Here is a 72,089-nt window from a genome sequence, read left to right as displayed (position 1 = left end):
GGTTAGGTGCATTGGCCATGCTAAATTCTCCCTCAATGTACCCGAACAGGCGCCAGAGTGTGGCGACTAGGGGATTTTCACAGTATCTTTATTGCAGTGTTAATGTAAGCCTACTTGTGACACTAATAAATAAACTAAACTATTGAAGTTGATATGATTTGAATTGAAGCTGCAGTATTGTGAGAGAGAGTGAGTACCTCAGTCAGATTCACATTTTGAATCATTTATTCGCCCTGAGAAAGTGGAGTTTTTTTAAACAGTTTGAAGAGAATGTCACAATTATTTTTCAGTTTCTTGGATGAGTCATAATCTATGTTTGACAAATCATGGGTAGAGTCAAGAAATTCAGACTGTTAGTAACACTGCCCTTCAGTTGAATTTCTAAATATACCAAATGCAATTTTCATTTTCTGAAATATGGGAACTGCTATTAGGGAGCAGAGGGAAGAATTGTTTGACCCAATAGATTTTCCTGCCCTTCTTTTGATTCTTGGTGCTGTATATCAGCCTGACTGAAAGAGTCAGAGGTGGCTTGCATCTGCTACTTCACAAACGAAGCTCTTAGTCTGTCAACTAAAAACACCGGTGATTTCAGAACTTATTAAATGTTTCTCTTCCCTTATTCCTCCTGCAATGCACGGTAGCGCAGTGGTTAGCACTGCTGCCTCACAGCACCAGGGACCTGGGTTGATTCCCAGCTTGGGTCACTGTCGGTGTGGAGTTTGCACATCCTCCTCGTGTCTGTGTGGGTTTCCTCCCACAGTCCGAAAGACATGCTGGTTAGGTGCATTGGCCATGCTAAATTCTTCCTCAGTGCACCCGAACAGGCGCCGGAGTGTGGTGACTAGGGGATTTTCACAGTAACTTCATTGCAGTGTTAATGTAAGCCTACTTGTAACTAATAAATAAACTTAAATTTTTTACTTTGTCAACCTGTTGGGATTGAGCACCTGGCCTATGCCAGATAGCTACACACAGGGTTGCCAATGCATTCAGGATTGATTTAGAGTCTCCTGGACACAGCTGTGTGCAATCCTGCAAAAATAAATGATAACATTAAAACGGATGTTTTTTTTTCGTCATTTTCACTGAACATCTTGTTTTGCCAGATGTAAAAGTATTGTTTGGCTGATTTTAAAGCATCATTCAACTGGGTATGAATCTGTAAGCTTTTGAATAGGCAGAGGAAGTTGAGGCGTCACAAGGATGGAAAGGCTGGCCGAATAATAGCTGGAGCATAGGGAACAGTCATGAGGTGAAACCTCCAGGAATACATTTAATCAAAGTTGGCAACCCTAGCTTCATAGAACAGTGCAAGGAGCAGCATGTTACTGCTCCTCACCTCTGACAGTTTGGTTTATGTTTTGAAGAGATTTTGCCGTGGTCTGTCATTTTGTGTGCTTGTGTTCATCAAAATGGAAAACCAAGCAATGGAGGACTTGCCAATTTCAGGCCGCCAGAACCAGCTTCAAGCACTTGCAGGACAGGTTTAGATGTGGGCTAAATTCCTGTACTGTGCCTTTTAACAATATGGTTTACCTGAATCACACAATAATGCCTTCAACAGTTACCAGTATGACATTGTTATTTACCACAAGTGCCATTGTCGCAACCTCCTGAGTGTAATTGTCAAATGTGGGGCAGTTTCATGGTGCAAACCCTCGCCCAATCCCCCAAAATGGCCTTTCACAGGGAGTATTGCAGTCGGCAGAGAGAGAAAGCCTTCACTATTTACTATTTCACAATGGGCAGAAGTAGAACCCGAGGCCAGGGAATCAAATTGGTGATAAGCATAGCATGACAAATGGAGTATATTAAGAGCCATGAGGATAACAAGTGATTTGAGGTGAATAGACATACCTGCAACAAATAATATTCTCTGATTTGTTAGTGCTGTTTAGGGATCCAAACCTCAAGGTATATTGTGAAGTTGGAGTAGACCTCAACGATCTTTTTTATTTTTTGAAAGGATGCCTCACCTCAGGAGTAAATCCACGAACAAACTAGGGTTTGTTTTAATCAAACCAAGCTTTATTCATAACACAAACTCTTGACCTTTGAACAATCTTTAAACATGAAAAGAAATATTAATTTCTAACTTCTCAACATTTCAGTTCCAATTAAACAATATTTCTCATAGATTGAAACCCCACTTTAGATATAGTCTATAAAACACATATACTTACTCTGACTTGGGTAACAGCCTTGAAGCTTTCAGAGAGAGGGAGACACACTTTAACAGCTCCATTCAGCAACTCCCTTTTTAAAAATGAAACTGTTTTTCTCTGCTGCAAGCCTAGATCCTCTCCTTAACCTAATATCACATGACTCTGTCAACCACTCCATTCTGAAATTCACAGAGAACTTAAGTAAACAAAAAGGCAATAACTGTACGAGGTAATGCATTCCTAGCTAAAATGAGTTATTATCCTGCTTTCTGAGCATCTGCTGTATTCCTTCCAGACAAACCAACTCCCTGTAACAAAACACTGGATCTTAAAGCAGTCCTCCTTAAACATGAAATATATTAGTAGCACAATATCATAGATTCTAAAATATTATTTTTCTTTGATCACAGGGAGGATGCACAAGCACCAACAGGAAATACGTGGGCTAAGACTGAGAGTTCTGATGTCATCTCTAAAAATGGCACACTGTCATCGATGAACAGTATCATGCATGCCTACAAGCCATATCCGAAGAAGCCGCCTTCAGACACTGCTTCAACCATCACTGCAATGGGTGTCAACAGCACTGGAAGTTACAAGCGCTCAAATAATGTCAAAAAGCCAGCAAGTAGCACTCCAAAAAGAAGCTCACCTGGACAGTCAGCGCCGACTTACACATCAGTTGTCAACACTCATCACTCTGGTCCTCCCCCTAAGTGGCAGAATGGAGTTCAGGAACAGGATCCTCGGCAGGCACCCACTTTGTCTTCAATGTCACCATCAAACCTTACTAGAATGGGAGCCGTGCCTGTCATGGTGCCAGCCCAGAGCCAAGCTGGATCACTGGTGTAGGAGCAACTCAGCAGCAACCAATGCACGTGGAAATGCTGCCATAACTTTGACCAAAGAATGGGCCTTCAGATGTGAGCCATTTATGGTGAAGTATTACAAATACACATTTGGTGTGAACTGTGTCCTGAAGTCCTGCCATTGTTTCTTGTAAGTTCAGCAAGAAACTCGAGAGAACTTCAAATGAGAAATTTTTGCCCAAATGTTATGTGGATGTGTAGGCAGCCATTTCTATTCTGGTGTCTCACTTGTTTCTCAAGCAATACAGCTGCTTGGTGGAATTTTCTGGCCCTTCTTGCCAGCAGAATCTTCTGGTCCCACCAATGGTGATTTCCCCCCTCACCACCAAGACAGGGTTACCTGCCGGCGGGCAGGATAAACCACGCTAATCACCATTGACTTCGGTGGAACCGGAAGATCCCGCTGGCAGCCAAAGTGCTTCCGCTGCCGGGGAAGGGGACCGACTGGTCTAAATCTTTCATAGCAATGCTTCTAGCTAATCCTAGTTTATCCCAGCTCTGTGCCTGCAATCTCACCGGCCTCTCTGTCACAATATAGCACGTTTTGAAGAAAATAAATCTGCAGTTTTCACTAGCCTGTACAAGCTAGTAATAGCTTGTTACATTCAGCAATACCTAATAAGGTGAATCCAGACCAATTTAATCCTGGGGAAATATGATTGCTGATCTTTATTATAATCTCTCTTTTTCTCCCCTGTGATTCTTTATCTTTTTTTCTCTTTTCTTTCATGAGATGTGGGCATCACTGGCAAGGCCAGCATTTTCTGCCCATCCCTAATTACCCTTGCATGGCTTGATAGGCCATTCCAGAGGGCATGAGAGAGTCAACCACTTTTCTGTGGGTCTGGAGTCGCATGTAGGCCAGAACAGGTAAGGACGCCAGATTTCCTTCCCTAAAGGGGAACCAGATGGGTTTTTCCAACCACCATTTCACAGCCACTAGTACTGAGATTAGCATTGTTTCCAGATTTAAATTCCACTAGCTATGGTAGGATTTGAACTTGGTCCTCTGGATTACTAGAGTCCAACAACATTACCTCTATGCCATTGTCTCCTCCTCAGATTTGTACAAAAGTCCCCAGTGACACAAAACCTAGGTGACCTGCTTCTCTCAAACTCTTGCCAGTGTCCCTTATGCCTTTTGAGTGGAGCAAGTAGCCAACCTGGGAGATGATTCCATTTGGCTTCAAATTCCTTGAGTGTAGAAGATTAAGGGACGACATTGAAATTATTCAATAAACTACATAGGAAGAAACCATTTCATTTGGGGGAATTAAGAACCAGGGGATATAATAACACGAGAGCCATTCAGAATTGATATCAGGAAGCATTTTTTCACACACCAGTTAATAAAAATCTGGAACTCTATAACTTGCAAAAGGTTGTGAATCCTGGGGACAAGTGGACTCGGGTGTCTGTTCAGTAATGGTATCAAGGGTTGAGGAGGGGATATGGAGTTGAGGTACAGATCGGCCATGACCTAATTGAACAGTGGAGCAGAGTTGAGGGGCTGAATGACCTCCTCCTGTTCCTATATTTGCATGTTCTCTACCTGTGTGGTGAGCAGTTGTCCTAGATTACTGTGGCTCCCAACAGAGGCAAATGTGAGTTTGTGGAAACTGACAGGCCTGCCTTTCCTCTTTCCGCAGTTTATGCCTGATTCGTTGCTGGATTCCCGCATTTTCTGTCTATAATTCTTTTTGAAAGCATTCATTCATGTTGTTGCACATACTGACTGTAGCATTTCTCCTCCTTTCCTTGTTCTCATCTTTATCATCTTGGTAATCTTGTGAAATCTCAGTGATTATCAAGGCAGTGCGGAGAAGAAGGAAATGAAGTGATGGAGTTAGTAAACTGAGGAATTTCCCAAAATGACTTTTTCTTTGAAAAAAAAGAAACTAAAAAATAAGTGGGAGAGTTTTCAAAGTTGCAGCACTGGTGAAATAGTTATTAACATTTATTTATATGGTGGAACTAAAGCTAATTTCACCACAGAAGGAGTAATAGCATTTCAGAAGGAAATCCATGCTCACTGATATGTTATCCAGAAACTCTTTATGTTGAAATAGTGGTGATGATACTTCAAGTTGTGCGCTCTCTTGCACATGTCCTATAAGAGGATACCCCCTGCACCCCCACCCCACCCCCCCAAAAACACATTCTAATGCAAAAGAGGTATCAAAAGCTATGCTGAATGTGAGAGTACAGAATAAGCTTAAACAACGATGGTTCTTCAGTCTATTTGATTTTCTTTTAGTACATTGAGCCCACTTTCTTTCCATCACAGTTTTCAGCTGTTTCTTAACTGAGTTCAGCTTTCTGGCCCCAACCACTTGTCCTCGTGACAATGATCTTCCTGCTGCTCACCCTGTATTGTAGTAGAATACTTTATGCAGCTGCAGGAAAGATCTCAGGAAAGCATCAAACAGGTTCTGTTGTCAAGCTGCTTTCCTTTCCCTCCTTTTGAAGTGGACAATTAATTTTGACATTGCAGGAAGGGCATATTCGAGAGGGACAATGTTTGTGACTGAAAACTAAACTTTGTAATAGTTTATTCGCCAACACACTGTCACTCCTTTTATTCTGGAGCTCTTCATTCAAACATGTTGGTTTTAACCGCCAAAGGGCAGCACAGTAGTTAACTCTGCTGCCTCACAGTGCCAGGGACCCAGGTTCAATTCCAGCCTTGGGTGACACTGTGGAGTTTGCACGTTCTGTGTGGGTTTCCTCCGGGTGCTCTGTTTTCCTCCCACAGATCAAACAAAGCAGGTTAGGTGGATTGGCCATGCTAAGTTGCCCCTTAGTGTCCAAAGATGTGTAGGCTAGGGGGATTAGCAAGGTAAATACATGGGTTTATGGAGATAGGGTGGGGAAGAGGGCCTGGGTAAGATACTCTGACAGAGAGTCAGTTCAGACTCGATGGGCCAAATGGCCTCCTTGCGCACTGTAGGAATTCTATGATGCTAACCTGTTGATTAATTTACTTAATTTGAATATGCAAATTTAAAACCTGTCCTGAAAACTTTACAACCCTTTCAGCTACCCCCTCTGAGTGGCCTCTGAAGTTGGTATCAGGAGAAGGCCAGCACAAAGCAGTATAAAGCTATTTCCGAATGAATGGGTCGAGATGGTCCATCGGCGGGTGATTTGAGAGGAAGGATATTATTAAAGGATTAACATGGCAGTTCCTCAGTCAGATATGCCCATGAACATGTGGCAGCTATTGCCCCAAGTTACAAACTGTTGGGGGTTGTGGGTTTTAAACAAAAAGAAAAAATGTGGTTTGCACACGGAGATTCAGACTAATGACAGATTTATTCTAGGATCTCTTGCTGTACACACTAGAAAATGAAACTAAACAGCAGCCTGTGAATCACTCTAATGACACCACCATAACATCATGTGATCAGCACTTAAAACAATCATGCAACCAGTTAAATAGAATACAAAAGCCCTATGCAAATGTTCAGATGCATAAATTGTCTGCTTGCCATAAAGCAGTAAAACTTTTGGAAACATCACTGATCGTCCTGTCCTTCCTTCAGGAGAGAAAACAATAATGTTAACAGGAACACTACCACAATGATGCGCCCACTGCCTCTCATCTTCAGGATATAGTGTTTCCATTTTAGCTGCTATTATGAAACCCCTTGCATACTAATTGCTCTTCTCATCAATAAGGATTTGTGCTCTAGTTGTAGGATTAACCTCAGCTTACTTCAATTGTAAAGCTACTGAAACCATTTTACACTCTTCCTCACAGAGTATCTATATCGCCTTCAAAAAGATATCTTTGAGTCTGCATCCAAATGCACCTTCTCATTTTTCCAAAGGATCCAGGCTATAGTTTTTCATTTCTTTATTGAACCATCAGGCAATGCTGTTGCATTCTCCCCCATAGTTTTAACTTTTCATTTGTTGGTGGAAAACATTGAAGTCAATGGCTATGGTTAATTGGGCAGTTGACCTGCCAGGTTGAGATATTAAACCAAGGCCTATTCTGCCCTCGCTGAATGTAAAAGATCCCATGGCATTATTTCAAAGGCGGCCAGGGGAGTTCTGGACAATATTTATCCCTCAACTAACATCACTCAACACAGATGATCTAGTCATTATCTCATTGCTGTTTTGTGGGAGCCTTCTATGTACAAATTGGCTGCCATTTTCCTACATGACAACAATGACTAGTGCCAGAATTTTACCGGCACACCTGCCCCGGAATCGGGGCGGACGAGGCTCACAGAACAGCATTCTCCGTTGCCCTCGGGTGGGATCTTATGAGCCTCAGGTGGGCAAGGCGGTAAAATTCCGGCATAGGTCTTTAATTGACTAAGGTGCTTTGGGATATCCTGAAATCATGAAAGGTGCTAGGTAAATGTTAAAAGGTAACAGCTAATCATTTGGAGAATATTGGGACTTTCAATTTAGATTTGAATTTGTACTTTTTTAAAAAAAGAACTAAAAAGTCAAAGGTTAGACTTGTGTCAGAAGCTAATGTTTAGCAAACAGTCACATCGGTTGTTTTGCACTTAGACTTAGAACTCCCAGATGGCCTTTTGATTTGTCAACAAAACACTGCTGTGTGGGAATCGTTTCACAGTCTGTGAGCAGAGTTTTATAGCGACAGGAAGTGTTGTTTATACATCAGCCTCTGGAAATGGAGCATTTAAGGTTCCTTTTATAAATATCCATAGAATGGCAGAAGCCTAGATGTCAGGTTTTCTTTGAAGAGAGGGTTTTAGAAAGATCTGTTAAATGCACCATTTCTTTCGGGGCGCTGCTCCCTGAATGATTATAATCTGTGTTTCTAATCCATTCATTACTTTATTTTACTGATTATGCTTTGAATCCAGTTGAATAAGTGAAGAGTTTGAACAAACTAAAGCTCTGGGGTAATGAAGCATTCTTTCAAGTTTAACTAATGGTTGAAAGTAATTCTCCCATCAACAATTATTAATATACAAAATGCTTAATATAATCATACTAATTCGTTAGCTCTTCAGAAGTAACTCTCTTTTCACGTTGTCCAGGATCTTGACTGTACTCTATCTCCGACCATATTTCAGTCATTACTTTTCCTCCTCAGCACCACATCTTGGAAGTTGGGGTGAACACTAATATGAATGGAAATTGTGGACATTGTGCACCTGAATTTCCTCTCTGAAGTGGCAGTGACTGAGGTGCGTCCTGCCTCTTGTGAGGAGACATTGGCTGGAATGTTACCACCGTTCATGCTGGTGAGATTTTCCCAGCCCGCCGCAGTGAACGGAGATTTGGCTGGCTGCCAAATTCTCCAACCTTGCTGCAGTGGGGTCATGGTGTGAAAAGTAAAAGGGATTGCTAGGGTGGTTTTAGACTGGTAGCACTGTTGAAACATGAATGGTTGAACAAAGAGTGGTTTTGGAACAAACCTCTGGAATCCAACATTGCGAAATCAGAGATGGGAGAGAAAATTTAGGTGTAACTGTGAAGGGTGACTAACGGCTTTGACGTCGATTTTGGCCTCCTAGTCTGAGGAAGGACATTCTTGCTATTGAGGGAATCCAGTGATGGTTCATCAGGCTGATTCCTGGAAGGGCAGGACTGACATATGAATAGAGACTGGATTGACTGGGCTTCTGCTCACTGGAATTTAAAAGAATGAGAGGGGATCTCATAGAAACATATAAAATCCTGATGGGACTGGACAGGCTCGATGCAGGAACAATGTTCCTGATGTTGGGGAAGTCCAGAACTAGGGGTCACAGCCTAAGAATAAAGGGTAAGCCATTCAGGACTGAGATGAGGAAGAACTTTTTAAACTCAGAGTTGTGAACCTTTGGAATTCTCTACCACACAAAGCTGTTGGGGGCAGTTCGTTAGATATGTTCAAGAGGGAGCTGGACATGGCCTAGGGATCAAGGGGTATGGAAAAAAAGCAGGAGTGGGACTGAAAGTGCATGATCAGCCATGATCATATTGAATGGTGGTGCAGGCTTGAATGGCCTAAGAATGCTACACTTCAGATCACACTGGGTTAGCCAGTGACCATCTTGGTTTGAGTTCTGAGTTACGATCTACAAGGTCCTAGTCCGGAATGTGGTGGAATACTCTCCACTTACGTGGATGAGTGCAGCTCCAACAACACTCAAGAAGTTTGATACCAATCGGTTTGATACCAATTCTGTTTAATTGTAAAATCAAACTCTTGATGCTTTTCTAATTATGGCAGCCATGTCCTGGTCATTAGCCCTTCTCACATTCTCGGTCTCCTGCAGAGACAATAACAAGGCCAACTACACCTCTTCCCTAACACAGTCACATTTACTGGACCCATCTATCTATATCTCACAGCAACACACTAGGGCTGTCAATACACATTGACTATATTTCCAGAGGCTTTATACAATAGTACCTCACCACCAACTGCGCCACCAATCAATTGAGTTACAACTAATAAATGGAAATATTCAACAAATGTGTTTGTAGTGAGATGGGAAAGAAAGATTGTTCTTGCGCTGAGAGCCTCCTGCAATTGTATATGCACAATAAACTGAGGCTGACCACACATTTGAAGTTTGATACCATCCAGGACAAAGCATCCCCGTTGACTGACACCCCTAGCATGCAGTGGCAGCAGAGTCTACCGTCTCCAAGGTGCACTGCAGCAATTCACCAAGCCTCCTTTAACAGCACATTCCAAACCTATCGCCTCAACCACCTTGAAGGACAAGTTCAACAGGCAGATGTAAGCCTCGCCAGCTACAGGTTCCTTTCCAAATTGCATCATCTTCACTGTGAAATATATCTCAATTCCTTTATCATCACTGGGTCAAAATCCTGCGCCTTTTTACCTGAGCACTAACAGTGTACCTACCTCACACAGATTGATTTAAGAAAATGGCTCACCACCTGATGGATAATTAGGAATGAGCATTAAGTAGTCATTGATATCCATGAATGAATGAAATAATACTGGGCAGTGCTGTCCCCTTCACTGGAGGATAGAATATACATGGGCATCTCCCTCCCTTTGGTTAGTTCCTGCTGCTTCCCTTCCAAGAGAGAAAGAGGGAGAGAAATTTGTCATTGAGCACTGTGCAATATGTTTGGGTGGTGTGTTTAAAATGGAGTGTGTGAGAGATGTGGAAGGATTGCAACAGTGAGGAAGAGAATTTTCTGGATTGCCCAGGAATTGAATGTTGCTCTCCAGGACATTATTGCAGGCAATGCAGGAGAGAACTCAAAAGGTCATTAAAGGTGTTTCCTTTTCATTTTAGTTGAATATTTCCATTTATTAGTTGTAACTCAATTGATTGGTGGGGCATTTGGTGGTGAGACACTATTGTATAAAGCCTCTGGAAATACAGTCAATGTGTATTGACAGCCCTAGTAAGTTGCTGTAAGACATAGATAGATGGGTCCAGTAAATGTGACTATGTTAGGGAAGAGGTGTAGTTGTCCTTGTTAGTGTCTCTGCAGGAGACCGAGAATGTGAGAAGGGCTAATGACCAGGACATGGCTACCTTAATTAGAAAAGCATCAAGAGTTTGATTTTACGATTGAACAGAATGAGACATGTTTGAAAGCCATTCAAACACATGGAGCTGTAGTTATTTTAAAGATTGACATTTTAAATCCAAAATGCATGAGCTTCATTTCAAAGGATTAAGGCTCGAGAGATCTGACAGCACCCATAGGTATATCTAATAGGAAGAAGATTGGAGGATCTTTTAGACATGACTTGTTCATAGCAACTGCCCATTCTGAACTTCTGGATTTGGCACGGATGATCCTCATAAATGATTACCTTTCAACACACATTGTGACTCCGAGAAAGCGAGGGTTAATTTAAACAGATAGTGGGGTGATGTTTTGGAAAGAGTCCATACAATGTGACTGCTGGAGTGAGGAGTCTGAATTTACACAGTCTTTGATGCATACTGTGACTGGTAATGACTAATGAGCATTTTGAGAAATATAAGTATGTTCACACATGATCTGAAAATGAAATAACCTTCTGGGGAGCATTCTCAAATCAGTCAATGAAAACAACAATTCATCGAAATTAGAAAACAATGTCTTCAAATAAAGCTTTATACAAATGGTTATATCCTTTGCTTCAATTCCCCCTTGAGATTACGATGTGAAAACAGGGGTTGGGGGTAGGATACAATTCCATGATGATGTGTGTTGGTACCATGAAGCAGAAAGATCTGACTCTTTCCACAGTTAGAGATCTGACTCTTTCCACTGCCTTTACATAAAAGTTAAGACAGAAACAAATCTTCCAGCCAACCCGTTGTGTTTGGTATTTATCAAGAATACGGATACGGACCAAAGTCCGGTGCCTTCCCTGCTTCCACATTCCTTTTTTCACTTTTCCTTCAGCTGCCCACACAGTCTCCTCTCAAGGGCTGACGTGGTCTTTTATTAATGAACTCCACCTTTAATTGCATTTCGCACCCTCGTGACTCTGATAAGAAAATGTTTCTCCAGTTCTAACTCTCTCCATTCTGTGGCCTTTCATTCCAAATCCCTCAATCACTGGATACACGCGGTTTCTACCTACTTATTTTTTTCAAACTCTTGAGTATACATGAAATGCCATGAGCTGTAGTGAGATGGGAAAGAAAGATTGTTCTTACGCTGAGAGCCTCCTGTAATTGTACATGCACGATAAACTGAGGCTGACCACACAGCCATGTTTAACCACTGTTCCATTCTGTTTATACTCCTTCATGTTGGACTTTGTTATGTGTAACAAAGATGGATTTTATCTACCATTGTGTACAGTACGTTTGAGGAATTCTATTATTTTTATCAGTAGTTTTTTTTCTACAGTTTATTGGTATTTCTACTTAATGGAAAAGTTATAAGATGAACCTGACTGAACACTTCCTGTGAGTTTAGACCCAAGCCTTTTGTTATTTTAATATTTCTGCATGCGCCTATTGAAATGGATAAGAATGTTTTTTTAAATAAAGTGCATCAGGTTTTTATACATGGCTTGAGTTATTTGTTCAGTTCCAAACACAAACATTGAACTAGTTGCTGATTGTTTTTGATAAAGTTTTCCCCAACAACTTTTTCTTGAGTGAAGGACAAATGTTTTGGAATGTCTTTTTGAACTGCAACCTGCATCTTTATTCTCAGAGCCCAGTGTCTGAGCATTAATCCCCAACCAGACTAATTTGCTTACAGTATGTACTGTGGAATTACCAAAGCTAGGCCATTTTGTCCAGACTAAACTACTGAACTTGCATCTGAGAAACATAGGCAAGCATTAAACCACAGAAGGGAGCAGTCGAGTGGCACAGTGGTTAGCATTGCTGCCTCACAACACCAGGGACCCGGGTTCGATTCCCGGCTTGGATCACTGTCTGTGCGGAGTTTGCACATTCTCCCCATGTCTGCGCAGGTTTCCTCCCGTTGCCCTGGTTTCCTCCCACACTCCAAAGATGTGCGGTTAGGTTGATTGGCAATGCTAAATTGCCCCTTAGTGTCAGGGGCACTAGCTAGGGTAAATGTATGGGGTTATGGGGATAGGGCCTGGTTGGGATTGTGGTCGGTGCAGACTCGATGGGCCGAATGGCCTCCTTCATGTAGGATTCTATGTTTCTATCTCTGGGTTGGCAGAAATGCTCATCTGATCAAAACGATGTGTGCCTTCTTCATAAAAGTCAGAACAGAATCCAGTCTGTTGTGTCATTACCAAGGGAGAAACCTCCATTTTGAGCCCTAGCTAGCTAATTAAAAATATGACGCTAATTACTGTTTTTGTTCTAAGAATCTTCACTGAAAAAATAATTGTAGGGCTTTTACACACTGACATTGGGTGGTAGCAGTGTTTTTGTTCGGTAGTTTTCCAACATGTTTTAAAGCCTGAAAATGATGTTGCCCTAGTGTTAAATGTTGTGTTTTATCTACTCCAGGAAAGTGTCAGAACATTCTTCTTGAAGCACCGGTAACAGAGGAAATGTAACATTCTTAGCTAACCTGAAGGCATTAACAAATTAACCACATAGTGTGATATTGGCTCATAGCCCAGACCAGGTAGGCGGACCAAGCAGTGGTTCCCTTGCCTGAAAAATATGAGTGAATCAATTGGGTTTTACAACAATTTAGGGATTTGCATGATCACTTTATCAGGTGCTAGCCTACAAATAACCATATTTAGTAAATTGTTTCTTAACATGTGATGGTAGATATTAAGTTATTGAGGGTCACTTTAACCTATCTTACTAAGTAGGCAACCCATATGGGGTATGTTATGGATAGTAGAAAGAAAGAGAAACTGAAGCCCTCAAACTCTCTTCCCTTCTGTCCATGTTCAGCATATTTTTGAAAAGGTAGTTGTTTGTTTCTAAACTCTTGTTAGTGTGTGGTCAATTTAAAATATCAGCAGCAGCCTTTTGTGTGTTTAAACAAAAATAATTATTATTCACACTCTCCCTGAGAGATCTAAATGTTACAGCATTCACACAGCACACACTCCAAAGAGATACAGTTAAAGAAGGTCATGCACAAGTGTTAAACCAAAATAATTGTTAACAATTCCCATATCTTTTCAGAGTCCAGTGAAGAAGGAAGCTTTCCCACTCTTTAACTGTGGTTCTGATAAGTTCAAATGTCTGGGGTTGGATGTTACTGCAAAGAGAAGATTGTTCAGCAGGTTATGAAGTCAGGCATTTCGAGTTGTACCAGGAGGTCGAATCTCTTTACAGGTTAATCTAGAACTTTGGACTTTCACTGGGAGGTTTTAAAATAAACTTTTAAGCCTTTTGCTTTTTTAAAAGGCAAAAGATAGCATAACCTTTATTTGCAGCTGTTGTCAGTGTTATTCTGCAGACACCCCCAACCCGGACTCTGCTGAGTTTTGGCACACCAGGATTTCAGTATCATAGAACCAGTTTCAGTCAAATGGTCAACAGCTACTGTTATAAACTTAAAGGTAGATGGTGGTTTCATCAGCTTTCCTTTGTTATATTGCAAACCTAAGTCTAGGAGTCCATTGACCCCATTTTGAAGGAAGCTTTGAACAATGGCATGTGTGAATTCCACAAAGGCAAGTCCATTCAATGGAAAGACTCCCAATGATATAATTCTGGTGTTTCCAATAGCTTGATCAGTCTGTGTTGAAATTGCAGAGGCCACCCAACCCCTTAGCAGCCATCTGAACAGTGAGTGCCATCGTGGTGTCCAGCTCTATGAATGCTATGTTTAATTTGACTGATTTACAGATATTAGAGCATGAGATCAATTCAAACCCAGGCCCCAAAGAGTATGCAATCATGATTCAACACACTAAACCCTGGATTTGATGGAAGATCAGAGTGGTGACCATGAGAAGCCATTAATAGACATTGGCTGGATTAAAAAAACATGGTGCAATCATTAAAAAAATTAACAGTACCAGGAGATCACTTGGGATAGTGACGCAGAAAAGCAATGTAGATGGTGTCAAACCACAGAAACAAGTTGTTAATGGTTTATAACAGGATTGTCCACACATTTCACATGAGAGCTAACACTTCAATGTTTTTCACAGGCAAGGTGTCAGTTCACCAGTGAGCAGTTCTTGGAAAGATATTGGATGTTAAATGTAAATTTCAAAACAATCAATGCCTAAGTAATAACTTGATAATTACAAAGAAAAGTAATAAAAATGGCCATTAGAGAGGTAGAGCCAAGTCCTGGTCTCCAGATAAGGAGTTGGGTTTAACTAACATTCATCTTGCATTGGCTGATGGGGGCACACCCCCTACACTGAGTTCAGCCTCTGTGAAATTCAGATGAAAGTTGGGGTCGGAGGCAGTTTGCTTTTCAGCTACAGTTTTCTCCTATCTTCCTCCTGCTTTGTGGATAGGTTTGGGGGAGCCAAGGAGGGGAAGGGTGTGTGTGTGTGTGTCCAGCCCACTCCTAGTTTGAGGGTTCTTACACTCTCTCACTCGCACTCAATCAAACAGTATTTACTCACTCACAGACTCGCACAAATCCAATCATTCACACAGACTCATTCACTCTCCACCCAGGCCTGAAAGATTTGGACATTTTGCTACCAATTAGGAATTTGGTTGGCTATGGAGGTGCAAAGGCACGGTTCCTCGCTGCACCTCACTGGGAGTCCAGCTGTCCCAGACAAGGGACTGGGTGGGTGCTGTCACTGTCACTGCTGTTCCTCATTGGCCTTCTGGCCCACTCTGGCACCTTGACCCCTCCGCTCATTTCGGGGGCTGGAGCTTGTGCAGGAGGGTGAGAAAGAGAGAGCGCCACTCCTCTCTCCGAGGCAGAGAGAGAATGCACAGTGGTCACTCACCTTCACACTTCTCCAATCAGACAGTTTCTGTCTTGCAGTTGATTGTGATAGGCTCAGTGGTGATTGGAGGAGCAGCTCCTTGCCAATCTGCACATTCACTTATCTGTATTTTGAACAGTGTTTTTGTGGTTGTCTAGCAAGGCATGCCAGGCTGGATTGTGGGCCATTGGTTGGACAACCCTGTTTATAAGAAGGGGGTGGTTAAGATTTTATTACAGCTATAGATTTCTCTGCATTGCAACACTGTGTTGACCCAATGCATACTGATAACTAAGGTTGCAAATGCGTTACCTCGTCATCCTGTTCTGCATCTGACTTCAATACTTCCCGAGCAGGGGAGACTACCAGTTAAGGTTCCTGCACCTACCTGCTGCTCCCCAGTGAAGATCTGCTTGGTTGAACCTGTGGTTGGAAAAAGATTGACCTTGGTATGTGTCACTTGACAATTGATGGGCTTATTCACTAAGTTTCCACAAGGTGGTGATACTGGATAGCTACTCTCTCCTTAAGATATCACCATTTCTATCATTTAGGAGAACCAATGGATTAAAGCAGTTTTCAGATGTTGTGCTAAGGCTGAGTTGCTATTAATGAAGCAGAAAAAAAAAAGAGGCTAAAAAAAAGCAATACATTCATTGATGCCTCACAATGTCTCAAGACACCACCATCACCATCCTGGGAATGTCCTGTCCCACTGGCTGCACAGACCCACCAGATGTGGTGGCGGCACAATGGGAGGGAGTCCTCAACACCAACAACGAACCCCTAGATATCTCATGGCACCAGGTCAAGCATGGCAAGGAAATCTGCGAATTACCAGCCACTGTACCCACCCCTCCAAATGTTGAACACCAATTGGAAGAAGCACTGAGAGTGGCAAAGGCACAGATTGTACTCTGGGTAGGGGACTTCAATGTCCATCAACAAGCTTGGTTCAGTAGTTCAACACATGACCGAGCTGGCCAACTCCTAACTGATATAGCTCCTAGACTGGGTCTGCAACAGAGGTAAGGAAACCAACAGAAGGGAAAAACTTCCATGATCTCATCCTCCTCAATCTACATGATGTGGAGATGCTGGCATTGGACTGGGGTGGGCATAGTAAGAAGTCTCACAAAACCAGGTTAAAGTCCAACAGGTTTATTCGAAATCACGAGCTTTCGGAGCACTACTCCTTCATCAGGTCATAGATACATGTGTCCATGATACTATTGGTAGGAGGGGCCACTGCACAGTCCTTGTGGAGATAAAGCCTCACCTTCATGTTGTGGATACCCTCCATTGTGATGTATGACATTGCCACTGTGTTAAATGGGATAGCTTTTGGACAGATCTAACTACTCAAAGCTGGACATCAATGCGACACAGTGGATAACCGGCAGCAGCAGAATTGTACACAACCACAATCTGTAACCTCAATGCCCAGCATATCCCCCACTCTATCAGTACCCCCAAGCCAGGACATCAACCCTGGTTCAATGGAATGTATGCCAGGACCAGCACCAGGTATATCCAAAAATGCTGAAGTGTCAACCTGGTGAAGACTGTTTGTGTGCTGAACAGCAGAATCAGCATACAATACACAGAGCTAAACGATCCCACAACCAACAGATCATATCTAAAGCCCTGCGCTCCTGCCACACCCAGTTGTGAATGATGCTGAGCAATTAAACGATAAGTCGAGGAGGAGGGTCCATAAATATTCCCATCCCCAGAGATGGGGGAGCCCAGCACATCCGTGCAAAAGTGAGGTTGAAGCAAAAGCAACAATCTCCACCCAGGTGGGCCAAGTGGACGGTCCATCTCTGCTTCCTCTGGAGGTCTCCAGCAGCATAGATGCCAGTCTTATACCAATTTGATTCATGCCATGTGATACCAGGAAATGGCTGAAGCCACTGGATACAGAAAAGGCTATGGGCTTTGAAAACATTCAAGGCGTGCTCCTGAACTAGCCGTGCCCCTAGCCAAGCAGTTCCGGTTCAGCTACAGCACTGGCATCTGCCCAGCAACAAAGTGAAAATTGTCCACAAAAAGCATGACAAATTCAACACAGCCAATTACCACCCCATCAATCTGCGTTTGATCATCAGCAAAGTGATGGAAAGTGTCATTGACAGTGCAACCAAATAGCACTTACTCAGCAATAACCTGCTCACTGACACTCAGTTTAGGTTCTGCCAGGGTCACTCAATTCCTGACCTCATTACAGCCTGATCTAAACATGGACAAAAGAGCTGAACTTAAGAGCTGAGGTGAGGGTGACTGTCCTTTATTTCAAGGCAGCATTTGACCGAGTATGGCATCAAGGAGCTCCAGCAAAACTTAAGTCAATGGGAATCAAGAGGAAAATTCTACACTGGTTGGAGTCATACCTGGCACAAACGAAGATGGTTGTGGTTGCTGGATCATCTCAGTCCCAGGACATCATTGCAGGAGTTCCTCAGGGAAGTGTATTTGGTCCAAGCAACTTCAGCTGCCTCATCAGTGACCTTCTTTCCATTGTAGGGTCAGAAGATGTTCGCTGATGACTGCACAATGTTCAGCAACAACTGCAACTCCTCTGATACTGACTTAGTTGATGTCCAAATGCAGGAAGAGCTGGACAATATTCAGGCTGGGGCTGAGAAGTGGCAAGTAACATGTGCACCACATCAGTGCCAGACAATGACCATCTCCAACAAGAGAGAATCTAACAATCTCTCCTGACATTCAATCGCATTACCATAGCTGCATCTGCACCATCAACATCCTGGGGTTTGTCATTGACCAGAAACTAAACTGGACTCGCCATATAAATGCTGTGGCTACAAGAACAGATCAGAGGCTGGAAATTCTGTACAGAATAACTCACTTCCTGACTTCACAAAGCCTGTCCACCATCTACAAGTCATAATTCAGGAGTGTAATGGGTACTCTCCACTTATGTGCAGCTCCTTCAATAGTCAAGGAGCTTGACACCATCCAGGACAAGCAGCTTCCTTGATTGGCATCCCTTCCATCATCTTCAACATTCACTCTCTCCACTGCTAATACAGTGGTGGCAGTGTGTACCATCTACAAGATCCATTGCCAAGGCTCCTTTGATAGTACCTTCCAAACCCATGACCTCAACCACCTCGATGGACAAGGACAACAGTTGCAGGGGAACACCACATTCCCCTTCAAGGTACTCACCATCCTGTCTTGGAAATATATTGCCATTCCTTCACTGTCGTTGGATCAAAATTTTGGATCTCCCTCCCTAATAGCATTGTACACGTTCCTACAACACATGGACTACAGCGGTTCAAGAAGTTGGTTCACCATCACCTTCTCGAGGGCAATTATAGATGAGCAATAATTGCTGGCTTAGCTAGAGGCATCCACCTCCTGCAAAATAAAATAAATATGGCATTTCCCACAACACAGCAGCATGGACACAAAATTGGCTTTGGTGCAGAAGTAGAGTGTAGTCAGTCATGAACTGTTTTTCCAACTGATGGTAAGTGGTGTTCCTTGTGGGTTGCTGTTGGAGACACTGCTCTTTCTGAGGGATAAAAATGACCTGGACTTGGGTAAACATGGCATAATTTCAAAATCTGCTCATGGTGCAAAACTCAGAAATGTGAGCAGCAAGGAGGATAGTGACAGACCTCAGGAAAACATAGATTGGAGAAAATGGGCAGACACATGGTGGATGAAATTGAACACAAGGAAGTGTGTCTTTGGTAGAATGAGTGAGAGGGACAGGGCGGGATTTTTCGGCTGCACTCGCCCCAAGACTGGAAAATCCTGCCCAAGGTCAATGGACCTTTGCATGGTCTGCTCCCCGCTCGCTCCAATTCCCGTGGCGGGCAGGACAGGCAGATTCCACCCACAATTAATGGTGCAATTTTAAAATTTGAGTTGGTGGTTGAGTGGAGGGCTGTACACTGTTGTAATATGCCTTTAATGATTAGCAGCAGACTGACACTAGAAGGAAAATGTGTCACGTAATCCAGTCTCTGTTTCATTTTGGCCCGTGAGCGGAACACAACACACACAGCTCTGCTGGTGTCTTCAAGCTTTCTAAATTGGCATAAATGTTCACTTGTACATAGTCTCAAAAAATGAATCCACATAGAAGCATCAAATACAAGAAAATGATGCTTTACAAATCACTGGTTAAGCCCTCAGCTGGAGTATTCTGTTCAATTCTGGGCATCATGCTTTAGAGGAAGGATGGACTTTCGAGTGGGCACAAAAGGGATTCACTGGAAGGGTACCAGGTATGGGGAGCTTTAATTATGTGGAGAAGCTAAAGTTCTTACCCTTAGAGCAAAGAAGGTTAAGAGATTTGGCAGAGGTGCTCAAAATCATGAATAGATTGTTATAGTAAATAGTGAACAATAGTTTACTGTTAGAAACCACAGGAAAAAGTCTCACAACACCAGGTTAAAGTCCAACAGGTTTATTTGGTAGCAAAAGCCACAGAAACCAGAGGACACAGATTTAAGATGATCAGCTCAAGAAACAGAGGCGACAGGAGGATACATTATTTATACAGTGAGTTGTGATCTGGAAAGCACTGTCTGAAAGGTTGGAAGCAGATTCAATAGTAACTTTCAAAGGTTAATTCAATAAATTCTTGAATGGAAAAATAAACGTCCTGAGGATATGGAGAAAGAGCAGGTGAGTGGGACTAATTGGATACCTCTAAAAAATCCAATACAGGCATGTTGCCCCAATGGCATTTGTTTGTGTTGTAACAAATCATGATTTTGTGGTACCTTCAGGACATCATGAAAGTATTTTACAGCCAATTAAATGTTTTAAAACTTAATAACTGACTTTCTTGTAAACCAGACATGTTATTACTTATTATTTATTCTCTCATGGGATGTGGGCATCGCTGACAAGGCCAGCATTTATTGCCCATCCAAATTGCCTTGAACCGAGTGACTTGACGGACCATTTCAAAGAACAGTTAAGAGTCAACCATATTACTGTGGGTCTAGAGTCACAGGTAGGCCAGACCAGGTAAGGATGCTTGCCTGAAGAACATTAGTGAACTTGATTGATTTTAATGACAATCGATAATAGTTTCAATGAGATTATTACAGCGGCAGCTAACATTCGCGCCACAGAAGTACCAGGCAATGACCATCTCCTATAAGAGAGCATCTCACCATCAGCCCTGACATTCAATGGCATTTACCATTACTGAATCTCCCACTATCAATGGCAATGGCAATTACCATTACTGAATCTCCCACTATCAATGGCAATGGCAATTACCATTACTGAATCTCCCACTATCAATATCCTGCGCGTTACAATCGACCAGGATCTGAACTGGATTACCCATATAAATACTGTCACTACAAGAGCAGGACAGAGGCTAGGATTCCTGCAGCAATTAACTCAACTCCTGATCCCCAAAGCCTGTCCACCATCTGCAAGGCACAAGTCAGGAGTATAATGGAATATTCACCGCTTGCCTGAATGAGTGCAGCTCCAACAACAAGAAGCTTGACACCACCCAGGACAAAGTAGCCCACTTCATTGCTAACCATTCCAAAAACATTTCAATCCCTCCACCAATGAACAGTGGCAGCCATGTGCACCACCTACAAGATGCACAGAAGGAACTCACCAAGGTTCCTTCGGCAGCACCTTCCAAACCCATGATTACTACCGTCTAGAAGGACAAGAGCAGTAGATACCTGGGAACCACCACCTGGAGGTTCTCTTCCAAGTCACACTCCATCCTGACATTGAAATATGTCACTGTTACTTCACTATCGCTGGGTCAAAATCCTGAAAACCGCTCACTAACAGCACTGTGGGTGTACCTACACCTCAGGTACGGCAGTGGTTTGAGATGGCAGCTCACCACCAACTTCTGAAACGCAATTAAGGCTGGGCAATAAATGCTGGCCTAACCAGCGATGCCCACATCCCATAAAATGAATTTGTAAAAAAATTCCCTGTGCTTTTATTTTGCAATTAACTTCCTGTGGGGGACTTCATCAAAAGCCTTCTGAAAGTCCAAATATATTACGTCCATCGACTCTCCTTTAACAATTTGTTGCTAAGATGTTCAGAATACTTCAACGAGTATGTTAAAAATAATTTCTCATTCGTAAATCAATGTTGACTATCCCCAATCCGACCATGGCTGTCCAAGTGTCTATTTATCACATCCTTTATAGTAGATTCTAGCATTTTTCCCACGACTGATGTAAAGCTAACAGGTTTGTAGTTCCCTGTTTTCTCTCTTCCTCCCTTCTTAAATGGTGGGATAACATTTGCTACCTTCCAATCTTCAGGAACGATTCCAGAATCTACAGAATTTTAGAATATGTTTGCGATCTTTATAGCAACCTCTCTCAATACCTTTGGATACATAATATCAGGTCTTGAGGACTTATCAACTTTCAGTCCCATTAATTTTTTCAATACAACTTTCTTACTTATACTATTTTCCTTCAACTCTGCATTCTCCCTAGTCCCTTGGATCTCTACATCTGGGATATTTCCTGTATCTTCCTCAGTTAAAGTAATCATTTAGCTTCTCTGCCATTTTTCTAAGCCCCATTATGAATTTGCCTGAATTTGCCTGTAATGGACCCACATTTGTCTTCGCCAAATATATATAAATTTTTACAGTGTATTTTATGTATTTTGCCAGATTCTATTCATATCCTATTCTCTTTCTGTATCAGTTTCTTGGCCTTTCTTTGCTGTATTCTAAAAAACCTCCCAATCCCAGGTTTACTGCTATTTCTGGCAACTTTATAAGCCTTTTCTTTTAATTTTATACAACCCTTAACTTACTTTGTCGCCATGGTTGACTGGCTTTTTTGGGGAGGTTTGCACCCTCAAGGAATGCATCGGTGTTGTCTGCTATGTAATAGTTATTTGAAGATTATCTATTGCCTATGCATAGTCATACCTTTTAATGTATTTTCCCAATCCACCTCAGCCAATTGGCCCTCATGCCTTCATAATTTCCTATATTCAACTTTAACACCCTGGCTTCAGGCTGAACTTTCATAATGTAAAATTCTATCATATTGTGGTCACTTATCCCTAAAGGTTCTTTTACAACGAGATTATTCATTAGCCCTTTTTCATTGCATAATATTTTTCTCCCCAACAAAGAGCAACCTGCCTCTAGTTGGCTCCTCAACATGCTGCTCTAAAAACACAACTCTAAGACACTCCAAAACCCATCGATCTCGGCATTTGTGCTCACTTAGTTTAACCAGCCTGTGTGCAGATTGAAATCACCCATGATCACAGTATTGTCCATTTTACATCTTCTCTCTTTCCCTGATTAATACTATGGCCCACATTGACCATCACTATTTGGTGTCCTATAAACAACTCCAAACAATGTCTGCTGCCCTCTGCTGTTTCTTAGTTCTATCAAAAAAGATTCCACACATTGTTCTTCTGATCTGAGATCCTCCCTTACCACTACACTGATCCCATCCCTTATTATCAATGCAACTCTAATCCTTTCCTTCCTTATCTGTCCTTCCTAAACATTGAATATCCTTCAATATTCAGTTCCCAGTCTTGGTTACTGGGCAGCCATGCTTCCGGAATGGCAATTATATCATATCCATTTAACACTATTTTGTGCCTTTAGACCATCGACCTTGTTACAAATGCTGCACGCATTCAGCGTCCTTAACTTGGTCTTTTTGACACTATTCCACATTCGACGCACAATTGATGCTTTGCTTTGTTTCTCCTGTTTTCTAGTCCCATTACTATTTTCTGTTATATAAATGGAAACCATGGCCACGATTCTCCCAAAAGTGCTGAATTGGTGGGAGAACTGTTCTAAATCCCAACTGTTCTGTCAGTTCAGCTTCTCACCTGAATCTCCGCATTCTGTGCGCTGAAGAGGTCCCAGTCGGGGATCTCATTAAAAACCCAGGGGGTGCGGGGCCTATTCACGCCGAAGTTTGACAGCTCTGGAACTCCGTGCACGCGCAGTGGTCCTGATCTGTTAGACTCCCTATTTGCTGGCCAGCTCAATTGCTGGCCAGCCCGGGACCCCCTTAGTGCTGCCCCTCCGGCCCCGCCCACGGCCCGATCGCGGCCCGCACAGCAATTCCCGAAAGGTCCCGATAATTAACTAATATACATATTTCAAATATATGCAAAAAAGATTTAAATTACTCACCTGCCTTCCTGCCGGTTTCCAGTGTGGTCTGACTGGCGACTGTTCTCCAGCTCTGGGAGATGCACATGCGTTCCTGGCGCATGCAGAAATCCCTGTTCAAGGCCGGAGATGCGCGTCTCCCACCGCGACCCGACAGAAAAGTTGTGGGTCGCAATGGGAGAATCGCGGCCCATCATTCAGAAGTTAAATAGGGTTACTTCACAGAAGGTGGAATGTGTGACCTTCTATTAAGTAATCCCAAACTCAACTCAACCAGTAATGCTGTAATTTGTAAAGTGATTCACAGTTAATTGTTGAAAGGCAGTTTCGATCAATACCACTCCTGCTATTTACTAAGATTAATCACGCCTCATAATCAGTCATTGTAACCAGTTAAACCTTTGCCACATTGTGGTTTATTAGTTGGCAATTAACACTAATACTCTAAAATGTTGTTAATTATTTCAACTCAGGTTTTTTCAATGGGATCGCTTCAAGTAATTAACCGAAAATCTCAAAGCTTGGAGATTGGTGAATGAGTAACTGGCTGTGCCATTCGTTCAATTCAGTCCCCATGTCAGACTGATGAAAACATTTAGTGAAATATTTGCTCAGGGCATGGGAGAGATAGCGTCCTTTATCGCGACGCAAATCACTTTCATTCTTTTAGCCCATTTTGACAGGGAAAGGGAGAGGTCTGGGACTGAGACTACATCGGATCAAGCTGCCCCTTAGAATGCCGTGGAAACACATTCAGCTCATTCGTTTGCTCCTTCTCATTTGGTATTTCGGTAAGTCGCTTTCAATAACTCATGGGCGCGGTAATGTTGTTTCCAATCACAAGGTCACACTCATGTTGACAGCAGAGGCACAGTTAAAGGTTCACAAGTCATTTGCCATTTGGCCAGTCACAGACTCGTCACCAATTTTACACTGGGTGGACGGGAAGGTAAATTTTCCTTTGGACTCCATTTGCAGAAACAAAATAAAAACAAATTCTAGAAGAACAACACAAAGGGAATCTAGTGTTACAATGTGTACAATCGACACCCACAAATTCATATTGGGACGTTGGGAGCAAGTAACACCGTGATCACAAGCGTCTGATGTTTCACCATTGTAAGGAGTGAAATGGGTGTTATGCTGGCTGTTAGAGTGACCAGGGTTGGAAGGCTTTTTGGCTCCATTTTATTCAGCCGGGGCTTTTGCAGGAAGGAGGGAAGTCAAATGTGCAACAACAGCTATTTATTTAATTACTTATTCTCCATTATGCTGTGCGCTGGTCACTAGCAGGTTTGAATGAAGAAGGACTTTTGGTCCATTTGGCCTCACTCTTCCAGGAGGGCAACCCAAATATTTCCCCATTTCAGCTTCAAATGTCCTGGCCTCAAATGATCTTTTGTTTTTATAGATGTTTTACCTGTTTAGTAGCCTTTGTATAGAGGATGATTTCCTGATACTTGCTCTAAATATACCCTACCCTGACTTACTCTTGCTGTATTGGAAAGTATGTATTTGGTTTTACTTCCTAAATCCTGTTAAGTTTCATAATGTTTTTTTATTAGTGTCACAAGTAGGCTTTCATTCACACAGCATTGAAGTTACTGTGGATAAAGCTCGCTCTGAGCCATCGCTTTTTGACACTTAAGTTATGAGAGTTGCTATTGTTACAGCTGGTAACTATATGATGAGACTGGTTGCTCCAATGTTTAGTTTTAAAATGCTGGAACGTTCTTGTTAAATTATTGGCTAATTACTTTTGCATTTCTATTGTGCGAGACATATATTACATTCATCATATTGTTCATCTTATTGTTTTCATTCTTTCGTGGGATGTGGGCATCGCTGGCTAGGCCAGCGTTTATTGCCCATTCCTAGTTGTCCTTAAGAAGATGGCGGTGAGCTGTCTTCTGGAACCACTGTAGTCCATGTGGTGTAAGTACACTCACAGTGCTGTTAGGGAGTGAGTTCCAGGATTTACACCTAGCGACTGTGAAGGAACGGCACTGTATTTCAAAGTCAGGTTGGTGAATGGCTTAGAAGGGGACTTGTAGGTAATGGTGTGAAGGACCATGACCCCCGGACTGGAAGAATATAAAATAGCTAAAACTCAAAACATGCACACAGAGGTGAATAACATACACACCTACAGGTTAACTGTAATACACAGAGGAGTGAGCTAACTGAAACTCTGACTCATCAGGAGAGTGAGAGAACCTCTATCTTGGTCAATGACGCAGGGCAACTGCCATAACATAGCACAATAAGTTCCTGCCAGTCAACCTTGGAACCAGGTATCCATCTGTTCAGTGAACAGCAGAAGAATTGACAATATCTATGCCATCCTGTCTGGACCAGGGCAAGGAATAAACCAAGGTGAAGGTGTGCTAAACGCCGAATGATTCGGTGGAATGGTCCCAGGAACTGTGCCTGTGACAGTCTGATGTGACTCATTATAAAAGTGGATGACATTGGGGAGCGGGCACTGCAGTCAGGTGAAGAAGGACAGACACCAATTATCTCCAGGTCCCCTACAGTCAACACTGGTAACATCCAGCTGTGTGGGTGATTGTAAGTTTCACAATTGTAGAGGGGTTTGTGTTGTGAGACCTTGTGTAATCTCAGTGAACCTTGTTTATTTTTTCTATTTGTTTATGGGATGTGGAGCTTCACTTTCTAAACCAGCCTTTATTGGCCCATCCTTAATTGCCCTTGAGAAGGTGGTGGTCTGCTGCCTTCTTGAACCACTGCAGTCTATGTGGTATAAGTATGCTCACTATGCTTCTAGGGAGGAAGTGTCAGGATCTTGACCTAACGACAGTGAAGGAACAGTGGCAATATGTTTCCAAGTCAGGATAGTGAATGGCTTGGAATCAAAATTCCAAGTAGTGATATTCCCAGGTATCTGCTGCCCTTGTGCCTCTAGATTGTGGCGGTCATGGGTTTTAAAGGTGCTGCTTAAGGAATCTTGGTGAGTTTTTGCAGTGCATCCTGTAGATTGTAAACACTGCTGCCACTGTTCATCGTTGGTGGAGAGTGTAAATGTTTGTGAATGAGGTGCCAATCAAGTGGTCTGCTTTGTCCTGGATGGTGTCATGCTTCTTGAATGTTGTTGGAGCTGCACTCACCCAAGCAAATGGAGAGTATTCCACCACACTCCTGCCTTGTTCCTCGTAGATGGTAGACAGACTTTGGGGAAGTCAGAGGGTGAGTTACTCACCACAGGATTCCCAGCCTCCAACCTGTCCTTGTAGCCACAGTATTTATATGGCTAGACAGTTTCAGTTTGTGGTCAATGGTAACCCCCAGGATGTTGATTGTGGGGGATTCAGTGATGGTAACGTCATTGAATATCAAGAGGTGATGGTTGTTGATGGTCGGCATCACAGTTGGTGTCCCTATGCTTGCACTAACCAAGAGGGATCAAAGAGCTCGAACAGACTGGATTAGTGGCAGCTATGGGGAAATTCCATAAAATGCCCAAACTCATCCCAATTCTCAATGAAATTGGACTCCCCTCATTGCTGCTCTGTGTAATCCACTTGGGGCATCCAAAAATAATGAAGAGAAGGGTTGGCAGGTGAAAATAAACAAACACATTTTAAAATGGAAGACTACCCAACCAAAGCAACTGATGAATAGAGCAAACCTAAGCAGAAGGATGTAGGTGGGTCGGTGGAGGTGGGGAAGCAGGGCTATTTGAGCAGCCTTGTTCCTGGGACTTCTGCTGTGCCAGATTTTGTGCGTGAGCCTCATACGATTGACAAAGTCTTGACCAAAGATGCAAAACCTGGTGCGAGTCCTTTTAACAAGTTATTCAAATATTTAAATAGAGCGACACATGCTGGTACCATCACCTCACTTATGAGCTGCAACTGGGATAAGAGCGGGCTTGCGTGCCCCAGTGCAAAATCAGCTGGACTAGATGGCAACCCAGATGGAATCCTGTTCTTTCAATTTCACACTCCCCCTTCCCAGCTGAAATGCCCGCTCTTGGAGGAGTGTGAAATTCTACCCATGAGCATCGCCCATATACTTAAGCTGAAGAAACCCTAAAATACTTGCTCCCCCACTCTAGCATTTAGGAAGCTCCTCTTCATTGTTTTGCAAATGCCTGCCATCTCTGTTGTAAATGGTGTCTTACGATAGGCTCTGGTTTCAGCAAAGGGACAAGCAGATCATTAACAACCCGTCCAATTTCCATCTCTTAAGATGAGCTTTTGGCAGGTTTTTGCAATGTGGAGCATTCCATCAATAATGATCCTCTCTTTATTCAGTGTATTTGCATTTTCCATAAAGTATCAGCCTGGCCTGGGGACCTTATAACCCAATTCTGGCCCATTTACACTACTACTCATTCATCTCTAAAGCAACAGGGACTATGTTTCAGGAGTTGTTCATTAGATGTGACATACTTGCTCTTGATATTGTGATGTGGAACTTCCTTGCATCACCCCCGCTCACTACCATTCTAAGGTCACTCATTCTGTAAAGTCCAGAAGTTGAATTTAGGATTTTTACCTCAATAGCCCACTGAGTCATCAGCAAACCCAGTACCATTAATTATTTACCTCCGTTTGGAAGAATGTAACGAAGTAGAATTCTGAGGAGATGAAGAATCTCTGCTTCACCGGAGTTGCTATAAATATTTTTTAGCACAGAATTTTGCCTGGCAGAATTGGGGCACATCCTGCAGCTGAGAGCAGAGTCTTTTCACTACATTATTAACATGGCATTGCCCTTCAGTCAATTTGCAGCAGCACAGATTTAACTAAAGATAGCCATGCTCCAAAAATACTCCCACTGTGAAACAATTCCTAAATTGTGGCCTGTTCCTGTAAGTTGTACTGTATCTTACCAACACTCGGTTACTGTGCTGACTTGAGTTCAGTACAGTTTACAAATTCTTGATGCAATGGTAGAACTGGCTCCTGTCTTCCCAATTATGCCCTTCCTCTGCCTGAAAATAGTGGGTGATATGGTCTTCCTGTCCTTCTACGTGTGTGAGTCCAGACGGTAACTGCTGAGGACATTTTGTTGTTGAGTGTTGAATCTACTTTCCAATCTTAACATGTACATCCCAGCAAATGATCGAGAGAGTGGATCAGTGCTGCTCTTTTGTCTCCCATGGGTACTGTGGCCAAATATAGAGCATAGTACAGCACCGGAACAGGCCCTTCGACTCACCAAGCCTGTGACGACCCTATGATAATGGAGCAAAGGAAAGGCATAATTTTGACCTGTACGTGCAGCTAAACACATGCTGCTTTTGTAACACGCAGCAGCTTTGTTAGTGATCCGGTGCACTGAGAGAAGCTCAAGGTAATTGGAAAGAATAAGCATGGTTTTATGAAAGGGAAACCATGTTTAACCAATTTACTAGTGTTTTTTGAAGGAGTACCATGTGCTGTGGATAGAGGGGAGATGGAGGACATACTGTACTTTGTTTGCAGAAAGCATTTGTTAAGGTACCACATCAAAGTTATTGAAAACAATTAAAGATCATGGTATCAAGTGTAAATCGTCTGAATTGAAGATTGGCTAGATGGCAGAAAACAGGGAGTTGGCATAAATAGGCCTCGACCTTTTACAATTTACATCAATGACTTAGATAAGGAGAGCAGACAATACAAAGATAGGTGGGAAGCATGCTGTGAAGATGACGTATGGAGGTTACAGATGGATATAGATGGATTGAGTAAGTGGTCAAAAAACTGGCAGAGGAAGTGGGAGAATGTGAAGTTGTTCACTTTGACAGGAAGAATAAAAAAGCAGAGTATTACTTAAATGGAGAAGAATTGCAATTTTGTTTTATTCATTTGTGGGACATGGGTGTCGCTGGCTGGCCAGAATTTATTGGCCATCCATAGTTACTCTTGAAACTGAGTGGCTTGCTCAGCCATTTCAGAGGGCAGTTGAGAGTTAATCGCATTGCTATGGATCTGGAGTCACATGTAGGCAAACCAGATAAGGACAGCAGATTTCCTCCCCTAAAGAACATTAGTGAACCAGATGGATTTTTCCAACAATCCACAATGCTTTCTTGGTCATCAGTAGATTCTTAATTCCAGATATGTTTTATTGAATTCAAATTCCACCAACTGCCGTGGCGGGATTCAAACCCGTGTCCCCAGAACATTAGTTGAGAATGCTGAGGTGTGGAGGGATTTAGATGTTCTAGTCCATGAGTCACAAAATATTAGTATGCAGATGCAACATGTAATCAAAAAGGAATGCTCTCCTTTATTATGAGAGGAATTGAACATAAAAGTAAGTTTGTTATTGTTATAATCCAGGTCAGAAACTCCAAGATGTCTCATGAAGTCAGCCTAGATCATAAGTTTTGCACTTTGAATTTTGGCACGGGTAAGCATAAGATGTTTCACTCCAGGTATGATTCAAATGACCCACGAGGGAGTTTTTATCAAATAAAGTTTATTTAAGAATACAGTTAACACATAGAAAATTAGCAATAACTTTTACCAATTACAAACAAGAAAAGCAAATCATGATGTATATACTTGAACAGCTACAAATACAGTTCCAAAACACCATTCTTACTAACATATACCCTGGTTTCAGTTTAGTACAGAAAATACATATGCTCACATGATGCTGAATCTTGCAGCTTTGCAACACCTGTTGTGAATTAGTCCTTTGGATGGTGAGTTAAAAATGCTGAGGCCTTTTGACCCTGGAACTTCCAGCATACTTCAAGAGACAGAGACACTCCTTGCGTTTTGTTATCAGCTAGCCAGCCATCCTGAGCTAAATTTCCACTACCAGGGAGAGATACAGAAATGCTGCTTGTAGTCTGCAGTCCTGACAGCTTCTAACTAACCAAACTGAAAGTGAAGTTCTCTTGTGTGAAAACAAACTGTTCCACCTGACCTGTCAATCATTCTTCCCCCAACAATTCAAAAACAGTCGTAAACTCCAGAACAGTGCATTAGGCCAAAGTAAAAATAAACAAAAAGCCTATTGTATCCTCTAGCAACAATAAAAGGACATCTGTTTAGGCATCTCACTGCCAAAATGAAACAAAAAACAGAGCTGCTTTTAACTGCAGAGAACATGCTTAAAATACCTTTCTTAGAGGTACAGTAGCCTGTGCCGCTAAGAAAATTATAATGATTCAGTTATACAGGGCATTGTTGAGAACACATCTCGAATACTGTGTGCAGCTTTGATCTCCTTATTTAAGGAATGATATAAATGCATTGGAGGCAGCTCAGTGGAGGGTTACTAGATTGATAACTGGAATGAGTGAGTTGCCTTATGAGAATTGGTTGGGCTTGTTTCCACTGGAGTTTAGAAGAGAAAGTGGTGACTTGATTGAAGTATATAAGATCCTAAATGGTATTGACTAGATAAACATGGAAAGGGTGTTTCCTTTTGAAGGTGAGTCCAGAACTAGGGAACACTGTTTTAAAAAAGGATCACCCTTATAGGACAAAAGATGAAGAGAATTTCTTTCTCAGAGGGTTGTGTGACTTTGGAACTCTCTGCCTCAGAAGGCAGTGGAGGCAGGACCACTGAATATTTTTAAGGCAGAGGTAGATAGATTCTTGTTAGGCAAGGGGATCTAAGATTATCGGGGATAAATGGGGAAAGTGGAACTCAACACATACAGATCAGCCTTGATCTTATTGAATGGCGGAGCAGTCTTGAGGGGCCGAATGGCCTACATCTCCTATTTTATATGTTTGTATGTTGTGACCTGTGTTTGTGCTGCTGGTGTGACCTGTGTTTGCATTGTTAGTGTGACCGGCTGGTGTGGCTGGTGTTTGTGTTGTTAGTGTGACCTGTGTTTGCGTTTTTTTTATTCATTCATGGGACATGGGCATCGCTGGCTGGCCAGCATTTATTGCCCATCCTTAATTGCCCTTGAGAAGGTGGTGGTGAGCTGCCTTCTTGAATCACTGCGGTCCACGTGCTGTGGGTTGACCCACAATGTCATTAGGGAGAGAATTCCAGGATTTTGATCCAACGACTGCGAAAGAATGGTGATATATTTCTAAGTTAGGATGCTGAGACGCTTGGAGGGGAACTTGCAGGTGGTGGTGTTCACATTTATCTATTGCCCTTGTCCTTCTAGGTGGAAGTGGCTGTGGGTTTGGAAGGTGCTGTCTAAGGATCATTGGTGAATTGCTGCAGTGCATCTTGTAGATAGTACACACTGCTGCTACTGAGCGTCAGTGGTGGAAGGATTAAATGTTTGTAGATGTGGTGCCAATCAAGTGGGCTGCTTTGTCCTGGATGGTGTCAAGCTTCTTAAGTGGCGTTGGAGCTGCACCCATCCAGGCAAGTGGGAAGTATTCCAGCACACTCCTGACTTGTGCCTTGTAGATGGTAGATAGGCTCTGGGGAGTCAGGAGGTGAGTTACTCGCTGCAGTATTCCTAGCTCCTGACCTGCTCTTGTAGCAACTGTGTTTATGTGGTGAGTTCAGTTGAGTTTCTGGTCAATGTTAACCCCAAGGATGTTGACAGTGGGGGATTCAGTGATGGTTACACCATTGAATGTTAAGGGGCAGTGGTTAGAGTGTCTCTTATTGGTGATGGTCATTGCCTGGCATTTGTGTGGCGCGAATGTTACTTGCCACTTGTCAACCCAAGCCTGGATATTGTCCAGATCTTATTGCATTTGAACATAGATTGCTTCAGTATCTGAAGAGTTGTGAATGGTGCAATCATCAGCGAACATCCCCAATTCTGACCTTATGATGGAGGGAAGGTCATTGATGAGGCGGCTGAAGATTGTTGGGCCTAGGACACTCCCCTGAGATGTGACCTGTGTTTGTATGACCTGTGTTTGCATTGTTAGTGTGGCCTGTGTTTAAATTTCTGTGACTTAAATTTTCAGTTGTACAGGGTGTTCGTGAGACCACATCTGGAGTACCATGTACAGTACTAGTCACCTTAAGCAAGGAAGGATGTAAATGCGTTGGAAGCAAGTCAGAGAATGTTTACCAGAGTAAGACCTCTCACAACACCAGATTAAAGTCCAACAGGTTTATTTAGAATCACAAGCTTTCGGACTGCTGCTCCTTCATCAGGCGATGACCTGGTTCATCATCTGATGAAGGAACAGTGCTCTGAAAGCTTGTGATTCCAAATAAACCTGTTGGACTTTAACCTAATGTGTGGCATTTCCACATCAGAGTAAGTCCTGTAATGGATGGGTTGTCTTTTAGGAAAGTTTGGACAGGCTAGGCTTGTATCCGCTGGAGTTCAAAGAGCAAGAGGCAACATGATTGAAACATACAAGATCCTGACGGGTCATGGCAGGGTGAATGTGGAGAGGATATTTCCTGTTGTGGAAGATCTAAAACTAGGGCTCACTGTTTAAAAATAAGGGGTCACCCATTTAAAATGGAGATTAGGCAAGCTTTTCTCTCTGAGTGCTGTGAATCTTTGGGACTGTTCCTGAAAAGATGGTGGAAGCAGAGACTTTGAATATCTTTAAGGCAGAGGTGGACAGATTTGTGGTAAGAAAGGGGGTGATAGGTTATAGAGAGTAGGTGGAATGTAGATTTGAGGTTACTATCGGATCCTATTAAGTGATGGAGCAGGCTTAAGGCCTACTCTCCTCCTGATTCGTATGTTTATATATGTTTTTGTATGTGAATGTGCTGCTACTTTACAACATGCAAAACATCATGAAACTTTGGAGGGGCCAATTTACTTAACCCAATACAAAAGGAGTTTGATTTACTCATTGAGTCATTGAGAGAATAAAAAACCTGTAGAGGAATCATCACATTGTAAAATCCATTCTGTTTCTTAAACATCCCCAGGCTGCCATGTAATTTGTGGACTGGGAGAGGGAAAAGGAGTAAACATGACTGACCAACAAAGGTATTTCTTGAGAGATTATATTCAAAGTAAATGACAGATAGTACGGTTCTGCTGCAGGGTATAAACAGAAGATTATTTACACACTTATCAGTGAAATGATTCCTGAAGGTTATTCCCAAAGGTTGTTTGAAATAGCTGAGGGGATGTGACCAGTATAACCAGCCCACAGTGAGTAAATTTTCACACAGAAGACTGAGTTCCTGAGAGTGGTTACATAATGTAGCTGAGGGATTGAATAATCTTGTAAACTGGTAGTGTAATCCATCATCACCTGATCCCTATGATTGCAGTCACAACCAGATTTTACAATGGAATCGGTGAGATTCACAAATGTTGCTTTTAAAGGTACAAGGTCCCCTTTTTCTTCCTACTGATTCTTGACAATGAAATTCCACATATTATATTGCTACATGTTTTTCACAGACGGACTGAATACTACAGTACAGCTAATCTCATGTGCAAAAATTTAGATCTACATAAAGTACCAAATCACTTGGCCATACCTCACCCAGTGAGCACGATGTTATCAGGGGCTGTCCTCATAGACAATGCTATGGGAATCAGCTGACCTGTTCCACAATGTGTCAAAGGGAACTGAGAGGTTGCGGTCAAAATGCCAAGGTAAATGTTTGCATAAACAAATATAAGCTGTGTTTCTGTTCATATTAAGGGTGCCCACAATGCTTACACAGGATTGTCACAGAGCAAGACATCCCTCCCGCCAATTCAGGCCATTGGAATTATTTAAAAGATTGGGGGGAGGGATCTTACCAGAATTTGTTAATGTGTCGTTTCAGGTGAGAAAACTGGCATGTAGCTCTCCCAGATTATTCACACTTTGACAGCTAAACTAAAAGTGAGCAGGGTTTGTCTGGGGCGGGGCTCTTAGCAAAGGCACTTGCACAGAGATCAGGGTGCTTTTTAAAATCCAGACAGAAAGTTCTCCCCACCTCCCCCCTCCACCCCCTCCCCCCACACACACACACACAAATAAATTCCACCCTGCCGCCCCCCCCCCCCCTCCCCCTACCCAACCTCATGGGGATCCCATTTGGGCCCGCCACTGACACTGCCCTCTGGCACAGGTTGGCACTGCCATGTTTCTCACCCGGGGGGACTCTACTTATCTTTGTGGCCCCGGAGGAATCCCCTTGACAGGTTTTCATTTTAAAAAACCTGTCAAGAAACTTGCCGACAAGACATGATGTTGGCAAGGTATGAATATTCAATAAAGGGTGAATAGTTTGGTGATGAGACTCATAAATGATATGGAAATTTATTAAAATATATTAAAATCAGGTTCTCATCATTATGGGCATGAACTTTATTATGTCATGGGTGAGGGCCAATGAAAATTGGAATGTGTGGTCACGCCAGAGTGAATTGCGCCCGCCCCATAGTTGGCGAAGGAAGCTCCGCTCAACCTGGAGCAACCTCTCAACCTCAAGGGCAAATCGATGTGATCAGATTGGCCGCCTGGATGGAAATTAAAATTTGACAGCCTGACAGACAAGACGACATCAGAGGAAGGAGAAAATTGGGAAGAAAGGGGTCGGATCTTCCATTGCTTTGAGAAATGTATGAACGTTATTGTACTCAAGCCAGCACTGCAGCTGAGTGTTGCTGCGGTACAACTCATATTAACAGGCCACAGTCAGATTCATCCTGGAACTGTGGGTATTTTTAGACCATGGCCCTGTTTGGTTAAATTCAGGCTGCTGTGAAGGATACAAAGATCAAAATGTTCCGGCCCCATCTGCTGGCGGGATCTTCCAATCCCGCTGAAGCCAACAGACTTTTGACTAGCTCTCCACATCCAGCATGGGGGAACTCGCCATGATGGGGCAGGAATAAGAGTCGTTAGGTTACGAGAATGGGCACAAGATCGATAGATGGAATATAATGTGGGAAAATGTGAGGTTGACCACTTTGGCAGGAACGGCACAGTATTATTTAAATTGGCACGGTAAGAAGTCTCACAGCACCAGGTTAAAGTCCAACAGGTTTATTTGGAAGCACAAGCGTTTGGGGCGCTGCTCCTTCACCAGGTGAGACTCATTCAAGATCTTCCTTCCATCATAAGGTCAGAAGTGGGGCTGTCCACTGGGGATGTTTGCTGATGATTGCACAATGTTCAACACCATTCACGGCTCCCCAGAAACTGAAGCAGTCTGTGTCAAATGCAACAAGACCTGATCAATATCAAGGCTTGAGCTTACAACTGGCAAGTAACATTTGCACCATACAAGTGCCAGGCAATGACCATCTCTAACAAGAGATGATCCAACAATCTTCCCTTGACATTCAATGGCATTACCATTGCTGATTCTCCCACTGTTGACACCCTGGGGGATACCATTGACCAGAAATGGAACTGGACTACCATATAAACACTGTGGCCTCAAGAGCAAGCCAGAGGCTAGGAAGCCTGTGGCTTTACTCACTTCCTGACTTCCCAAAGCCTGTCTACCATCTGAAAAGCACAAGTCAGGAATGTGATAGAATACTCTCTATTTTCCTGGATGAGTGCAACACCAACAGCACTCAAGAAGCTTGATATAATCCAAGACAAAGTAGCCCACCTGATTAGAACCCCATCCATAAACATTCACTCCCTCACACCACTAACGCACAGTAGCAGAAGTGTGTACCATCTACAAGATGCACTGAGGAGATATCCCTTGTCCCCAAGAAGCCATCCCTGAGCCTAGGGTGTCTTTTGAAGATTCCAGGGGTTTGCAACTGATCAAAGATGTAGCTGTCATGCATGCTCCCTGGAAGACAAGCGCACACATGCATGAAATGCACTTGGTGGTCACACACCAGCTGGACATTGAGGGAATGGAACCTTTTCTGCTTGATGAAAGGAACTCACTGGTGCCATGGGGTGTGGAGAGCAACATGGGTGCATGTATCACCCCCTGTACCTGTGGCAGATCAGCTATGTGCCCAAACCCTGTAAACCTCTCATGCTGCTGGGCCTGATCCAGGTCAAAGTGGATGCAGTGCAGAGTCTGTACTTACAGTGCATCTAACATCTCACGGACGCACGTATGGGTGGATGCCTGTGAAGTACTACAAAAGTTCCCTGGGTAGCTCAGGAAGGACTCAGTGGTGTAGAAGTTGAGGACTGTCATGACATTGATGGCCACAGTGAGGGGTGCCCTCCGCCGTCACCTGGTGTCAAGTCCACAAGGACATGGGACAGGTGTTGCACCGTAAAGTGGAATCATTGATACCAGATGGTGTTGGACAGCTTCATGAAGGACACATGAATCCAGTAGACTCTTGGTCTTCTTTAGTGCCTTTGTGTCTCCCACATGGCTAGTGTGGACCCAACCCCTGATCCTGCCTCCTGGCTCCCTAATCTTGTTCTGTAGGGTCTTTCCTCGGAACTATTGTAACTGTTGAAGTCTGTGCTCCTCCAGCATAGTGATTAGTAAGATAGCCAGCTCCACTGGCTCCATCCCGATATCATTCGGAATCCTGCAAGGGATGAGTGAGAGAGAGAGTCAGGTTGGTGTCACAGCTGCTGACCTATTGGCCTTAGCCAGTCTCAGAGCATTGCCAGCAGTGATTGCACACTCACAGTTCAGGTGCCCTCCTATCTCCACAGGACTGGCCCTGGCATATGCCCATGCCCACTTAGACTCACCTGTGGCCTTCAATCTGCTTTTCCTCTCCTGTAAGCTCACTGCCACTGGGGGTTCTTATAGGCAAGTCCTGTGCTCCCTCATCCTGACTAGCCCACGTCAACTGGATGATTATATCCACCTTGGGGGTGCGGGGGCGGTGGCGGTTGATGGATGATTGGCAGGTGTTGGGGTCCCAGCAGGGAAGTGACCCCATTGCTTCTGGATGCTGTGCCACCACGCTTTGAATCCTGAGAACTCATCCCATTCCTTGACTCCAGGACCATTGACAACAACCGTGAACACCACTCTGCCCCCAAGTACAGCTTTCTTCCCCCGATAGCTGCCTTCCTCTTTCTCTCAACCTTTGCACACCCCCACCCTCTGGTCACCCCTGACCACCCCCCAGCCCTTCTCGCTGACCTGACCATGCCCAACCCACCCCTCTCCCCCTGGAGCTACGCAGTGATCTCTGTCCACTTCGACTGGTGCTCAGTAGAGACAGTGGTGCTCATTTTCTTCCTCCCTTTCAGAGGTCATGGTGTCTGATTCCCATTTTTAAAAAGCAGCAGTAAATCACGTCAGCATGATGTCAGGCCTGGTGGGTGGAAAGATTCGAAGAGGGCAGGAGATGTGATGTTAAGCCCGCTAAGTAAATGCTAATGGATTCAAATTCACGTTCATCAGGTTTGCGCCATTCTTGGGTATGAACCTGATTCCATCATTGGGAGGGCTCAGGAATATCATGTTCCAAAATTTCATCATTGCAAAATCCCTTTGTTGGCATCTTGCGATACTTAGCAGCCATGACAAGATTTGTGCCAGCAGCTAATGGGCTGGCTAAATCGTGCCCTCTATCTTTTCCTGTCATGGCCTGTTTATCATTTTCCTTATTATACCTTTCTCTCTGGCCTTGTCTCTACTCTTAGGTTTACCACATCTACCAAAATTTAATCCCTTGCTCCCACTAATTAGTTTAAAACCCTCTCTACTTCCCTCATGGGAAGTAGACCATAGCTCACAAGAATATTCATCTCAGCACACTTCAGGTGTAAACTACCTACAATCTTTTGTAAAGGAGGTGCTTTGAAACGTCAGAGTCCTGTAGAATCCTATGGGTTCAAATCTCATCATGAGAGCATGAGAACTTTTTAAATTCAGCTTAGGAAAATCTGGCAGGTGGTGGGGGCGGGTGGGGAGAGGAGCTACCAAGAGTAAAGAGAGACAATAAAATGGTTGGAATGTCCTAAAAATCCAAATGATTCATGAATGCTCTTTAGGGAAGAAAATCTGTCATCCTTACCCAGCAAGCAACCCACTCAGTTGTATCAAACAGCTATGAGGAATACCATGTGGATTGCAACTATACAACAAGACAGTCCATTACCACCAGATCCTCAGGATGATGAGGATGGATAATCGATGCTGGCCCTAGTAGTGACGTTGGTATCCCGAGAAATAGTGGCCGGAATTTTACTGGCCTGTCCACCACGGGAATTGGAGTGGGCAAGGGGCGGACCATGGGAAGGTCCATTGAGCTCTTATTACGGTTTTGGGATGAGCAAGGCCATAAAATTCTGCCCAGTATGTTTTCCAAAGTCCTATTCTGAAATATAACTTTCTCCAATTCGCTTTCACAGATGCAGCACAGGCCATATCTGTAACCACAGATCAGCCAAATGTGGTAGTGAATGTTGGCAACAATGCCACACTTGACTGTACTTACAGGACATATGTTGAGTCCATGTTTACTCTTGAATGGCGCTTTGCACCAGGCCCAAGAGAGGATGCCAAAGCAGAAAAGGTAAGAACTGGTATCCATTTTAAAACACACTTATTTCTTGCTTACAAACTATTGGCCAGCCTGAAGGAGTGTGAAAGAAAGAATTGTACAGGGCGCTGCATCTCAACCAAGGGTGTAAGCCCTGATTCAGATAATAGCATGCTCTCACATCTCTGTTAGAATCTTGTGGAATTAACTCCACTCCAGGAACTTGAACACAAATTCTGGCCGACTCCCCAGTACTGTTGGAGGTGCCGTCTTTCAGATTAGATGTAAAATCCAGGTTCTTTTAAAATATACCAAAGCATTACTTCAAAGAAGAACAGGGGAGTTGTCCCTGTGGTGCTGACCAAGATTATTCTTCAGCTAGTACCCCAAAAATATCTAGGCCTTGTCACGTTCCTGATTATAGGATATTACTGGGAACAAATTGGCTGCAGCATGTCTTCCATTACAATCGTGAGAAAGAGCTTCACTCAAGTGATTTAATGTACAAGTGAATTACTCTGAAATGTAGCCATTCTTATGTCAACAAATGCAGCAGCCATTTTATATAAAGCATGACCCCACAAACAATAAGATGGACGACCAGTTACTCGAGGGGGAATTGTAAATCTTGCATGGTCGGCCATTGTAATGAGCAGGTAGACTGTCTGGGAGCTGCAGTTCATTTTCATGGCTGAAATCAATTTAAATGGAGCCGACTATTTTCCTTTCCCCCAGTGCAATTTGGCAGATTTGGTTTGGAGCAACTTTGGATTTTGTGGAGTCCGCCTAGCCAGCAGCAAGTCACCAGGACCAGAAGGGTGGGGAGGGTTTTAGGAATATGGAAGGGGATTAGGGGAGCTCAGGATGGCAGCTGCCCAAAATATTTTTGTGCTGCCCAAAGGAAAGCTGCCATTCATCTTGGCTCCACAATAATTCAGGTTTTTACTTATCTATGAGGGTCTCCATTTTCCATCCATTTCTACTGAGAGGGAGAGCCACTGTTGGACATAAAGGTGACTTTGAGAGTTGCATTTAAGTAATATGAACTTGAATTAATAAGTTCAAGAGGCCTCTGAGGAGTCTGATGGACTCTCCATCTCCCACTTCCAGCTAATCTCCATGTGAAAGGTAAACAGTATGTCGACTGTCTTGTTTACCTACTGCCAGGTAGAAAGAGTTAAATTCCCACTTCTCCCTTCTAGTGGGGTTGGGGTTGAGTTAGGACATTCAGCCAGGAGAACATCCAGGGCAGCACAGTGGTCTGCTGTGTTGTCTCACAGGGCCCGAGATCCGGATTTGATTCTGGCTCTGGGTGACTGCGTGGGGTTTGCATGTTCTTCCCGTGTCTGTGCGGTTTTCCTGCAGGTGCTCCGGTTTCCTCCCAGAGTTCAAAGATGGTTAGGTGAATTGGCCAAGCTAAATTGCCCCTTAGTGTCCAATGATGTGTAGGTTAGGTGGATTAGCCATAGTAAATGCATGGGGTTATGGGGATAGGGGGGAGGGGAGAGCCTGGCTGGAATGCTCTTTCAGAGAGTTGGTGCAGACTCAGTGAACTGGATAGCCTCTTTTGGCACAATAGGGATTCTATGATTTTCAAATAGAGCCAGGGGTCTAGTTAAACATCTCTTGTGACCTTGATTTAAAATCTTATCTTCTACTAATTTTCATCTCAGAGGGCCAACTTATTTCATCCTGCTCCCACGTCCTATGTTCCCATGGTACATTTGTGGGCATGCATAATATTATGGGTCAATAATTAGAGTTTAAGTCTGTGAGAAATGGAGTGGAATTTTAACATACGAGACTCGTGCGTTTCGGAGCAGGGATGGGATTGGTAGAGCTGTGGTGTGACTGGCTGGGGCTCCAGAACCCGACTGTTGCTGGATTGGCTTTGCCACAGTTCTTTAACTCAACCAAGGCATTAACATCCAGCTTCTGGCTTTCCCAACCAATCGCAGAGTGCAAGGTGGGTGTGATGATGACTCACAACTGTCAATGGAATGATGTCCATTTAAAAGGATCCTGGCAGGGATCAGAGGGGTTGAATGCTATATTACTTCCAGGCATTAGCAGCCACACAGGAATAGAAAGGAGACCTGGGAAGGCTGTCAAAGTGGGTGAAATGGCTGCTGGAACATTGTAAGTAGCCAGTGAGGCAATGAAATCACACTCGCTGAACAAATGCTGGGAGCACAAACCTTTCACATAGACAGGGCAGCAGCTATAGTTTCACTCTTTAAGGGTTTTTCAGCCTGTCAATTTCATTGCTCAATGATTCCCCATCTTGGGAAATACAGTAATTGGCTGTTAAAGTGTCAATTAATTGATTACTGAAATATCTGACCCAACAGCTCCAGGGTAGGGGGAGGGAGTTTCCCGCTCATGGCAGGATCATGTCAGGTTTTCTGCCCACCGACATCTTTTGGGGATTTAATCCTCCACCCGCCCCAACACCCACCCCCACAAGCTGTTCCCACCAACACCCCCCCCAACCCGATAGTTAAAATTCTACCCATGGTCTCAGATGAGATGTATGCATTTACATACGGGTTAGGGTAACTTGGCCTCTTTGAGGATATAACATCAAAACTTCTAATATTTCAGTGATAGGTTACGATTTTAGATGTGGCATTGACACAGCCTGAGAATAATCCAGTCATAATGAAAACATTTCTTTAAGGGCGCTTCAGCAGTTTGGAGCACTAGTGTCCTCCAGCACTCGTTTAATAGGCACAAAGTTGGTGTCTATCCTACTGGAGTTCGTAAGCTCACTTTAACATGGAACATTATTAGTTGGAGGCTGAGAAACTTCTTATAGAGGAAGGAAACTCAATGGGAAAGATTTTGGTTGCAATGCAGTTGCTTAGGAGTGGAAGCCTGGGTTAAGATCCTTTAACCCGATAGGCCAAGGAGATGCATGACCTAGTGATATTACAAGGGCACTCCTGAGACTTATGGAACTGAGGGCTTTATTATTCATGCTTTTCAACAGATAAATTTCTAATAATATTCTATCTGCTCAGATCCTTTATTATGCTGATGGGAAAACGTACAGACTTGCACCACAAGCCAATCGAATCCAATTGGTTGACCCGAAACCAATAAATGGAGATGCATCAATTAAAATTGAAAACACAAGGTCATCAGATACTGGCCGGTATTCCTGTGATATAAACAATCCTCCTGATTTTACTGGACCCAGTGAGGCATTTATCAATTTAATTGTCCGAGGTAAGGAGAATAACTAATACTCTGAGGCTTATTACCTTGTTAATCTGTAACCGCTGCACCATTACATGTCCCTTGTACTGGGAATAATTAATTGCTAAATATTTTTTAAATTAAAAGGTTTTGTTCTTAAACATGTGAAATGAATCTTTAATTTAACAGAGGATATCAATCTGAGATGATTTAGAAAAGAACAAATGGAGACATAAGAAATAATTTTAAACAGTGAGTGGTTAGAATCTGGAACTGCACTGTCTGAGAGTGTGATGGGACAAATTCAATCATGGCTTTCAAAAGGGAATTGGATAACCACCCGTCAGGGGATTTTCTCTGGGTGTCCCACTGGGGGGGGGTCTTGTATTCAGCCGCTCTCAGTAAACACAAAGACATGCGAAAGACAGTATGCAGTTAAAGATGATCTTTATTTGACCAACGCATTGGGAGATAGTCAAAGGATTTCAACTTCTCTCTGACCTTACATCACATGAGCACAACAGATATACATTTCTGAAGATTTGATCCTCCTGCCCAACCTGTCATCCAAGCTGGATGGTCCAACTACATTAATACACTTTATTTACTTTGGCAATAGGGTTCAACCTCCCAACAGAATTAGGAATTCATTGGTCAACCGAACCCAGAAGTTCTTCCCCCCGCCTCCATTGCCTAGTAACCTTACCTACGCAAATCTGGTAGGTTCAAGGGTCGTCCCTAACACCTGCAGTCTTGGGAACAAGAAGGGAGTCATCTTTCCTAGTCTGTTTTCTGTCCCTTTATCAGTGGAGGTTGAATTGCAGCTATTCATTACAGCGAGAAGCTAAATCCTTCCATTCCTTTCAACAATTTTGGTTGCTTGTAGCTGTCTGGCCTGCCCCGATAATAGGGCATACACTCCATGCTTCATTGTTCCAAAAGAATGTGGTCTGTCTAATTAAACTTATTTCCCATTATGCTAAGGGATGAATTGCTTGTAGGCCAAACCTGACAAGAAAATACAAAAATACAGTTTAAATCTTCAATACTGGTTCAAAAATGATTATATATGTGTTTATACAGACAATATCTCTGTATGATATATGTGAGGCACATTGTGATACCTTTGGTATATACAAGGCATACTGTGGTCCCTATTTTAAACTAATCTACTTGTTTTAATAGTCTCAAAAAGCAGGGATTTCTGTATCCCCTGCTACACCACCTGAAGAGAGAACATACGCAGGACTACCAGGAAAAGGACTGGAGATGTGGCATGGTGATTAGCGTCCCTTCCTCTGAGCCAGAAGTTCTGGGTTCAAGGGCAGCATGGTGGCACAGTGGTTAGCACTGCTGCGTCACAGTGCCAGGGACCCGGATTCGAACCCCGGCTTGGGTCACTGTCTGTGCGGAGTCTGGATGTTCTCCCCGTGTTTGTGTGGGTTTCCTCCTGGTGGTCAGGTCGTCTTCCACAGTTAAAAAGGCGTGCTGGTTAGGTGCATTGACCCAAACAGGCACCGGGGTGTGACGAGTAGGGGAATTTCACAGTAACTTCATTGCAGCTTTAATGTAAGTCTACTTGTGACTAATAAATAAACTTTAAAGTCTCACCTCAGGACTTGATGGTCAAGGAAGGTGCATTCATAACACAGTCAATAGGTTGAATATCAACCTGTAAAATCCTTCCAACACACATCAGGGGCAGGCAGGAAGAGTGGGAGAGACTCCTGGTCAGCTGTGCTTGAGATGGAGTGGTACCTCTCAAGCTATAAGCCCCTTGAGACAGGCTGGCAACCGATTCCAGGAAAAACTAATTGTGGGGAAAGATAAAAATCCGCCTTGTGCACCACTAGGTGCAGGAAGAGAAAGAACAAAGAACAGCACAAGAGTGGGATAAAGGCAAATACTGAGGATGCTGGAAAATCTCAGCAGGTCTGACAGCATGTGTGGAGAGCGAATAGGGCCAATGTTTCAAGTCTAGATGACCCTTTGTCAGAGCTGGCTCTATTCTCTCTCCACAAATGCTGTCAGACCTACTGAGATTTTCCAACATTTTCTGTTTTTGTGTGTGAGCAAGAGAGTGGGACTAGATTAGTTCCTTTTGCAGAGAGCTAATACAAACATGATGGGCCAAATGGCCTCCTTCTGTGCTTCAATTTTCGATCCCAAAGGAAAGAAGACAGGAAAATTCAATACTTCAACAGAATGACTATTAGAATTAGCCTTTAATAAATAGATTACTGAGGTTTAATCAGAAAGGAGAGTAAAAATAACAGGGACTTTCCAACATTGTTGTTCTTGTCAGCTTTATAAATATATATTTATCTAATATATAATTTTGTAATAAAATTATTTTGACAGGACTCTGGGTGACTATTACTGAGAAGTTAGTAGGAAGGAATGTTGAAGTTATAATTGCATTCAGTGATTTTTAAAATATGTTTTTTAGTATCCGTCTCAGGGACATATTATTTCCTGGCTGATAGTGAACAGCCAGAGGACTTGATGCTTAGTGTCTATACTGCACAGATATTGATTGAAAGATATAAATGCGTTAGAAGCAGTGCAGGAATGGGAGGGTTGTCTTATGAGGAAAGGTTGCACAGGTTTGACTTGTAAGAATCACAACATTATTACCGAGCAGAAGGAGGCCATTTGGCCCATCATGTCTGCGCCAGCTCTTCAAAGGAGCATCATGACTTAACGCCATTCTCTTGCCTTTTTCCCTGTACCCCTGCACATTATTTCCAGTCAAGTAATCAGCTAATGCCCTCTTGAATGCCTTGACTGAACCTGTCTCCACCACACTTCCAGGTAGTGCATTCAGGATCCGAAACGTTCATTGTGTGAAAAGGTTTATTCTCACATCACATTTCCTTCTTTTGCAAATCACTTTAAATCTGTGCCCTCTCATTTTTGATCATTTAAGAGTGGGAACAGTTTCTCCCTATCTACTCTGTCCATCCCTCTCATGATTTTAAATTTCTCAATCAAATCTCCTCTTGGCCTTCTTCTCTGCAAGGAGAACAGTCCCACCCTCTCCACTCTATCCTCATAACTGAAGTTTCTCATTTCTGGAACCTTTTTTGTAAACCTCTTCTGCGCTCTCTCCAATCTGTTCACATCCTCCTTAGAGCCTGGCATCCAGAACTGTACACAATATTCCAACTGAGATCTAACTAATGTCTTGTACAAGTTCGGCACAACTTCCTTGCTCTTGTACTCAATGTCCCTATTAATAAAGCCCAGAATACTATATGCCTTATTAACTGCTCTCTCCACCTGTCCCACCGTCTTCAATGATCTATGCATAGATACACCCAGGTCCCTCTGCTCCTGCACCCCTTAGTAACATTACCCTTTATTTTATATTGTCTCTCAATGTTCTTCCTACCAAAATGCATCACCTCACACTTCTCTACATTGAACTTCATCTGCCACCTATCTGCCCACTCCATCAACTATTTCCTTTTGAAATTCTACACTGTCCTCTTCACAGTTTACAATACTTCCAAATTTGTACCATTTGCAAATTTTGAATTTGTCTCCTGCACACCAAGATCTAGATCATTAATATATATTGGGAAAAGCAAGGGTCCCAATACTGACCCCTGGGGAACACTACTACAAAACTTCCTCCAGCCCGAAAAATACCCATTGACCATTATTCTCTGCTTCCTGTTATTCAGCTAATTTTGTGTCCACATTGCTACTGTTCCTTTCATTCATTGAGCTATAACTTTTCTTGCAGGTCTGTTGTGTGGCACTATATTAAATGTCTTTTGAAAGTCCATGCACACCACATCAACAGGATTACCCTTATCAACCCTTTGTTACCTCCTCAAAAAATTCCAAGTTGGTTGAATATGATTCCCCCTTTAGAAATCCATGCTAGCTCTTCCTAATCAAGCTACATTTTTCCATTTCTACTATTTCTATCCCAAATAATTGTTTCTAGAATCTTGCCTGCTCCTGATGTTGAACTGACTGGCCTGTAATTGCTGGGCTATCCTTACAACCTGTTTTGAACAAGGATGTGGCATTTGCATTCTCCATGCCTCTGGTATCTTCCCTGAGTCTAGAGAAGACTGGAAGATTATGGCCAGCATCCAGTCTCACTTCCTTCAATATCCTTGGATGCATCTCATTCAGTTCTGGTGCTTTGTTAATATGCAATACCAACTAGTCTATTCAGCATTTCCTCCTTTTCAATTTAGTACACTTCTAGGGGCAGAGTTTCCTCCTCTGTCATCATTCTCTGGGTAGAAGTTACCTCCTTGTTTAAGATGGATGCAGAATATTCATTTAATACCTCAGCCACACTGCAAGCCTCCATGTGTAAAGTCCCCTTTTGGGCCTATTTCTTTGACCAGCCTTTTACTATTTATAGGCTTACAGAAGACTTTGGGATTCCCCTTTTAATGCTGGCTGCCAATCTTTTCTCATAGTTCCTTTTTGCTTCTCTAGAGTACTTTTTCACCTTACCCCCGAGCCTTCTGTATTCCCCTTGGTTTTCAACTCTATTTCTACCTGACACCTGTCACAAGCACACTTATTCCTCCTTATCTTAATTTTAAATTCATTTTTCATCCAGGGAGCTCTGGATTTGTTTGCCCTACCTTTCCCTTTTAAGGAAATATAGCTTGATTTTGTCCGGACTATATCTATTTTGAATGTAGCCCATTCTTCAGTTGTAGTTTCTCCCACCATTTTTTCATTCCAATCTAACCGGCCCAGCTCAGTTCTTGCCCCAATGAAGTCGGCTCTCCCCCAGTAAATTATTTTCACTCTGGATTGCCTATTGTCCTTTTCTACCATCATCCTAAACCTTACAATATAATGATCACTGTCTCCTAAATGTTTCCCCACTGACACTTGTGCCAGAATTTTACCGCCTTGCCCGCCTGAGGCTCGTAAGATCCCGCCCGAGGCCAACGGAGAATGCCATTCTGCGAGCCTTGGCCACCCCAATTCTGGGGCAGGCAAGATGGTAAAATTCCGGCCTTGACCTACCTGGCCTAACACATTTCCAAGAACCAGGTCCAACAGTGTATCCTTTATTGTTGGGCTAGACACATACTGCTTCACAAAACTTTCATGAACACAATCTAGGAACTTTTTGCCCCTCTCAACCCTTTATCCTGCCACTGTCCCAGTCTATGTTCAGGTAGCAGCGACTTGATTGAAACCTTTAAGATCCTGAGGGGTCTTGACAGGGTGGATGTGGAGAGGATGTTTCCACTTATGAAGGAATCTAGAACTAGGGAGCACTGTTTAAAAATAAGTGGTCGCTCATTTAAGACAGAATTTCTTTCTTTGAGAGTTGTGAGTCTTTGGAACTCTCTTCCTCAAAAGGCAGTTGAAGCAAAGTCTTTGAATATTTTTATACTTCAGCGGTCACAGGCATTCGGCCTCTGATCTTCAGGTAAGCGTTCTCCAAGGCGGCCTTCACGACACATGACAGCGCAGAGTCGCTGAGCAGAGACTGATAGCCAAGTTCCGCACACATGAGGACAGCCTCAACCGGGATCTTGGGTTCATGTCACACTATCTGTAACCCCCACGACTTGCCTGGGCTTGCAAAATCTCACTAACTGTCCTGTCTGGAGACAATACACATCTCTTTAACCTGTGTTTAATGCTCTCTCCACTCACATTGTCTGTACCTTTGAGACTTGATTACCTGTAAAGACTCGCATTCCAACCATTATTTTGTAAATTGAGTTTGTGTCTTTATATGCCCTGTTTGTGAACAGAACTCCCACTCACCTGAAGAAGGAGCAGCAATGCTCCGAAAGATAGTGACTTTTGCTACCAAATAAACCTGTTGGACTTTAACCTGGTGTTGTGAGACTTCTTACAATATTTTTAAGACAGGGCTGAATGGATTATTTATTAACAAGGGGGTGAAAGGTTATTAGGGTAGGCCAGAAAATGGGGCTGAGGTGACAATCAGGTTGGCCAGGATCTTATTGAATGATAGACCAGGCTCAAAGGGCCAAGTGGCCTACTCCTGCTCATCATACATATATTCGTATAATTCCTAGATTCCTGTAGCACCACGGTTTCCTGTAACGTCCTGATTGCTGCAATTGAGTGTGAATTCTGTTCCACTATATATAAGTTGAAAATTTCCAGTTGTACCTATAAATGTCTGCCCTTTCTTAATTGTTGAGCTGCTAACAAAACCCCTGGGGACTCGCTGAGAAAAAAAAATCACTAGTGGGTTACTAATTGGAGGGAAAGTATGCATCTCACCTCCTTTAGAATGCATGGTTTATTCTTTGTGTATAGTGAAGGCAAATGGTGGGACACTGAAGTCCAACAGTGGGAAGCAAAGGTTCAGATTGGCTAGGAGCAAGGTAATTGACAACATACCATTTCCTGTGCCTTGATCCCTTTGGACTTCTGTCTTCCTGTTATCCCATTAATCAACCTTACAGTATTTGCTGCATCAATTCATTATTAAGTCCTCAAATATCTTTCGTTTGTGATATTGATATGTGCCACTTCTTTCTCATTGGACAGTGCCACCATCCACTCCAGAGTGTGAAGTGATTGGTAAACCATACATTGGGAACAATGTGACGTTGCTGTGCAGATCGGCAGAGGGTCAGCCAATGCCTCAGTACATATGGTCAGAGGCTAAGTCTGAGGTTAACCCTGACTCTGTGAAATCTTCAAGAGTCATGAAACAAGGTATGCTGGATGCTGTCCCTCATCATGAAGAACTTAATCAATTCTCAACTCTAGTAAAGTAGAAAGAAAGAAATTATGCCCATGCAGTGAGTGTCACATCTTCATGACCAGCTTGTTATTTAGCTAAAATTACTCCCAACAGTCACTCTCCTTCAGCCAGTTCACAAAGACAGTCTACTCACCACAGACTTCTCACTGAGACACTCAAACTTGTTGCCCATCCAACTCCCAAGAATCATTTTCCCTTCAACTTTCACATTTCATACTTGCACTCTTCAACCCCCTCCAACCCAATTCAGCTGGTGCTTTTCTACTTTCCTAGTGTGTGCTGGAACACTACCCTGATTCCCACTCAGTTAGTTCTGGAACTTTCCTTACTTCCACACCCATAAAGGATTGATCCCTGTTTCTCTCCTCTTCCCCGCCCCCTCAAGTCATTGCTCTCAATTCAGGAATATCTATTTATTCCCTTTGCCTATTTTTAATCATTTCCTTCTGCTTCACTGTCATCCATTCCTTCTTCATCACTCCCTTTTTTATTCCCTGTGCCCTCTCCTTTCTCTTTCCTTTTTCTTATCCCAATTCTCCTTATCTTTCTTTCACTTTCCCTCTCCTTCATATTCCCTACTCCTCTGCTCTTCATTGCTATTTTTTGGTCTCAGTGTTCATTCAATCCCACTACTACCTGAGTCTGCTTGCCAACTTGAATTGAAAATAAAATTGGGTTGTGTGTGAATTCCTGGCCAATCTGATCCCATTGCACTGGTTAAATTAAAATTATGCCCTCCCCCTCACCATTCCAGGATTGTGGCTCTTCATTCTGATGTGATCTAACCAATATTCAGCATGATGGCACAATAGTTAGCACTGCAGCCTCACAGCGCCAAGGACCCAGGTTCAATTTGGGCCTTGGGTGACTGTCTGTGTGGAATTCGCACATTCTCCCCATGTCTGCGTGGGTTTCCTTCGGGTGCTCTGGTTTCCTCCCTAGTCCAAAAATGCATGTGTTAGGTGGATTGGCCATGCTAAATTGCCCCTTAGTGTCAGGGAGCTTGGCAGGGTAAATAGATGGGGTTCTGGGGTTGGGCCTGAGTGGGATTGTTGTTGATGCAGGCTCGATGGGCTGAATCACCTATTTCTGTAGGGATTCTATGATTCTATGGATATTCCTCCCTCAAACCCATGGGGAAAATAATGTCTGTGTTGCACTTCAAAAACGTCATTGTTTAAGGTGCTTGAGATACTTTAATAGGAATTAAGATGCTGTGTAAGCGCAAATATGTTTCTTTTCATTTGTTTGTGTTCTTTGGACAGCCAAATGTAAAGACTAGTGTGCTATCTCTCCACTTGTCACACCCTTCTCCACATGGTGTGCAGTTATTCAACTGAGAGTTCTGTCAGCACATTGTACTTACTTGAATTTAAACGATTGTGCTAATTTGTACCCAGCACCGACTGAACCTGTAGGCATGTTCAATGTCATCCATTAGAAGTAGAATCAGAAGCCTGTACAACAGAACAATGGAACAATCTTGTTACTTATTTAAAGGAGAAAACTGTGTCTCTGTACTGTAAAATAAGAACTGTTACAGAGTTTTAACTGATATGTTCTTGCTAAAAATACTAATAGCACCTTTTTCCTTGTCAATTGCTAATATATTCACAAAACCTACAACCCCAACTGTTTCATTTGTTTAGGTCTCCCCCTAACTTCTAAAGGCATGGGTTGTGGTAGAGTGTTGTTCCAAGCAGACATTCATCATACTTGAGTTGCTATTTGACTGTGGGATGCAACACCGCTAACCAAATTCTATCCACAGCTGGCAAGCATTTTTCAGTACTGGATAAATAAAGTAAAGTGAACTGTGGCTGATTTTTCTATTCTCCTGCCATGGGGCATAGAGGCCAATTTAAGTGTCTTTTTAGAGAAGTGTTTCATGGGATGTGGGCATCGCTGGCAAGGCCACCATATGTTGCCCAATCCTAATTGTTACCACTGAGTGCCTTGCCATTTCGGAGGACAGTTAGGTCAACCACATTGCTGTGGGTCTGGAGTCACATGTAGGTCAGGCCAAGTAAGGATGGCAGACTTCCTTCCCTAAAGGAAGGAAAGGACATTAGTGAACCAGGCGGCGCAGTGGCACAGTGGTTAGCACTGCTGCCTCACAGTGCCAGGGACCCAGGTTTGATCCCTAGCTTGGGATCACTGTCTGTGCGGAATCTGCACGTTCTCCCCTGTGTCTGCATAGGTTTTCTCCGGGTGTTCCAGTTTCCTCCCACAGTCTGAAAGATGTGGTGGTTAGGTGCATTGGCCATGCTAAATTCTCCTTTGGTGTACCCGAACAGGCACCAGAGTGCGGTGACTAGGGGATTTTCACAGTAACTTCATTGCAGTGTTAATGTAAGCCAACTTGTGACACTAAGAAGTAAATTTTAAACGATTCCCAATGGTGGGTGGGGGCCAGAAAATCTTGCCATTAATCAGACTAGCTTTCCTTTCTTCTTTTAAATGCCAGGGTGTGACACCTGAGAGATTTTTAGTTTTCTTCTTTCCTGGGGTGTGAATGTCACTGACAAGGCCAAGATTTGTTGCCCATCTTTAATTGCTCTGAACTAAATAGCTTGCTAGGCCATTTCAGAGGGCAGTTAAGAATCAACCACATTACTGTGGATCTAGAGTCACATATAGATCAGACTAGGTACAGTCAGCAGACTTCCTTCCCTAAAGATTAGTGAACTAGTTGGATTTTTACAAAAATCAATGATAGTTTCATGGTCAGCTATTATTGACCAGCTTTCAATTCCAGATTTTTTAAATTAAGAAATTGAAATTATTAATGAACTGAATTTACATTCCACTATCTGCAATGCTGGGATTTGAACCTGTGCCCCCCGAGCATAAACCTGGACTTCTGGATTACTCGTCCAGTGACATTATCATGATGCCATAATCTCCCCTTATTATTTCTCCATCTAATAGGATATTAAAAAGCAGCCAGCATTCATGGAATTATTGATGTTTAAAGGCAAACACATCAAGGAAACTAATGATAGCCAAAGATAACCGGTACCCATGAAGCTATGTCCCAGCCGGTAGAAGGTAGAAATTAGAGTTAGCATTTCTGTGCTAGTTGCTGCAACATGTGGAATTCTATCATTTTGTAGAGAATTGAGTTACCCACAACAGTATTAATATTTTGTTCTGAACCTTTTAGTATGTTTCGTATGGCTCTTCTCTCTTTAATGCTCAAATGTCGGCAAAGTAAGTTGCCAGCAAGACTCCAACATTGCATGTCTGAAACCAATGAGTGTTTTGAGTGGGAGCCTAGTGGTTTAGTCCTGCTGCTACTGGGGTCACGAGGTTGGTGGTTTGCTACTGTAGTGACAGATCTTTATTCCTTCATCTGATACCTCTTTGAAGTAAAACTCAAGATGCTTACAGTCATTCCTTCTCTTCCATTATTGTAGATTCCAATAAAGGCTCTCTATTTCTGAGGAACCTGACAATGGAACATTCAGGAACCTACAAATGTGTGGCGTCTAACGTCCTTGGAGAACGTTCATGTCAGCTGGTTCTCACAGTCACAGGCAAGGATCGATTTCTTTTGTTGGAGTTTAGTCTCATAATCCTTTCAGAAAAAATAGCCTTAAATATAGTTTGGAGCAAATGCCACAGCAAACAGATGGCATAGAGCTATCTTTCAGTTTGCAATATAACCGTCATTTTGTTTTGCTCTTTTTTGGGAAACAAGACTTCACAGCCCTTTGGCAACTTGTGAATAGCGTGGGTGGGATTCAGCAAAGAATTAGCAAATTGAGGGAAAAAGAACTTTGACAATTAAAACATAGACATGGTAATATGGTATTAATTCATCAATTCACCAAATATATCGAATTTGTAAACACCATCCTGTGTTCAAAAATTATTTTTTGCATGGTTTTTACTAAAACAGAAACTCTGCCGAAACTGGTTTGATGATGTCACAACAGCCAATGAACTATTATTAGTTCATTTAGAACGCAACACCATTTGAGATTGTCTGCATGATTAGAACCAACTTGTGAAAGGGTTACAGAGTACCTATAGGATAGGATTTTATTGCACCTGTAGCTGACTAGAGTCTAACACCTAAAGTCATGCCACTGCGGAACATAAATGTGTTTAGTTGTACCAGATTTTGAATAGCTGGTGCAGAGAATTAGAAAACTGTCCTTTCACTTCTGGGATTTGAATCTAATGTAATAATAAGTGAAAGGTAGTCCACTTGCTAATGGCTAATTATGTGCGCTTAGCCTGTGTTATAAAAATCTAATCACCAGTGAATGCCAACGAACAGTGAACAACACTGCCTGTAATTGATGATTTCATGGCCAATCTCACTTAGAATGTGACAGACAGTGGCAGAAATAGAAATATCATATTGGTCCAGTAGAGATTGCTTCATGAGACTAGATAAAAATATGCTGTTGGCATAATGGGGATGTTCGCCGACAATTGCACAATGTTCACCACTATTCACGACTCCTCAGATACTGAAGCAGTCCATGTTCAAATGCAACAATATCTGAACAATATCCAAGCTTGGGCTGACAAGTTGCAACCAACATTCGCACCACACAAATACCAAACAATGACCATCACCAATAAGAGACAATCTAACCACCCACCCCCCTTGACATTCAATGGTGTAACCATCACCCACTGTGAATCCACCAGTCAACATCCTTGGTGTTACCATTGACCAGAAACTCAACTGGACTTGCCAAATAAACACAGTGGCTACAAGAGCAGGTCAGAGGCTAGGAATAGTGCAGTGAGTAACTCATCTCCTGACTCCCCAAAGTCTGTCCACCATCTGCAAGGCACAAGTCAGGAATATGATGGACTGGATGAGTGCAGCTCCAACAACACTCAGGAAGCCTGACACCATTCTGGAAAAAGCAGCCCGCTTGGTTGGCATCACATCCACTCCATCCACCAACGATGCTCAGTAGCAGCAGTGTGTACTATCTACAAGATGCACTGCAGAAATACACTAAAGATCCTTAGACAGCACCTTCCACATCCACTTCCATCTAGGACAAGGGCAGCAGATACATGGGAAAACCACCACCTGCAAGTTCCCCCACCTAGCCCCTCACCATCCTGACTTGGAAATATATTGGAATATATCTCTTGGGCGGCACGGTAGCACAGTGGTTAGCACTGCTGCTTCACAGCTCCAGGGACCCGGGTTCGATTCCCGGCTCGGGTCACTGTCTGTGTGGAGTTTGCACATTCTCCTCGTGTCTGCATGGGTTTCCTCCGGGTGCTCCGGTTTCCTCCCACAGTCCAAAGATGTGCGGGTTAGGTTGCTTGGCAATGCTAAAATTGCCCCTTAGTGTCTTGAGATGGGTAGGTTAGAGGGATTAGCGGGTAAATATGTAGGGATATGGGGGTAGGGCCTGTGTGGGATTGTGGTCGGTGTAGACTCGATGGGCCGAATGGCCTCTTTCTACACTGTAGGGTTTCTATGTTCTATATTGCCGTTCCTTCGCAGTCGCTGGGTCAAAATCCTGGAATTCCCTCCCCAATGGCATTATGGATTAACCCACAGCATGTAGACTGCAAGTTTCAAGAAGGCAGCTCACTACCACCTTCTCAAGGGCAACTATGGATGGGCAATAAATGCTGGCCAGCCAGCAATGCCCATGTCCCATGAATGAATAAAAGATGATAATCTAAAGAGTGACCTGCATGACATATCATTTGTATTTATCTGACCTGGGAGTTCTTCAATGCTTTCATTTCTGTTAGTATGGTTAGTCCAGAATCCATGGAAATTGAAGTGTTGTGAGTTCAAAGTTGTTAGAGGGAATGTTTTACAACGAATAATCTTACTTTTGGAGGAGATCTCAGTTTCAGCTCATTTGATGCTGTTGTTGAATAATGGACGTTGCATGGCATTGGAACGAGTGAGACATTTAGTCACAGCTGACACAAGATTATTAACCTGAAATGTAAACTCTTGTTTCTCTCTCCTGCTGCCTGAGCTATGGAGTCCAGCGTTTCCTGGTTTTATTTTTGACATTCAGCATCCACACTATTTTGCTTTTGTGGAATGATTCTAGTTTCATTTTCCAATCCCTGCTGAGCTGATGAATTATCTTGTTGCAATTTGGAGGAAAGGCAGGCAGCACAAATGGGTCTCAGCACCCTGATTTTACAAAGGAAAGGTTTCCTGAGTTCTGTGTTCGCATGCAAAACACGGCCACTATCAGAGCAAGGAGTTAAAACCAACAGGAGGGGAGTTTTGTGGAGCCATAGAATCCCTACAGTGAGGAATGAGGCCGCCCATCAAGTCTGCACTGACTTTCCGAAAGATCATCTCACCTTATCCCTACAATCCTTTGCATTTACCATTGCTAATTCACCTAACTTACACACCTTTGGACACTAAGGGGCAATTTATCATGGCCAGTCCACTTAACCTGCACATATTTGGAATGTGGAAGGAAACTGGAGCACCTGGAGGAAACCCACACAAACATGGGAAGAATGTGCAAACTCCACACAATCATCCAAGGCTGGAATTGAACCCGGGTCCCTGGCACTGAAACAGCAGTGCTAACCGCTGTGCCACCTCATGGAGCATGCTGCAATCAATTGAAGAAAAATAGCCCTTGTATTTACAATACCTGGTTCATATACTTCCACTCTGGTGACTTCAATTTTCGTCAAAGTTTGTACCATATTTGGAGAAAATAGTGGTGTAGTGATAAAGACCCAGACTAATGCTCTAAGGACAGGGGTTCAAATCCTACTACAACTGGTGAAATTTAAATTTAATGAATACATCTGAAATACAAAGCTGGTCTCAGTAGTGGTGACTTTGCTGACTATCACTGTCAAAAACCCATCTAGTTCATTAATGCGCTTTAGGCAACAAAACTTGCCGTCCTTACCTAGTCTGGTCGTGACTCCAGCCCCACAGCAACATGGTTGACTCTTAACTGTCCTCTGAAATGACCTAGCAAGTCTTTAGCCATGATTTTCCTGCTGCGTTGCACCTAGCACAGATCGCGCTAATTCAGGAAAATTGCATGTGGGCCCAAAGACAGATTTTGTGCCTGGTGCCAAATGGTTTTCAATCTTCCTGGTCCCTTTCTAGTAGTGCAAACTGGATCTCACCCAGAAAGGGTCTGAGACAAATTAGCATGAGATTGACTTGATTTCAGTCTCATTAGCGAGTTTGGCACGCGATGATCTCCCTTCCCAGAATGTTCCCAGCCTCCAACGGCAAGTTATATGGGCGCAAATCACTACTGCTCCCTTGAAGTGTGGTCCAGGCGCCATGGATTGCGAGGGCGAGAAAGGAGGCGAGTACCGCTTAGCACTAACCTCCAGGGTGCAAAAAGGCAAGTCAACCACTGCCTTGGTGCAGGTTGGGGTGGAGTGGGGGCCTTCAAGAGTGCAGGGGCTTGGGGGGGAAGTGGTTGGTGGAGCTGGAGGTCCACAGGTTGGGGCTTATGTGGCCAGCATTCTCCCTGGCTGCTGAGAGGCCCTTGAGACCCTTGCCTACGATGCCAATTGCAAAGCTCGCTAATGTTGCACTGGTTACACTTCTTGAAAGATTCTGTAGTTTATTTTCGACCTTCTATCCTAGGTCCTACTAACATTTACAAGCGCCAGATAAGACCATAAGACATAGGAACAGAATTAGTCAACTCGGCCCATCGAGTCTGTTCCACCATTCAATCATGGCTGATTTTATTTCTCATCCCCATTCTCCTACCTTTTCCCCATAACTCCTGATCCCAGTCTTCTGCGGCGAAGAGTTCCACAGATTCACCACTCTCTGGCTGAAGAAATTCCTCCTAATCTCTGTTTTAAAGGATCGTCCCTTTAGCCTGAGGTTGTGCCCTCTGGTTCTAGTTTTTCCTACTAGTGGAAACATCCTCTCCACATCCACTCTATCCAGGCCTCGCAGTTTCCTATATGTTTCAATAAGATCCCCCCTCATCCTTCTAAACTCCAATGAGTACAGACCCAGAGTCCTCAACTGTTCCTCATACTACAAGCTCTTCATTCCAGGGATCATTCTTGTGAACCTCCTCTGGACCCTTTCCAAGGTCAGCGCAGTCTTCCTTAGATACGGGGCCTAAAACGGCTCACAATACTCCAAATGGGGTGCGACCAGAGCCTTATACAGCCTCAGAAGTACATCCCTCATCTTGTATTCTAGACCTCTCAATGTTAATGCTGACATTGCATTTGCCTTCCTAACTGCCGACTGAACCTGCACGTTAACCTTAAGAGAATTTTGAACAATCACTCCCAAGTCCCTTTGTGTTTCTGATTTCCTAGGCGTTATCCCATTTAGAAAATAGTCTATGCCTCCATTCCTCCTTCCAAAGTGCATAGCCTCACACTTTTCCACATTGTATTCCACCTGCCACTTCTTTGCCCACTCTCCTAACCTGTCCAAGTCTTTCTGCAGCCCCCCTGCTTCCTCAATACTACCTGTCCCTCTACATATCTTTGTATTATCTGCAAACTTAGCAACAGTGCCTTCAGTTCCTTCCTCCAAATCATTAACGTATATTGTGAGAAGTTGTGGTCCCAGCATTGACCCCTGAGGCACACCACTTGTCACCGGCTGCCATCCTGAGAAAGACCCATTTATCCCCACTCTCTGCCTTCTGCCAGTCAACCAATCCTCTATCCATTACAGGATCTTATCCTTAACACTATGGGCACTTAACTTATTTAACAGTCTCCTATGCGGCACCTTGTCAAAGGTCTTCTGGAAATCTAAATAAATCACGTCCACTGGCTCTCCTTTATCTAACTTCCTTGTTACTTCCTCAAAGAACTCTAACAGATTTGTCAGACATGACCTCCCCTTGACAAGGCTGTGCTGACTCAGTCCTACTTTATCATGCACTTCCAAGTACTCTGCGATCTCATCTTTAATAGTGGACTCTAAAATCTTGCCAATGAACGAAGTCAGGCTAACCGGCTTATAATTTCCCGTCTGCTGCCTCCCTCCCTTCTTAAACAGTGGTATCCGGCAGCTGTTGCCTCAATCAAGGGACCTTGTCAGCCTAGCTCTTCACACTACAATAAATTCTAAAGTGCTTCCTACAATGAGCATCGGAATGTCTAATCGCATGGATGTTAGGAAAGTTCTTTCTTCTATCCGAACTTCATGCCATTTCTGAAGGCTAGTATACACCAGATGTCTAGATGGCTACACCCAGAAATCAAGCATTCCCCAATGAGGGCCTTCTCACAGCCATCTTGAATGTCTACATGAGTGCCACAGAGCTCAGCCCAAGTCGCCACATGCTGCTGTCAATGATCCGGGGAGCCAGGTAGTCGGGAGGGACTCTCACAACTGAAACATGCCAGCCCAAAGGGCTGGCTGTATATCACTCAGAGAGAGAAGTCAGGACAGACAACCTGAGGGCAGGAGAAGGGACTAACATCTGACTCCCTGCCAGGCTACAAGTCACATTTCATGCACTGACTACCCAGGTGTATTGAGTATGACAGCTTCATCCTAGAGAATGGATATTCCCACGGTGTTCGAGGACCACCACAGGCTGCCATGATGGCTCATGGGGGACAAGAGCTATCTACTGAGGTCATGGCTGATGAGGCCAGTGGGGAGGCCTGAGTCTGAGGTGGAGACCCGCTACAATGAGGCCAAGATTGCCACCCAATCTGCCATTGAATGGTGCATTGGCATGTTCAAGATGTGGTTCCGCTACTGCTTGTACTGCTCTGGCTAAATAAAACCCAATTCTGCTTCAGATTCTGTGTTATTTTGTAACACTAATATTTCCAAGGATGTTTTGAGAAATGTTCATCAATATCGCACTCAACAGCATTCCTAAATGTCCAATTATAAAACAGCTTTGAGTTGGGGAGGCAGGTATCAAACTGCAAATAGTCCACCAAAATATGTCTACCCATCTTTTACCAGCTGATTAGGGCAGGATTTTTCAGCTAAGATTAGAAATTCCTGCCCGAGCCCAACGGACCTTTACGTGTTCCACCAAATTTTCTGTCTCACCTGCTATGATTCCTATGGTGGGCAGGACAGGAAAATTCCACCCTTAGCCATTTTCTGGGAAAATTCCACCCATTGTGTTTCAAGGGAAAATGAAGATGGATAACAAATACTGGCCCTGCCAGCAATGTCCACATTCCATGGAAGAATTAAAAAATATCTGCACATACTTCATCGCACTCCAAGTATCGGAGTAACAAGCAAATTTTGTCCTGCAGACTATTTTTAATTATGAACTGTAACATTTTATTGGCTGAAAAGTGCTTCGAGACTTCTGCTCATCATGAAGAGTGCTATATCGCTGAAGAAGTTACTTAGTTTATTTCAGCACCATAGCATGATGGATCATAAAATTGATTGTGATGTTCAAATATTGTTTCTTTCACTTGTGATGAAACTTTATATTCCTCCAAACAACTCCTCACCTCTGACAATATAACCTTATCTCTTTTTGTGAAATAGTAAAGTGATACAGGCACATTGGCATTGAAATGGTCAAGCGTTCTCAACCACAATTATAAATGTGCAGTTATCAATAAGCAGAAATTAGTTTAATTTCAGTTTTGCAAAAAAATTCCAAGCTCCTCCTCAAAATCCACCTCCTTGACCGAGCAATTTGGTAATTGCTAATGTTTTTTTTTTAATACATTTTTGTATCTTTGGTCTGATCGCATTTTTGATGTGTCTGCGGAAATTTTTCAATATTAAAGTCTGAAACACTGATGCACCGTTGTTCATTTTAGCAGGAAGGCATCTGGTGGATATACACTGCTAGTCATTGATGTACAAAAGTTTAATCTGGGATATTATTTTCAATTAAACAGTGGGAGTAGGTTGAGGGGACATTGGTCCAAACTGGTAAAAACAAATTTTAGAATGGATATCAGGTGATTTTTTTGTAGCGATTGATCATACTTAGAATGGATAGAATGTGAAAGTAAGGAGGTGAAACAATTTAAGAAACAATGAGGTGCTATATTGAAGAGTACAGTTGCTCTGTGTTGGTGTATTTAAGGTGGACTGAATTGTCTGCCTGACCTGGAAGTAGCTCTGAGCTACTCGATTACAACTACTAAAATTAATTACTCATACATCTGCAAGAAAGAGATGATATCCATCTTATCAGTCTGAGTTGGATCTGAGCCAGATACAATGTTTTGGTTAGTTGTTCCTTCAAGTATCAATGAATTTTGTATGTGATCTTTCTTCCTCTTTTACAGTCAGCAACGAGGCTGGAGTGATTGTCGGAGCTGTGATTGGAACCCTTGTGGGTCTGATTCTGATTGCAGTTGTTGCATACTACTTGCTTCGCCACCAAAAGAAGAATTCCAAGGTTCCTGTTACTGGACATGAACTGAGGTTTGGATATTTATAGTTGGCCTCAATATTCCTGGGCTAGGGAATAGAAAATTCACTTCTGGGACTCCAGTTTCATCTGTATATTGGGCCATAAGATGCTGGAGCCAGCAATCTCAGTGTGCTCTGTGAGGTGAATATTTTCCCTCACCTTCAGCTCAATATTATTTTTCACCACCGATTGTAGGAAGAGTGAGCTGATAGCAATGGTAAGGTCAACTGGTCACCTTGGATCTTGGTGAATGAAGTGATTAGCAGTCTGTTGCCTTAACCAGGGAGATCTAAAGATAACAAAACAGAGTGAACGACAGAGAAGGAAACAAGATGAATTAGAGTCAAATTAGATGCAGAAGGAGAAATAAATTAAGGAACAGAATTCAAAGATCCTATGAGAGAAGAAATACCTTCTATCTCTATCTTAAATGGGAGATCTCTTACCTTAAACTGCAGCCTCCTACTTGTAGGTTCCCCCATAAGGGGAAATATCCTTTCAGCAACTCAACTGTTAAGCTTCCTCAGAATCTTACATGTCTCAATTTGATCATCTCTCATTCTTCTAAACTTTGATTAACATAGGCTCAAACTGCTCAATCTTTCCCTGTAAGACGCACCTCTTCATCCCAGGAATCAGACTAGTGAACCTTCTCTGAGCTGCTTCCAATACAACTATGTACCTCTGAAGAAAGGAGATCAAAGCTGTACATATTTCTCTTGGTGCTGTCTCATCAATGCTCTACAAAGTTGCAACAAAGGCTGCCTACTTTTTATACCCTATCCCTCTTGCAATAATGGCCAGTATATCACTTGCCTTCTTAATTATTTGCTGCACTTGCATGCTAACTGTTTGTGATTCATGTACAAGGACACCCTCTGAACCATAGCATTCTGCATTATCTTTCCATTTAAATAATATTCTGCTTTTCTATTCTTCCTGCCAAAGTGAACAATTCACATTTTCCCACGTTATACTCCAGGTGCCAAATTTATGGCCACTCAAATTATCTATATCCTTTGCATAATCATTGCATCCTCAAAACTTGGTTTCCTGCCTACACAAAAACAGAAAATGCTGGAAAATTTCATCAGGTCTGACAGCATCTGTGAAGAGAAAACAGAGGTAATGGGCAGGATTTTATGACCGTGCTCATCCCAAAACCGTAAGATCCCACCCGAGGTTAACGGACCTTTCCATGGTCCGCCCCTCGCCCGCTCCAATTCCCATGGCAGGGGGGATGGTAAAATTCCGGCCAATGTCTCAAGTTTGGATGACTCTTCATCAGAGATATAGGTAGATTTCCTATCTATCTTGGCATCATCAGAAAATTTGACGACAATTCATTCATCCAAGTCATTATACATAGTAAACAGTTGAGGCTCCAGCACTGATCCTTGAAGCACTCCACCATAGTTTGTCAACCTGAAAATGATCCATTTATCTTGACTATGTTTCTTGTTAGTTTGCCAAATCTCTCTCTACATCACCTCCAACACCATGACTCTTGTTCCATAACCTTTCATGTGGTACCTTATCAAATGACTTTTGGAAATCCAAATGCACTATTTCTACTGGTTCCCCTTTATCCACCTGCTTATTATTTCCTCAGTGAATGCTAATAAATGTGTCAAATACAATTTTGCTTGCACAGAACCATAATGCACCTGTCTGGTAGTATTATGATTTTCTAAATGTCATGTTACTACTTCCTTAAAATAAATTAACCGACTCAAGAACAGCTTCTTCCCTGCTGCCATCAGACTTTTGAATGGACCTACTATATAGTAAGCTGATCTTTCTCTATGCCCTAGGTGTGACTGTAACACTATATTCTGCACTCTCTTCTTTCCTTCTTTTCACTGTATCCAAATACATGTGACAGTAATAAATCAAATCAAATCAAATTCTAGCATTTTCTGCGTGATATGTGTTAGGCTAACTGGCCTATTTCCTGCTTTTTGTCTCACTCATTTCTTGAATAATGGTGTTATATTTGCTGCTTTCCAATCTGTTGGGACATTTCTGGAATCTAGGGAATTTTGGAAGATTACCAATGCAGCTACTATCTCTGCAGCCACCTCTGTTAAGGACCTCATGGGACTTGACAGCTTTTAGGCCCATTAGTTTTCCCAGCACTTGGTGAAAACTAATTTCCCTTTCATAGAACCGTGATGAATCTGCCTGGTAGTATTATGATTTTTTAAGTGTAGTAGGAAGAAGGATGATAGCAGGATTCAAGAATAAGACATAGGTGGTGAAATGGCAGATTAGTTTTAATGCAGAGAAATATAAAGTGGACATTTTGTTAGGAAGAATGAGGAGAGGCAATATGTGCTAAAGTACACAATTTTAAATGGGGCGCAGGAACAGAGAGTCCTGTGAGTGTGTGTACCTAAACCTTTGAAGGTGGCAGGAAAAGTTGATAAGGCTATTAAAAACAAAACACATGGGATCCATAGCTTTATAAATAGAGGCCTTTCTGTACAAAAGCAAGAAGGTTATGTTAATACCTTTGTAAAATACCAGTTAGAGCTCAGCTGGAGTGATGTATTCAAATCTAGGTGCTGTATTTTTGGAAGGATGTCAAGGCTTTAGGGAAGGGTAGCAGAAGTTCACTAGAATGATTCCGAGGAAAAGGGACTTCAGCTATTTGGAGAGACTGGAGAAGCTGGGGTTGTTTTCTGATGTGGAGATGCCGGCGTTGGACTGGGGTAAACACAGTAAGAAGTTTAACAACACCAGGTTAAAGTCCAACAGGTTTATTTGGTAGCAAAAGCCACACAAGCTTTCGAGGCTCTAAGCCCCTTCTTCAGGTGAGTGGGAATTCTGTTCACAAACAGAACTTATAAAGACACAGACTCAATTTACATGAATAATGGTTGGAATGCGAATACTTACAACTAATCCAGTCTTTAAGAAACAAAACAATGGGAGTGGAGAGAGCATCAAGACAGGCTAAAAAGATGTGTATTGTCTCCAGACAAGACAGCCAGTGAAACTCTGCAGGTCCACGCAACTGTGGGGGTTACAGATAGTGTGACATGAACCCAATATCCTGGTTGAGGCCGTCCTTGTGTGTGCGGAACTTGGCTATCAGTTTCTGCTCAGCGACTCTGCGCTGTCGTGTGTCGCGAAGGCCGCCTTGGAGAACGCTTACCCGAATATCAGAGGCCGAATGCCCGTGACCGCTGAAGTGTTCCCCAACAGGAAGAGAACAGTCTTGCCTGGTGATTGTCGAGCGGTGTTCATTCATCCGTTGTCACAGCGTCTGCATAGTTTCCACAATGTACCATGCCTCGGGACATCCTTTCTTGCAGCGTATCAGGTAGACAACGTTGGCCGAGTTGCAAGAGTATGTACCGTGTACCTGGTGGATGGTGTTCTCACGTGAGATGATGGCATCTGTGTCGATGATCCGGCACGTCTTGCAGAGGTTGCTGTGGCAGGGTTGTGTGGTGTCTTGGTCACTGTTCTCCTGAAGGCTGGGTAGTTTGCTGCGGACAATGGTCTGTTTGAGGTTGTGTAGTTGTTTGAAGGCAAGAAGTGAGGGTGTGGGGATGGCCTTGGCGAGATGTTCGTCTTCATCAATGACATGTTGAAGGCTCCGGAGGAGATGCCGTAGCTTCTCCGCTCCGGGGAAGTACTGGACAACGAAGGGTACTCTGTCCACTGTGTCCCGTGTTTGTCTTCTGAGGAGGTCGGTGCGGTTTTTCGCTGTGGCGCTGTGGAAGTGGGAACACTTCAGCGGTCACGGGCATTCGGCCTCTGATATTCGGGTAAGCGTTCTCCAAGGCGGCCTTCGTGACACACGACAGCGCAGAGTCGCTGAGCAGAAACTGATAGCCAAGTTCCGCACACACAAGGACGGCCTCAACCGGGATATTGGGTTCATGTCACACTATCTGTAACCCCCACAGTTGCGTGGACCTGCAGAGTTTCACTGGCTGTCTTGTCTGGAGACAATACACATCTTTTTAGCCTGTCTTGATGCTCTCTCCACTCCCATTGTTTTGTTTCTTAAAGACTGGATTAGTTGTAAGTATTCGCATTCCAACCATTATTCATGTAAATTGAGTCTGTGTCTTTATAAGTTCTGTTTGTGAACAGAATTCCCACTCACCTGAAGAAGGGGCTTAGAGCCTCGAAAGCTTGTGTGGCTTTTGCTACCAAATAAACCTGTTGGACTTTAACCTGGTGTTGTTAAACTTCTTACGTTGTTTTCTGAAACAGCAGAGAAGGTTAAACAGAGGAAATTTGATAGGTGTGTTCAAAATCTTGAATGGAGTAAATGAGGAGTGACTATTTCAAGTGGCTACAGGCTGGAGCTCGGAATACGCAATTACAAGATAATAAGTGATAGAACATAAGCCGTTTTGTATGCAATGATTTGTAATATGGAATGAAATTCCCGAATATGTGGTAAAACCAGATTCAGTGGTATCAAGGAATTGGATATGAATCTGATGGGAGAAAATTGATAGATCACGTGGAACTGTTGTTTTTCATTCGTTCATGGGATGTGGGCATCACTGGCAAGGCCAGCATTTGTTGCCCATCCTCAAATTGCCCTTGAGCTGAGTGGTTTGCTGGACCATTTCAGAGGGCAGTTAAGAGCCAACCACATTGCTGTGGATCTGGAGTCACATGTAGGCCAGACCAGGTAAGGGCAGCAGAGTGAACCAGATAGGTTTTTACGACATGGTCATCATTAGAATTTTTAATTCCCAATTTCTTCATTGATTTCAAATTACACCATCTTCCATGGCAGGATTTGAACCCAGGTCCCCAGAGTATTTCTCTGGATTACTAGTCCAGTGACAAACCACTCTGCCATCACCTCCCCTGAATTGGATAGCTCTTTCAAAGACTGGGCATAGATGTGATGGGGTAAATGGCCATCTGTGCTGCATCATTCTAAGATTCTAATTATTATTAAGGTTCTAATTAGGCAATGTCACTAAATTAGTGATGATGTGGAGATGCCGGCGTTGGACTGGGGTAAACACAGTAAGAAGTTTAACAACACCAGGTTAAAGTCCAACAGGTTTATTTGGTAGCAAAAGCCACACAAGCTTTCGGAGCTCTAAGCCCCTTCTTCAGGAATTCTGTTCACAAACAGAGCATATAAAGACACAGACTCAATTTACATGAATAATGGTTGGAATGCGAATACTTACAACTAATCAAGTCTTTAAGAAACAAAACAATGGGAGTGGAGAGAGCATCAAGACAGGCTAAAAAGATGTGTATTGTCTCCAGACAAGACAGCCAGTGAAACTCTGCAGGTCCACGCAACTGTGGGAGTTACAAATAGTGTGACATGAACCCAATATCCCGGTTGAGGCCGTCCTCGTGTGTGCGGAACTTGGCTATCAGTTTCTGCTCAGCGACTCTGCGCTGTCGTGTGTCGCGAAGGCCACCTTGGAGAACACTTACCCGAATATCAGAGGCCGAATGCCCGTGACTGCTGAAGTGCTCGCCAACAGGAAGAGAACAGTCTTGCCTGGTGATTGTCGAGTGGTGTTCATTCATCCGTTGTCACAGCGTCTGCATAGTTTCCCCAATGTACCATGCCTCGGGACATCCTTTCTTGCAGCGTATCAGGTAGACAACGTTGGCCGAATTGCAAGAGTATGTACCGTGTACCTGGTGGATGGTGTTCTCACGTGAGATGATGGCATCTGTGTCGATGATCCGGCACGTCTTGCAGAGGTTGCTGTGGCAGGGTTGTGTGGTGTCATGGTCACTGTTCTCCTGAAGGCTGGGTAGTTTGCTGCGGACAATGGTCTGTTTGAGGTTGTGCGGTTGTTTGAAGGCAAGAAGTGAGGGTGTGGGGATGGCCTTGGCGAGATGTTCGTCTTCATCAATGACATGTTGAAGGTTCCGGAGGAGATGCCGTAGCTTCTCCGCTCCGGGGAAGTACTGGACAACGAAGGGTACTCTGTCCACTGTGTCCCATGTTTGTCTTCTGAGGAGGTCGGTGCGGTTTTTCGCTGTGGCGCGTTGGAACTGTTGATCAATGAGTCGAGCGCCATATCCTGTTCTTATGAGGGCATCTTTCAGCGTCTGGAGGTGTCTGTTGCGATCCTCCTCATCCGAGCAGATCCTGTGTATACGGAGGGCTTGTCCGTAGGGGATGGCTTCTTTAACATGTTTAGGGTGGAAGCTGGAGAAGTGGAGCATCGTGAGGTTATCCGTGGGCTTGCGGTACAGTGAGGTGCTGAGGTGACCGTCCTTAATGGAGATGCGTGTGTCCAAGAATGCAACCGATTCCGGAGAGTAGTCTATGGTGAGCCTGATGGTGGGATGGAACTTGTTGATGTCATCATAGAGTTGTTTCAGTGATTGTTCACCATGAGTCCAAAGGAAGAAAATGTCATCGATGTATCTAGTGTATAGCATCGGTTGAAGGTCCCGTGCGGTGAAGAAGTCTTGTTCGAACCTGTGCATGAAGATGTTGGCATATTGAGGTGCGAATTTGGTCCCCATGGCTGTTCCGTGTGTCTGGATGAAGAACTGGTTGTTGAAGGTGAAGATATTGTGGTCCAGGATGAAGCGGATGAGATGTAAAATTGCATCTGGAAACTGGCAGTTGTTGGCGCTGAGCACTGAGGCCGTTGCAGCAATGCCATCGTCATGGGGGATGCTGGTGTAGAGTGCCGAGACATGCCGAGACAAGCTCTGAAAGCTTGTGTGGCTTTTGCTACCAAATAAACCTGTTGGACTTTAACCTGGTGTTGTTAAACTTCTTACTAAATTAGTGATACAGAGATGAAAGCCAATCCTCTGAGAACATGGGTTTGATCCCACTAGGGCAGCTGGTGGAATTTAAATTCAATTCATAAAATCTGGAATATAAAGCAAATCTCAGTCCATGACCATGAAACTATCGATTGTTCTAAAAACCCATCTGGTTCACTTTTGGAAAGGAAATCTGCCATCCTTACCTGATCTGGCTTGCATGTGACTCCAGAGCAATGTGGTTGACTCTTAACTGCCCTCTAAAATGGCCTGGGAAGCCACTCAGTTCATGGACAATTAGGGATTGGCAATAAATGCTGGCCTTGCCAGTGACACCCACATCCCATGAAAGAATAAAGGGGAAAAAATTATCGCAGCCTGAGTTACTTTTTGCTGCCAGTTTGTTCCTTTAATGTCGGAGACCTTTCTTGCATCTAATTCTATCAAAAATTTAATTTTAAACTTGTGTCCTCTGGTTTATGCTTCACAGTCTGAAGCCAGGTTGTCTGCTTACAGCTATCCATCTGTCTCCAAATTATTTTCATTCACATGGAGATCTTAATTAATATGTTACATGAAATAATGAATGTCTGGGAATGATAGTGAAGGCTAAACTTTATCCATGAGATTAATTGATGTCAACAAACATTTGAACTTTTCTTTCGTGAACTATTCAATTAAATGGCTGACTCTGAATCCACAGATAAAATACAATGTGGCATCCTTCAACATTGGTATTGAACTATTTGGTATTTACAACTTTTTAATGGTTTACTATGTTGTTTTCAGAGAGGATGCAGTGGCTCCTGGTAAAGAAGCAAACTCTAATCTACTGGCATCATCTGTACACAGTCGGGAAACCAACTCAAACAGCATGAATTCAAAATATAATATTGTTGTCTAAACCCCACTCAAATCTCAAGTATTGAACTGCACAAAATTAAGAACTGAAGACGTTGAATTTCTAAAAAAAATTCTTATTGTCCTTTTATAATTGTTGGCTGTGTGCTACCAAAGCAATTTGCTGCAAGTTGTCATTATTATACCAAGCTGAGTTTTACTAAGTGTGAATCCAGTAGACAATCAGTCCCTTCCAGTTGGAGATCACTGAAACTGGAGAAGCAATTAAGTTAAAAACTTACCTATTAATAGGCTCACTATTTTGAGATGGAACTGTTAATTGGATAGCCTTAGGAACTAAATTCTCTTCAGGGGATGGACACCTTAGCTTCAGTTCCCAGTTGATTTGCAATTTGGAGCATTTTGCAGGAGGAGACTTTGACATAATTTGTAATAGTCAATCTTTTCTTGTGTCTTAATAAACCATTTTTATTTTTATGCAGTTTTATTGTCATTCCATTTAAATACTGTAACATAAAAGGACTTTGGGGACATGCTCTGGACAGGAGTAGGGGTTGGGGGGGGGGGGGGCGGAGAGATGTAGCTGGGAGGGAGTAGGGGTTGGGGAGGGGGGGGATGCCAGTCTAAAGATTTGAGTAGACCACATTCACATGCAAAGAAAGTGCTGTCAACCATTCTTTAATTAACAGTGATGGGGGTCGGTTTAGCTGGACAGCTGGTCAGTGATGCAAGGGAATGTCAACAGATTGGGTTCAATTCCTGTACCGGCTGAGGTTATTTATGAAGGCCTGCCTTCTCAACCTTGCCCCTCACCTGAGGTGTGGTGACCCTCAGGTTAAATCACCACTAGTCAGCTCACCCCTCAAAGGAGAGAGCAGCTAATAGTCAACTGGGACTATGGTGGCTTGACCTTACCTTCACCTTTAATTAGCAGTGAGGACTCCAAGGAAAAGTCTAGTATCCAGATCAACAATATTGCCATGACTGAAGCACATTTATTACAAGATTTCTCTTCCTTTGTCAATTTTTAGCCTCACTTGGTTATGCTTCTCTGAAAATGTGGGAGGGGGTCTCTTCCTAGTTTCTGACAATGCTGCTGTCAACTGATAATGAGGATGTTCCCAGGGGAGCAGCCTTGGAGCAGTTGGTTCTGATAGAAACTACCTGACTTTTGCTTGTCACAACAACATGGATGATTTTGGAAATTCAGTAAGGTTAGGAAATAAATCAGCAACCAATGCATTACCCCACACTAATGGAAACACAACACTGACTTCACCCATTCTCACCAAAGGAGATAGTTGGAGACATATCAATGAAGGAAACCTAAGGATAGACTCTTACCACCTTCAAATACTGTTCTGGCAACAGCTGATATAACTGGGTTTAGTTTTGAAAGATATGCTCTACAGGTCCTATGAAATATATATATTGTCACTCCTGAAACATTTTACCATGATCCATGTTATACATAGAAACTAGAAGCAGGAGTAGGCCATTCGGCTCTGAGCCTGCTCCACCATCATCTTGATCATGGCTGATCATCGAATTCAATATCCTGATACCCCCTTCCTCCAATATACCTTGATCCCTTTAGCCCCAAGAGCTATATCTAATTTTTTCTTGAAATCAGACAACATTTTGGACTCAACTATATTCTGTGGTAGTGAATTCGACACATTCACCACCCTCTGGGTGAAGAAATTTCTCCTCGCCTCAGTTCTAAAAGATTTACTGCTTATCCTTAAACTATGACCCCTAGTTCTGGACTCTCATACCATCGGGAACATTCTTTCTGAATCCACCCTGTCTAACCCTGTTAGAATTTTATAAATTTCTATGAGGTCCCCTATCACTCTTCCAAACTCCAGTGGATATAATCCTAACCGGCATAGTCTCTCCTCATATAACAGACCTGCCATCCCAGGAATCAGCCTGGTAAACCTTCGCTGTACTCCCTCTATAGCAAGGACATCCTTCCTCAGGTAAGAACACCAAAACTGCACACAATACTCCAGCTGTGGCCTCACCAACACCCTATATAATGCAGCAAAACACCTCTATCCCTATACTCAAATCCTCTTGCTATGAAGGCCATTTGCTTTTTTTACTGCCTGCTGTACCTGCGCGCTTACTCTCAGCGACTGATGCACGAGGATTCCAAGATCTCGTTGAGTATCCACCTCTCTCAATTTACATCCATTCAAGTAATAATCTGTCTTCCTATTATTGCTACCAAAGTGGATAACCTCACATTTATCCACCTTATACTGCATCTGCCATGTAGATGCCAACACACTCAGCCTGTCCAAATCACGCTGAAGCATCTCTGCATCCTCCTCACAGCGCACCCTTCCACCCAACTTTGTATCATCTGCAAATTTGGAGATAATACATCCAGTTCTCTCTTCCAAATCATTAATATATAATGTGAACAGTTGGGGTCGTAGGACAGATTCCTGGGGAACCCCACTAGTCACTGATTGCTAATCAGAAAAAGACTTATTTATGCCAACTTTTTGCTTCCTATCTGCTAACCTGCTTTCTATCCATCTCAAGACATTACCTGAAATCCCATGTGCTTTATCTTTACATCGTAGTCTGTTATGTGAGATCTTGTCAAAAGTCTTCTGAAAGTCTAAATAAACCACATCCACTGGTTCTCCTCGGTCAACTTAACTAGTTACATCCTCAAAAAATTCCAATAGATTCGTCAAGCATGATTTCCCTTTTGTAAATCCATGCTGACTTTGTCTGATTACAGCACTGCCTTCCAAATGCTGAGTTATGAAATCCTTGATAATAGACTCTAGCAATTCTCCAGTACTAACGTTAGGCTCACTGGTCTATAATTCCCTGTTTTCCCTCTACCTCCCTTTTTGAATAGCTGGCTTGAATAGCTACTCTCCAATCTGTATGAACTATTCCAGAGTCCAAAGAATTTTGGAAAATAACTGAATAAATGTTAATGGAATTGGGTCCTGGTAGAAGAGTCTTCATGACCAAATTTACTTCTAGGTTGCTTTCAGTTGCATGAGATCCACGTTTGACCTGTACGTCCGGGCTTCCCATCCATTACTCTCTCTCCTCCGCTCCAACTGTTGCTTGGTAAAATTTCGAACCAACATTTTAGGTTGATGACCTTTCATCAGATAGTGATTATTTTGTTCCTAGCTTCAGCATTTCCCACAATAATGTTGCTGCATTAATTTAGAAAGTATGATACATGAAGCAAATGCCTTTGTTATAATTCAAATCAATTATTACTTCTGTTTGATAAATATTCATGCTTTGCTATACTGAGTGCAGGATTTAAAACTGAACTCATTAAACGTGTTATTGAGATTGCTTCCAGCATTTTGGATGTACTGAACTGAAGTGCAAAGTGTGTTCTGTGCTTTACTGAGTAATAATCTACTTTTCTTGTGACTTAATAAACTGCTCTTTGTTTTTATGCAGCTTTATTGTCATTCTATTTAAATGCTGAAATATAAAAGGACTTTGGACACGCCCTAGGCTGGGGTGGTGGGGACAGAAGGAGTGGGGAGATCTCATTTACATTATTTCAGAACATTTGAGATGTTTGGAAGCTTAACTAATGGAGTAAGAAATTGATATTCAGTCACAAGCTTGCCAAAGGCCGGGAATTTCCTTGGAGATGCTGCTGTTCAGCCACAACAAATTCACAACTTTAACCCATTTCCAGTTATGTTACGACACAGAATCTAGGCCAGCTCTAGGCCAGTGGATAAACTGAACTTTCATGAACACAACAAAACACATTTAGTCCTTGAAATGATGATGTGCAAATATTACTGGGTTCTAGCAGAATATTTTGTTGCAGATCTCTTCCGGATTTAGCCAGACATTCCAGAAGAGTGATAACAGGGGCTGCCCTCAACAGTAAGGCAGCATTCAACTGGGCATGGTATCATGTAGTCCCAGCAAAACTGGTCTTGGGGTTGAGGGGGTTGATGCAGTTAAATGTAAATCCCTCCATTGGCTGGAGTTAAGATGGTTAAAGTTGTCAGAGGCCAATCATCACATCCAAACAAAGAACAAAGAACAATACAGCACAGGAACAGGCCCTTCGGCCCTCCAAGCCCATGCTGCTCCCTGGTCAAACTAGACCATTCTTTTGTATCCCTCCATTCCTACTCCGTTCATACGGCTATCTAGATAAGTCTTAAACGTTCCCAGTGTGTCCGCCTCCACCACCTTGCCTGGCAACGCATTCCAGGCCCCCACCACCCTCTGTGTAAAATATGTCCTTCTGATATCTGTGTTAAACCTCCCCCCCTTCACCTTGAACCTATGACCCCTCGTGAACGTCACCACCGACCTGGGGAAAAGCTTCCCACCGTTCACCCGATCTATGCCTTTCATAATTTTATACACCTCTATTAAGTCTCCCCTCATCCTCCGTCTTTCCAGGGAGAAC

The 72,089-nt window shown here is 43.1% G+C and overlaps 2 protein-coding genes across 2 annotated transcripts in view; both read left to right on the top strand.

The window, feature by feature from the left end:
• The window catches only part of LOC144488253 (endothelial cell-selective adhesion molecule-like), a 24,201-nt gene extending 12,181 nt beyond the window's left edge, over window positions 1-12,020 (top strand). The window contains exon 5 of the mRNA XM_078206289.1: window positions 2,579-12,020. Coding sequence (XP_078062415.1) covers window positions 2,579-3,020 — 442 coding nt within the window. The 3' untranslated portion in view covers window positions 3,021-12,020. The remainder of the gene's footprint in view (window positions 1-2,578) is intronic.
• A 12,133-nt stretch (window positions 12,021-24,153) lies between these two features.
• Window positions 24,154-68,182, top strand: LOC144488252 (V-set and immunoglobulin domain-containing protein 2-like). Its single transcript, XM_078206288.1, has 7 exons — window positions 24,154-24,266; window positions 38,607-38,770; window positions 41,761-41,968; window positions 48,467-48,637; window positions 52,106-52,225; window positions 59,916-60,054; window positions 67,577-68,182. Exons 1-7 carry the CDS (start codon window positions 24,212-24,214, stop codon window positions 67,689-67,691), a joined length of 972 nt encoding a protein of 323 aa, XP_078062414.1. The 5' UTR covers window positions 24,154-24,211; the 3' UTR covers window positions 67,692-68,182.
• The last annotated feature ends 3,907 nt before the right edge of the window (window positions 68,183-72,089 follow it).

Source organism: Mustelus asterias, unplaced genomic scaffold (assembly GCF_964213995.1).
Source record: "Mustelus asterias unplaced genomic scaffold, sMusAst1.hap1.1 HAP1_SCAFFOLD_1411, whole genome shotgun sequence".
NCBI lineage: Eukaryota > Metazoa > Chordata > Chondrichthyes > Carcharhiniformes > Triakidae > Mustelus > Mustelus asterias.
Note: the sequence above shows the minus strand (reverse complement) of the source record. Positions and strands in the feature narration are given on the sequence as shown.

What these genes read in the sequence shown, in the direction of transcription:
- LOC144488252 (XM_078206288.1), top strand. Translation starts at nt 24,212, where the DNA reads ATGCCGTGGAAACACATTCAGCTCATTCGTTTGCTCCTTCTCATTTGG. An exon ending in TTCAAGAGTCATGAAACAAG is followed by an intron (nt 48,638 to 52,105) that starts GTATGCTGGATG and finishes CCATTATTGTAG; the next exon opens with ATTCCAATAAAGGCTCTCTA. An exon ending in GCTGGTTCTCACAGTCACAG is followed by an intron (nt 52,226 to 59,915) that starts GCAAGGATCGAT and finishes CCTCTTTTACAG; the next exon opens with TCAGCAACGAGGCTGGAGTG.